At 58.0% G+C, this 68999-nt stretch overlaps 1 protein-coding gene across 2 annotated transcripts; it reads left to right on the top strand.

The window, feature by feature from the left end:
* The first annotated feature begins 15944 nt into the window (after nucleotides 1-15944).
* PCDH1 (protocadherin 1) lies at nucleotides 15945-62003 on the top strand. Of its 2 annotated transcripts, XM_032196789.1 has the most exons (6): nucleotides 15945-16073; nucleotides 20737-21551; nucleotides 22909-25101; nucleotides 38238-38457; nucleotides 57680-57722; nucleotides 59250-59310. In XM_032196789.1, exons 1-5 carry the CDS (start codon nucleotides 16028-16030, stop codon nucleotides 57703-57705), a joined length of 3300 nt encoding a protein of 1099 aa, XP_032052680.1. In that variant the 5' UTR covers nucleotides 15945-16027; the 3' UTR covers nucleotides 57706-57722; nucleotides 59250-59310. The 2 variants fall into 2 exon arrangements, with proteins under 2 accessions (XP_032052680.1, XP_032052679.1); XM_032196788.1 differs by lacking the exon at nucleotides 57680-57722 and having other exon boundaries at nucleotides 59250-62003.
* Nucleotides 62004-68999: the final 6996 nt, after the last annotated feature.

Raw genomic sequence — 68999 nt, 5'->3', positions numbered from 1 at the left:
GCCCCAGCCCTGTTCCCCCTCTCTCCTGTGCACATGCCTGCTCTCCCAAAGACAAATGCAAGCAGGCAGGGGCTGTTTGTCACCCTCGTTAAACCCACGTGCAAGCAAGCATGTGGCAGGGCTCAAGGGCTGGGTGCTGCTCACCCCCAGCATGGGCTGAGCACCAGCTGCAGGGGCTCCTGGTGGCACCTTGCCCCACTGCTCACGGGGATGCCAGCACTTGCTTGCTGTGGCTCCTGTGTATTTCTCCTCCAAACACCAAGCTCACTTTTGGCAGGAGCAGCCTGCATTGCTCGTTCCTCGTTATAACTCTTGGCCACTTGTATTAAATAAGAGGGTTGGATCGGGCTGTGCTGGACCCGGCTGCTGTTGCTCCGGCTCTGCCAGCCTCTTGTGTCAGCCGCAGACGTTAGCAGCAAGATCTCAGCTTTACTTCCAGGACAGTGATGGAAATGATGGGCAGCAGCACCTTGCTGGTCCGAAGCTTCAAGCAGGAGCACTCCAGGAAGCAACTGGGACTGGTGTGAGTGAGGAAATGTGGTAGAGAAATGACCCCAGTGCAACCAGTACGCACTGGAGGCAGAAACTGGTTGGGGTGGAGAGCAGGGAGGAGATTGCTGCCCTCTGCTCAGCCCGGGCAGGTGAATCACCACCCGATACCAGCGGGGAGCAGCTCACCTCTCCCACACCTTGGTGCGTGGGACAGTCCCTGGGCAGCCAGGGGACAGTGCTGGCTGTCCCCAGCCACAGACCTCTCAGGCTTTGCAGGCTGAGCCTTGCCCAACACGCCTCCATCCTGCGTTCAGCGTGGCGGCTGCGGGAGAGACGGGCACACCGAGCCCCTGCGTTGTGCTTGTTCTGTTCAGGCTGTGCCATTGTACCCGACGCGAGGCAGCAGGGAGGGCTGCGTGAGTCAGTTCTTTGCAATGCAGCTCAGCTGCGGCTTCCTGTGCATTGAGGGCTGCCACCAGCTGGGGTTGCTACCTCGGTTGTGTCTCTCTAGCGAAATTCCTCCTCCGCGGGAGCAGTGGGGTCCTTCAGGCCGAGTTCCTCCTGTTGAATTGCTCGTCCTGGGGGAGGCTGAGCTGCAAACGCCAGCTGGGAAGGGCTGTCGGGGTGCCTCGTGTCTTGCGGTGGCACACGGGCGGTGAATCCGTGGGGCAGCACAGAGAAGCAAGGGGATGAGGGTGCGCATTGGGGAGCAAAATGCAGCCTGAGCAGAGCCACCCTGAGCCAGGACCCACACCACGAGCACTCGGGGCTGGCGTGAAGCACAGTGGGTGTTTTCATGCACCGGCAGCCTGTAACAATAGGGTGAAGGTCTGCCCCGTGATCCTGACAAGCTTCAAATCTTTGATGGGTCGGAACGGAGACACAGCTCCTCTGCCTGCTCCTTTTCCATCTCTCATCATTCGGGCTGAGTGGGCAGATCTCTCCGGAGCCAGGTGGGCAGGCAGCGAGTGGTGGGAGGATGTTTTCTGGTTTAATGGTCTTTACACCACGATGGGTCCTCCAGGACTCCTCGCTTCCATTCTGCTGGATGGGAGGCAGCGTGTGGCCCCTCGTTTCCCCCCAGAAACACTCCCTAAGGCCCCGGCTCTTCACCCAAGCCAGGTCCCTGAGCAGGGGGACACACGGAGGCAAAGGGGACATGGTCTGGAGGCACAGCCTTTGCTCCATGCCCTGCAGCAAGCATCCCGGGGGAGCTGCCCATGGACCTTGGGGCATCTCCCCGTGCCCTGCTCCCTGCTCCTTGCCACCACCCCGGCTGCGTTTGCCCTGCCCACGGACCAGGCTCCAAGCATCCAGCCCATGGCCATGCCTGCTGGCTGCCAGGGCTGCACGTGGAGGCCTCCGCCAGCAGCAGCGGGCACGCCGCGAGGCTCGGCTCTATTTCCGAGCCCGCCGTGGGTGCCTGTCTCTGCTCCGGGTGGTTCTGGCTCGCCGCTAGCAGGTGGCCCGCTGGGGTTTGCTGGCAGCCATAAGGGGAGGGTATTTTTAGCTTTCCACTCCCTCTTGCTGTGGGCGGTATGTGGCATTTATTTGTCGTTGAAGTATTTGTAATTAGGCTGCTGACGCGGCAGGAGCGGTGGCACCGAGCTGAGCAGTGCCGAGGGTTCCCCGCAGCCCCGGGTCCGGTGGGGGCTCCCCGCAGGCAGCGGAGGTGGGCGGCTGGGTGAGGACTCAGGGGACCCAAACCAGCTGCTCCTGAGCTGCAGGCAGAAGCACCGGAGGGCTTCCTGGGTCACAAATCCATCACTGCCCTGCGCAGTGCCCAGGCTCTGTGTGGAGGTGTCTGGGGGATGCCCATAGGCACACCCGGGGGCTGCCATCTCTGCTGTGCCCCCGCCTGCCCGTGCCCAGCCTGGAGCCGCGTCTCTCGCCAGCCCCTTGGCTCAGCTCCCACACCTCCACCCAAGCTCCCTGCGTCTCCTGGTGCCCCACACTCTGCAGCACGGTGGGGACAGACCTCTGGCCCCGCTGCCCACACCAGCACGTGCGTCTCACCGCCATCCCCCCTCCAGCTGGGAGCAGCAGCTCGTGCTCTGCCGAGTCCCCATGAGCGCTCGGAGGCGCAGTGTGCTGGAGCCAGGCTCTCAGGGGCTGGCACCATCCCAGCGCTGCTGCTGCAGCTCCTGGTGCTGGCATCAGCGAGGCAGATCGGAGGCAGGGGGAGCATTAGCTGGCATTCGCCAGAGCACCGGCTGCGGGAGCAGTGTGGGAGCAGAGGGGAGAAAACAGAGGCTGGGCAAGCAGGTGCCAAAATGAACCTCGGAGATGCCTCCTGGAGCTGAGCAGGAGGATGCTCGGCTGGGTTTGCAGCTCTGGGCACTCTGTTGCTCACCCCAGGGTAAAAGGTGTGCTTGGACATCTGTGAGCAGGCACATGGGTGTCTGTGATCACGCACATGCATGTCCACGTGTATACGTGCATGTGTCTGTGCATGGGGCAGGAGCAGAGGCAGGTGCCTGCGTGCTCCCAGCGATCCCATCTCAGGGTGCTCAGGCACCACGGGCAGCCAGGGGAGATGCTCTCCATGAGACCCCCACTCCTCCTGCTCTTGCTGCAGCCGGGGCTGGAGCAATGCCCCACCGCTGCCAGGAGGCAGGAGAGCAGCCAGAGAAACCTCCCCGACGCGGGATGATGCAGTAACCGTGGATACCAGGAAGGTAATTGGTGAGAAAGGGAAAATCTGCAAAAGGCACCTGCTGCTGAATTCAGCCATCACCGAGCCCTTTGAGCGAGCTGCCCATTTACACTTCAAAGGAGGACAGTGAGAAAAGCCTGCCCGAAAGCAGGAGCTGGGGGCTCGGGTCTTAGCCCAGAAGGCTGCCAGCCCCAGACGGTGGTGTAGGATGGGTAGGACACGTCTGTCCCCGCTCAGAGTGCCTCCCGTGGAGACTGCTCTGAGCCCTCCTGGGCGACACGGGCACCTCGGGAGGGCAGTTTGTGGTGCTGCAGCCAGCTGTCTGCGCTGCTGCTGGAGCACCCCATGGATGCAGGCACCCCCTTGTCACTGCAATGGATCCCACGTGCGTGGGGCCAGGCAGGCACCGTCTGCAGTGCCTTAGGTGCCACGGCTGGGGCTGCTTCTCCCCTGCGGTGGCGATGTCCCAGACTTCATGAAGGGATGGGCACTGCCCACCCATGGCTCATACCTGCGAAATCCCACGGCTCCTCTCTCGCCCGGCCACCACCACATGTTCTCAGGAGAGCCATCACCATGAGCACGTCCCTAGAGGGATGGAGGGGGCTGCTTTCTGTGCCACACAGGAAAAAGGCTTTTGGAAGGGTTGCTGGAAACAGCCAGATGTTGCCACCAGATGACCATGGATCTGCAGGCCAAAATCTCTTCTCTCAAGCTGTTTGAGCAGCAGATTTTGGACCACCACTGCCAACAGTTTCAGCTACAGCCTGTCCTTCTGCTCATGGAGTTGGGCCTGGAGGAGAACCAGAAGTGGGAGGAGAAGGAGAAGGCTGAGAAGCTGCTACAAGGGACCTCTCCTTCGACTGGCTTCATCCTGGCTGGGCTGGCAGTGGGTGGGAGCAGAGTCCCAGCTGCAAGCCTGGGTTCAGAGGCTCCAAGATGACAACAGCTTTTCCTGCTGGAGGGGACAGCACGGTCCCCACGTGCTGTTACATTTCTCCATCCAGCTCCTGCCTTGCTGCTGGGTTTGGACCTGCAGCCTCTCAGGAGGCTGTTTCCCACCTGCAGCCTGTGCTGCCCTTGTCCAAAAGCAGGGAGCAGACAGACCACAGCCCCTCAGGCAAAAAGGACAGGGCAGGGTGAAGGGATGGGGCACCTGAAGCCTCGCTGCTTGCGAGGGATGTGCCTTTCCATGCTCACCCTGTACCCACCCCCAGCCCTGACCACATCACTTCCAGCCTCAGATGCCGGATCTGCTTTAGGTGGAGAGGAGATGATGGACGTGCCACTTCTGGGTGCTGTGCTGTGTGTGACTGAGCTGGGGACACTCAAGCTCTGGGAGTGGAGGAGCATCATCATCTCTGTCCCCGTGCTTCGCGCTCTGGTGGTCACCAGCCCTGGCTGTCCCACACAACACCCTGAGGTGGCAGCAGCCATCTGATTCAGAAGCCCTGCTCTGAAGCCAGGGCCATGCTGGGGACCCCAGCAGCTCGCAGGGTGCCTGGGGAGCGAGGCAGCATGCGGCCGCCTGGCCCCGGCCATGGGTGCAGCCCCGAGCAGCAGCCAGCCTGGAGTCTGTGTATTAGCCGTGAATTAATGTCCTGCAGAGACTGGGAGCGGGGATCATGCGGGGATTAAGGAGGCATTACCCCTTTGTTAAAGCTGATGTTTTTGGGATAATCTGGAAGCTTTAGCTAATACATTATTACAGAAACTCCTTCAATCACAGCGGCAGACAGTAAGCAGATTTGGATATTACTGCGTAGCTGTGCGCAGGCCTGCTGCCGCTGCTGCTGTTCTCCTCCGCCGGGGCAGCACCACGGCACAGCGCTGCGTGTCCTGCCCTGCAGCCACGGAGAGACCCCGGGGTGTCTGTGTCCCTCCAGCCCCACCACGGGAGGCATCATCCCTGCCTGGATCTGCAGCACGTGCACCCAAAGGCAGGCTGTGGGTGTCCAGGATGCTCGGAGCTCCACTGGGGCAGTTGGCGATGTTGGAGACATTCAAGGGGCTTTGTGTGTGGAGGAGAGCACGGGGAGCTCCAGCCCTGGTGGCGTGCTCAGCCTGCCATCAGCAGCACCACTGAATCCACAGCTGTGAAGAGCAGGAGGTGTCTGGGGCAGAAAGTGGGGATGGAGCCACCAGGGTCACAGCATGGTAGGGAAAGGTTGTGGGGCACAAACCTGGGGTGCTGTGGGGTCATGGCCAGCCCTTTGAGAGACACTTGCCTGTGCTCCCCCATGGTCCCAAGTGTGCAGGGCTTCATAGGTGGCTTCTTGGCTCCACATTTCCAAGCCTCATAGGGACCTTGGTGGAGACAAATCCTTCTGCATCTCCATCATGTGCTGTGTCTCCCCAGGTGCCTCCACGGCCCCACCAGGGATGCTCTCCTAGCACATACAGTCTGGGAAGGGGCAGGAAGCTTGTGTCTTCAGCAGCTCCTTGCAGACTGGGTCTATGCAGGCGTTCGCTCAGCAGAGATCGTGGCAAGACACCGACATCAATGTCTCTCTCTGCTGGCTGAAGACACTGTTCAGCTGGTGCTCTGCAAGCAGTCTGTGCTGAACGGGGTCAGCTGCCCGCCCTGGCAGCCCCTCAGCCTGCACAGCCTCCTGTCCTGAAGCTCAGCACTTCCCATCCCTCCTCAAAGCCTTATGGAGTCACGGGGAAGACGGCAAAACCCCGCTGGGAGCAGTCCCTGGGCACAGGACTTTGCCTCTGATCCTGTCTCCTGGGGGTGCTGTGACTCCTGGGGGTATGGGGGTGGGGGACGGGGGTGGAAGGAGGGTGGATCCTGGGGGAGCTGGGTGCTGGGGGGCTCTCGCCTGGCCTGCAGAGCTGGGAAAGGCAGTGTGACACGTGAGGGGACATGGGCTCGTGCCTGCTGAGCTTTGGGGACAACCGGGAAGAGAAACGGGGAAGGTTCATATTGCTCTTATGGCAGATGCATGAGCTTGTTTGAGTCAAACACTGTTGAGAAAATAGATATTAACCTCCAGAGGGCTAGCAGAAAGAGAGAGAAAATGCAGCGGGTAAAATGTGGGATGGAGATTGCGAGGCAGAGATGGCTGTGAGCACAGCCAGTGCAGCGCCGGAGGCGGGGATGGAGGCACCAAGGAAACACGGTGGAGCTGTGGGACCAGGGGCATCCCGCGATGAAATCCCCCCACGGGGCAGGGGGACACGTCCCCATGTGCATCCTCCTTGGGCCGGGAAGCTGCAAGGCAGAGATGGAGGATTCGAAGCCGCGATGCTGGAACGCACAAAGGTAGCAAATCCCCAAGCTGGATGACACATCTGGAGTCCTCAAAGAGCTGAAAACCAAGTGACTAAGCTCTCAGCAATAACACACGCATTCACATCCTCCAACTGTTGGACCGGGGGCAGTAAATGCTGGGCCTACATTTTAAAGAAGGCCCCGGGGTGTGCTAGGGATTGCAAACCAATAAGCTTTGCTTCAGCGTGAGGAAATGGTTGAAACAATTATGCAGAAACGTAATTAGAAATCTCGTGGAGAAGGGGTTCCTGAGCTGCCATAGCAAGCGCACGTTGCTCCTCTTTTCTAGGCCAGGTTGCCCATAGGTCTGGTCCCCCCCAGGATACAACATGAGCCCGTGTGCCTGGTGGCATGGTTTGGGGCAGGATGGACGTGCTGGTGGCTCGAGGAGCTGCAAGCAGCCCCCGGGCTGGCTCTGAGCAGGCGCTAGAGGAGATGGGGCCAGAGGGATTCAGGCTCCATCAAGCCACTGGCACCCATGCTGGGAGCACTCTAATAGGGGGGCAGTTCCCTTTTTGTTTTCCCCAAGATGCTGCCTGCACATGGGATGCTCTGCATGAGACAGGGAGGGTCTGTTCAGAGGAAGGAGCAGGTGGTGGGGAGCTGCATCTTCCACATGGGCAGTGGGTGGCTCCGTCTTGTGCCACTGTGGTGACACCTCAAGGGATGTGAGACCTGCCCAGCTCACCCACGTTGGTGCACCCAGCCAAGAGCTGCAGCCCCTCGTTCCCCTGGAAAACCAGGCTGAAATACACGGAGCAGAACCCAAGCCCCAGGTGGCCCAGTAGCCAGCAGTCCTGGCAGCCAGCTGGGATGTCTCCAGTGGGCGGGACTGGGCACGCTGCCTTCCCTCCGTGCTGTTTTGGGTCACGTTTTGGGGTGTTTTTTTGTCCCATGCTAACAATAGGATTGCAAAACAACAATGTATTATAGGATCTATTTTGTCACTTCCTTCCCTCCCACTTTCCTAAGTAGGTGGAGGAGTATTAAAAGGTCCACGGGGTTTTAAATACCTGACTCTTGGTCTGGAAAAAAAAAAAAAAAAAAGAGAGAGAGAGAAAAAAAAAATTAAAAAAAAAAAAAAAGAAAACAGCTGAAAAAGACTGTTTTATAACAGCCTTTGTGCAAAGTCTCCGTGCGAGGAACCTCAGGCCCTGGGGACCCATCAGCAGAGGTCCTGGTGCTCTGTGCCTCCTCCAGCCCCCTGAAGCACCGATCCCCCGCTGCTGTGAGGTGGGGGCGCGGGCAGGGGCTGGCGCAAATGAATTTTTATTTTATGGGCTTTGCTTGGCAGGCAGAAGAGCGATCACCTCCCTCGAGGGCCTCCTCTGCCTGCTGATGCCCTGGGGCACTGATGCACCTTCCTGCTGAGTATTTGAGGGGGCATGGCAGGGCCGGCAGGAAGGCAGGTCTGGGAATCCCTCCGCAATCCCCCCAGCATCTGCCAGAGGTGGGAGGCCAGGGGGGAGCCCCCCCTCTAAATGCTGAGAAAGTAGGGCAGGCCTCGCAGGCTGCCATCGCCCCAGCTTGCCTCCAGTTCCCTCCCTGCTAACCCTGTGCTGCCTCCAGCAGGTAACCCTCACACCCTGATTTAATTTGGGGCTGGCTCTGCCTGATGCCTCACGGGATGCACGCAGGGATCACAAAACACCACAGAAGGGCAGGGAGGAGGAAGGCATTGCACAGCCTGGAAAGGGTCCCTGCAGCCCCACAAGGCAGCCCAGGACCTCTCGCTGCTGGCTGAGGCCCCAGCACCCTGGGGCACCTCTGAGGTGCACCAGAAGGTGGTGAGCAGCGTGACACCACCGTGGGAGCAGGCCAGGAGGATGGAGGCAGGCTGGCACAACCCTGTGCACGTGGCTCATCAGCCCTCTCCGAGGCCAAGTGACTCTGCTGTGACCAAGCCAAGAGATTTAATTTTGTGAGTAAAAACGTAATGAGATCAGGTCCGCTAAAACAGCCGCACTGCGAGCCACACCAATGCTCTCCGGTGATTTTCCTCTCCCTGCTAATCCGGCCTCTTGCTCGGGAATGCGTACCTGGCACGCACAGCCCTCCATCACCCTCAGGGCACCTCCTGCACTTGGCCCCAGTAGCTTTGCTTTCATTTCTCTTGCACAGAGCCATCATTTTGGTGAAGCTGGGTTTGGTGGGTGGGAGCAAAGGCCATCTCCTGCCACACAGTGCTGTGATCCCTTCTCTCCAGCTCCTCCGAGGGCTGCAGCTCCCCGTGAAACCCCGCTGCTCTGGGACCAGGTCATGACAGTTTTGCCATGGGCCTCAGCTGGGTGGATGGGATCTTGTTATTCAAACCTCCCCTCTGACTTTCTGACTTGCCAGAGACATCAGTCATACTTCTTGCTGCAGAGAGGTCCCAGACACCAAGGAGCCTTGTCCTTGTCTGCTGGCAGTGCTGCAGGTGGTGGCCGGGGGGCAAGGGGTGGCCCTGCTCCCTGCCCCCCTCGCCAGCTGGTCGGGCGCACACGTGGGCTGCGGTGCCTCTCGGGGACCTTTGTCCCTCGCTGAGGGAGCTTTTCTGCTCTTTGCAGGAATGAAAAACTTTCCTGAATCAAAGTGCCTGGGGTGGCTTTGAAGAGTTTCCCTGGGAGATGAAACAAGTCTGTTTGCCAGCCAGAGCCCTCGCTGCTGCAGCTGGAGCTGCTGGTGGGACGCCGATGGGGCTGGGTCAGTGTGTGCTCCAACACCCGGCTCCTGGCATCCCCCAAGCCAGGTGCTTCAGTGTGCCCAGTTGGTTTCCAGCATCTTCTCTGGAGGCCAAAGGAGCCGTCCTCCGGGCTGACATCTCCCCCACCAGGCAAAGCCCATCACCAAGGGGTCTGTCTAATGCACTTCTGACTGGCTGCACGCTGGCAGTGGTGTGGGGCGAAAGGCAGCCGACAAAGGAACACTTAGGGGGACTAGGCAGAGATGCTGGAGACATCCAAAGAGCACTCATCCCTGTGTGAGAAGGTGCTGCACAAACCTACAAGTCCCTGGCACCTATCTCAACGGGGGAAATAAATTCAGGTCCCTGTGCAGCCAACGAGTCTGAAGAAAGCCTCATCTCCTAGAGGAAAATGCCCAGGGTGGGTTGTTCTGCTGTGAGGTGCTGGATGAGCAGTGGATGTGGAGGGATAAGAGATATTTGTGGTGTGGACTCGGGGACAGGCAGAGCTGCCGGTGTGATCTGGGACCCACCGGCACAGGCTGTACCTGCCAGCACGCCCAGGGGAGCAGTGAGTGCCTGGGAAGGCAGCATGCATATAGATTATTTGTTGTTTGATATTTTGCCTTTAATCCTTTTGTCCTAAAATAAATACACAAAAGTTCAGGGCCCTGCAGGTTGTGTCTGTTAGCAAGAGAAACGGATGACTGAGTCAGTTATTGCTTTGGAGCAATCGATGCCATTTGTTTACCAGGATGGGCAAAGTCTGGTCTCTGCGGACACATCCTGCACGGCTCTGCGTGAACCTGCCCCAGCACCGCCCCAGCACCCTGCCTGCACAGCCCTCTCCTCCGCCTCCTGCATGGTGCTAGGAAACCTTCCCTGCTGCCCTCCTGGGCTTTGGAGGCTGCTGAGGACTGAAGGGGTCCGCAGGGGGCTGCAGGCCCACAAATCTTCCACTTCAGGCTCTCTCTCAGGCCAGGCTCACGCCGTTTCTGCATGGGGCTGGATCAGGCCCGCCGTGCCCAGCCTGCTGGGCAGGGTTTGGGTTTGGTTTTCCAGCAGAACCCAGCATGCTCGTCACTCGTTCCATGCTGAGTTTCCCTTTGATTCTCGCTCTGGCCTCTTCGGATTTTGCCCTGGAAGAGCGTTGTTGGCCCCGGGGATATCGCAGAGCAAACAGAGAGCAGAGATACGGCGGAGGACAGCCCCACGCCAGAAAGCAAACACTGCAGTGGTGGCGTCGGGGCCACACAGGTCCCCTCTGTCCCCTCCCTCCCCAGGCCACCACTGTCCCCAGACCCCTGCCTGGTGGCACAGGGGAGTCTCTGGCCTCAGGCTTACGTTTCCTGCACGTCCTCCATGCTTCCCCCTCCCCACATGGCTGCCCCCAGCCCACCGGGCCCCCAGAGCCCAGCGCTGCCTCCTCCTGCCCCCAGCACGCACAATCCCAAAGCCTGTGGGAGCACAGCCAGCAGCCCAGGCTCCCCAAAACCCCTGTGGCAGCCAGGAGCGGGGCCGAGGGCAGCCTCTCCCTTCCTCCCCACGCAGCACAGCTCCTCTCCTGCCCAGCCCAGCCCCTGTGGGCAAGTCAGAGCGTGAGCTGCGTGAGCCGAGCTGCGTGAGCCGTGCCTGCCGCCCTGCCTCCTGCATCAGCCACAGCATGCAGGGCAGCTCCAGCCCAGTGCCTTGTCCCCGTTTTTCCTCCTGGCTCCCCCAGACTGCGGGCACAGGGCTGTCAGACACGGCTGGGCCTCCTCTTGGCCTCAGGTGGAGGCTGGCAGGAGGCAGGCTGCCAAGGAGGAGACCCTCGTACTGAACAAAAGCAGGAAACGGGTGTGATTCTCCCTGCAGGGGTGTCATGGGTAGCTGCTGCCCCGGAGGAGGTCAGGATGACTTAGGGATGTGGTGGCTTCGAGGTCTTGCAAGGCTGTGCCTCCAGAGAGCCTCCAGAGCTCCCACCAGCCTCTCCTGCCCTTGGTGCAGCTCTGCAGCCCTGTGCCGGCAGGATGTAAGCCCAACGTTGGCCCAGCTGAGGGTGAACACAGGCAGTAAAGGAAACCCCAGGGTGCCTTCCCCTGGACCTCCACCCTGGGTGGGGTGGAGATACAGAAGGGGATATGGAGGCCTCACATCCCCTGCATCTCACAGACCCCACTCTTCACACAGGTGCACCCCCTCTCAGGTCCAAATCCCAAGATCAGCTCAAGCTTTGAGTACTGTGGGCCAGTGGGCTTTCAGGAAAAAAAAAAAAAAAAAAAAAAAAAAAAAAAAGCATTTCTGCTTTTTTTGGTGCTCCACTCTAAGAAATCTGAAGAGGCTGGGTGCAGACTGGAGAAAACTTCCTGTTCTCTGCTGACGTCTGCCCGAACCCCGAAGCAAGAGATTGATTAATCATTGCTGAGTAATTGCAGGGCACTGCGAACAGCCTGCTGGCCACGGCCTGTGAGGGCAGGGTGAGGTGAAGGCCCATCCCCACACCGGCCTCGGAGGCGCTCCCAGAAGCTGGATTAAATGGTTCTTTTCTCTAAAAGAGACCTGATCTCCATACAAAAGCTGGAGCAATGCTGTGAGCCCATTGGCTCCCTAATAAAAGCTTTTCCAATGTTCAGGTGCCTCCAGCTTTCAATTTGAGGCTGAACCTGCCTCTCTTCAGCTCCTGGTCTCCTGGTAGCCTTCTGCAGGAACCAGTGGGGCTTTTCCAGGCAGGAGGACTTCCTTCGATCACCAGGCTTGTGCTGATCCCCAGCTCTCCCCACGGCCATGGGCACCCACAGCTGGCTGCTCCCAGCTCATTTTGGGGAAACTGCTCATGCTGCCCCCAAATTCCTCTGCTGTGAGCAAACATGCCTGGCCAGGCACGGCAGATGGCCCTGGGAGGGCTTCAGGTGAGCTGCCCTGGTTAAAGCCCTCTCCACTCGGTGCAGACACACCCACGGTCCTGGCTTTCCAAAATCCAGCCCGCAGGCTTAATGCCCAGCCTTCGTATCCATATATATCCCCGTGTTTATCTGTATTCAAATGCACCCTGACCATTGAACCAGGTGATTCAGCAGGAAACCATCCTCCTTCCTCTCTGTCTCATCACTCCTGGTGTCATTTTCAAGCTTTACCAGCAAAGATTTCATATCTTCATCTACATCATTGATAAAAATGTTTAATAGCGGTGGACAAAGAAGTGCTCCCTGGGGGGAGGTAGGTAAAATCGTGCTCCGCGCGGATATCTGCCCATTAACGACTACCTCCGAGATCTGCCGGGGAAGCAGTTTTAATCCATCTAATATGTGCCCTGTTAATTCCTTATAATGCAAGTTTTAATCAAAATGTCAGGTGGAAGTAAGTCAAATGCCTGGGAGAAATCCGGGCGTACTATATCAACACAATTGCCTTTCTCGAGCAGCCTGGTAATCCTGTCGGAAAGAGACAACAGGTCTGTGTGACAAGCCGTCGCTGTGCCGGCTGAGACGCCGGGACATGGGGACCCCGTGTCACCACCACCTCCTGCACCCTGGGGTCCACACAAGGAGCAGAAAAACCACCGGTGACCAGGCAAGCACCCTGGCCAGCACCCTTCCTGCAGCTGGAGCCCTGTTCCTCCTGGTTTTCAGGGATGTTTTGGGGGGAAGGAGGTCCCCACGGAGGGGGATGAGCTCTGGAGGCTGGACGAGGAGGTGTGCGGTGCTCAGCCCCAAGGACCTGGCCCAGCACGGTGGCGGTGGAGGCCGGGATGAGGCTGGGTCCGAGTGCTGTGGGAGGCCGAGAGCTCGTGGGCTTCCCCGGCTTGCAGGATCCTTCATCCTCCGTCACCGCAAAGCCGGGGCCAGCTCTGTCTGCATTTGCAGCAGCCCACAGAAGCTGCCTCTGTTGTCTTATTTTTGTTATTTTTCAGAGGATATTTTAGCGCTGAGCACATTCCCTCCTGTTGCCATGGCAGCCGTGACAGGGGTTATATACCGTGAGAAAAATACCAAAATTAATGAGTGAGCGAAAGTGCAGCCGAGAGAAAAACAAGGTTAAAAAAAGAGTTAAAACAGTAATAAAAACAATCTCGCAATAATTCGGCTGCGAGCGTCCCACAGGCACGAGAGGCGCTGACCATCCGAGTCGCTCGGCCCCTGCGCCGTGCCCGGCTGCTCTGGCATCGCAGCGCGGTCCAGGGATGCTCCTCTCCAGCAGCATCCCACGTGTGCTCCGGGTCGGGGCCAAAACCGAGCCCCTTCCTCCGCAAACCTGCAGCCCTTCATTACGCGGCAGGCTCGCGGAGGAGAAGTTCTTTAATGTGTTCATTTCCGCGCATTTGGCTTTGGAGGATCTTTTGTTTTTAATTGTAGAAACAAGCGAATTGTCAGAACATCTGTGTTATTAGCATTTGCTGCCCAAATCCGCGCTGCTGCTTCTCCTGCAGAGCCCTGCGCTGATGAGAGAGAGAACAGAGGAGCCTTTGAACTCCTTGCAGCAGACGGCAGCCAGGTTGCTGCGTGCATGTGTCGGGGAGGGGGATTTAGTCTCTTGTAAGGTTCATTTGCTCTCTGTGTTTCCCTTTCTTCTTGCTTTCCCGGAGATTTAGCTGGATGCTCTTCCCTCGCGGGCTTTGTTCTCCTGACGATGCCCGCTGGCACCGCGAAGCAGCTGTCTCCGTGCGGCCGGGCTGGGTACCGCGGCACAGCATTGCCAGGGGTGGTGGCACCAGCACCGCTGGGTGGGACCTGGTTGGTGTCACAAAATACCTCGGGACAAGGCTGCTGTGGCCAAAGCGGGGGTGGGATGCTTCCCCCTTGCTCAGGTGGGCTCTGCTTTTTGGGAAACGGGGAGGCCAAGGCCTGGGGCAGCGGCGTGCATCAATGCACAGGGAACGGCGATGCTGGTGGCAGGACTCCTGGTATCCAGAGGGCACGGGGTGCTCCGGGAGGATCCAGGCAGCGGGCCAGGCAGAGAGGTTGAGGCAGATGAACCCCATGCTCCTACAACTCCTACGACATCCCCAAAGTATGCCTGAGCAGAGGATGCATCTTGCAAACCCCGTGTGTGCCCGGCCTCCGCAGTAAGGAGCGCACTGACTGCCTGCGTCTCGTGTGAAATGGAAGCCTCTGGTCACAAGCGCTCTCTGAAGCTTGCCTTCACCCCCCCCCCCCCGCTGCCCTGGGTGCACAGGGTCAGGGCTTGCTCAGCTCTTCCCATCGCTCCGGCTCTCCTCCCTCCCAGGGGGACTGCCAGAGCCGAGATGTCAAACCTCCCGCTGTCCCCGGGGAGTTTTGTTCCCACTCCCTGTCCGGATCCCGGTTCACGCTGTCTCAGCAGGGTAAGCCCTGACAAACCCGCAGCTCCTTTCCCCACCCTTCCACTGTGGGCTTCGACCTTCCCTGGGCTCTCGCTTTGCATCCTGTGCTAAATTAGCTTCGGGAGAATTCCAGCCCGGAAAAAAATCCACGCGCACAGACGTGGGAAAGCCACCGGCACTGATTAAGAGCGGAGACGGCCCCGCTGCGGGGAAGCCTGGGTTTTCCTCCCAGCGGGGTCACCCCCCAGCCCCTGCCCAGCAGGGAGAAGCCCTGCCGGGGGCTGAGCTGCCTTCTTGCGGGGGAGATTCGGGGCTGAGACAGAGCCAGGGCTGCTCGGAGCCAGCCGGCGCAGCCTCTAGATGGTGCAGTCATCGCAGCCGAGCTGAGCATGTGTGCAGCGAAGGGAGCTGCGCAACAGGTTGCCGTAGCTCAGCGGGAAGCTGCTCCCATCCCCGCGCTGCGGAGGAGAGGAAAGGACTTTTCCAGCATCCCGGCTGCAGTCCCGAGAGGCCAACGGAGCAGGAGGAGAGATGCTGGGAGAGGGGGCCCGAGGGTGCCCGGCTGTGCTGGGTGCTGGTGGCCACCCCGGCAGCTCCGGCTGCGAGCAGAGGCCTTCGGCAGGGCCAGGCTGCGGATCCCCTGCGGGGACACGGGGGCCAGCGAGAGTGGGGACACCCTCAGACCACGCTGTCCCCAAGCCCTGGCCACGTTTGGGGCTCACCCTCACCCACCCCACGTCCCATGGGGGGCAGCGTGTGGGGTGGCACGGCTCCGCGCAGGCATTGCGAGGGCAGCAGGCGGGTGCTCGCTGCTCCCCAGCCCTGGGAGCCTGCAATAAAAGCGTGATTCACCCAGGTGGGGCGGGAGGGGATGGCTGATCCTGCACGCCTCACCCAGGCAGGGCTGGAGAGGGGAGGGGGGATCCGAGGAGCCCTGCAGGGTGCGCCCCCCGCACACCCCTTCCCTCAGAGGGCGCGCATGGAAGGAATGAATGAAGAAATTCAGGAAGAAATGAATGGGTCTAGCAGGGACCGAGTGGGATGCTCGCCCTACACCTGAGACCCCGGGGCGAGAGGGGCCAAGCCGGGGGCGGGTAGGGGGGGTTCAGAGGGGGATGCTGCGACCCCCTCCAGGGTTTGGGACCAGGATCGGGCCCGCTCGGCCCGGCTGGGCTCGGGATCAGATAAGGAGCCGGAGCTCCACCTCCCCGTGGCGGCGGCAGGAGGCGGAGGCAGCGGGGACGGAGAGCGGGGAGGGGGGGACGGGCGGGCAAGGGGGGGGGGAAAGGGGCCGTGCCTGCGCTGCGCTTCCCTTGCACATCCTCACACACACCGAGGGACGGAGGCGGGCACGGACGGAGCTGCCCACCGGGGGCTGCCGCCAGCCCTGCCGCCGCCGCTCCGCCGGAGGAGCCGCAGCCCCGGCCCGGGAGAGAGGAGGAGGAGAAGGAGGAGGAGGAGGGGGGGGGCGGTTCCCACGGGGAAAAAACATATAGAAATATAGATATATATTTTTCTCCAACCCCCCTTCCTTTTTTTTTTTCTTTTTTCCCCCCCCCCCCCCCCCCTTTTTAAAAATTTGATTTTTCATCCGTGGATAACGAACCGGAGGAGCCGGGGGGGTGGGGGGAGCCCGGTCCCGGCGGGGAGGAGGAGGCGATGCAGACGCCGCTGGATCAGCGCTCCGGGGACCGGCCGCATCCAAGTAAGAGCTGCGGCAGGGCCGGGAGCCCCCACGCGCAACCGTGGGGCTGCCCCGGGGCCGTGGGAAAGGGAGGGACACGGGGGGGGCACCGAGGGGGAGCGGGGCTGGGCGCTTCTCGCCCCGCTCCCGGTATTGCCGGGGCTGGCTGGGGCGGGCGCTGCCACTTGTTGTGCCACACGGAGCCGTGCCCCCGCGTGGGTGCGTGGTTGGGCGGTGGGGGCGCAGCGTGGGGGTGTTTTTTTCCCCGTCTGGGTGCGTGTTTGTGTGCCGGGGGGTCGGGGCTCGTGTGTGTCCCCCTCCCACGTCGGGGGTGGCTGTGGGTGTGGGCAGCGGGGGTGAGAGCGCTGCGTGGGAGAAGTTGCGGGTGGGCAGCGGGGCCGTGTCCGTGCGGCCAGGGGGGGGTCGCGGGGAGGGGGGCTGGCAGGTGTGCTCGGTGGCCGAGGCACCCGCGGCGTGTCCCCGTCCGTGTGCGTGTCGCCGGGGCGCGCGGAGGAGCGTGTCCGTGGGGCGGGTGCGTGTGAGCGCGCGTGGCAGCGGGCTGCGTGTGCGTGCGCCGTGGGAAAGCCGCGATCGCTGCGTGGGCGCCGGGGCTGAGCGTGAGAGCGGGGCCGGCGGAGCGGCTCCCGTGGGCTCCCCGCGGGTGTCCGCGCAACGGGCGCGCGGGTGCGCAGCGATGCGGGTGCGCGCGGAGCCGGCCCCCGGTCCTAGCGGAGAGCCGCTGCCTCCGGCTCCTGCGGAGGAGGCTGCTCCGGGCCCGCCACGGCACCGCCCGCCCCCGGAGCGGCTGGGATGGTGCTGGGGGGGCGCAGGAGCCCGCAGCATCCCGGAGAGGCTCGGGGGGGGACCGGGAGGGAGGACGGAGGCTGCCCCCCGGGAGGCTCTGACAGGTCTCTGCCTCACCGCCCGGCCGAGTTGCAGCGGCGGGGAGCAGGAGGAAGGAGGGCCCTGGGCTTCGCCCTCTTCTCCTTCTCTGTGTGGTTTCCGAGAGATGGTTTTGGGGTGAAGCTGTTGGAAGCGAGTGGTGCTGGGGGCTCGGCTTGGGGGGCCTGGGCCCAGCCCGCATCAATGCTGAGCAGCCGCAGTGGCTGGAGCCGAAGGAAGCAGCGCGTTGTTGGGCATGGGACATGCCGCAAAAAGCCAAGGGTTCGGCCCATCCGTGCCTCGGCTGTAAGAGTGAACATCGGTGCCTGTTTTGGGGGAAATATTGTCCTTAATCTCATCCCCGTGCTGCTGGCTGGGATGTTGCTCCAGCTCGGAGCACCGCAGCGGGGCTTGGGGAGGCCGGGGGGCTCGGTGCGTGCGTGCCCAGCGCAGCGTCTGGGTGGATTTGTGAGCAGGGCTCGGAGCCGCGCCGCCAGCCTTCGGCAGCAGGGAGAGGGTGGACTTTGGTGCCCGTTCCCTTTTGGTGCTGCCGGCTGTGGAACGGGGCCAAGAGGCTGTGGGAATCGCAGGCAGCGAAGGCTTGTTTGAGCAGTTGCTTGAATTCGCAGTGCTTTGTAACCTCTCCTTCATTAGGGCTTGGTATTTAGGGGGGAATGACTGAATTCTGTCAGATTTTGCATGCCACTGTCCTCTGAGAGCTTCCCAGTCATGCATTAAGCAGCGTGACTAACGCCTCTCTCATGTGGTTCAGGCTTTCTCGCACTCTCCCCGTAGGGAGAATTGTGTGTGCGGAGGAATAGTTGTTTTGGGAGGGGTTTTTATTTTTAAGTGCTCTGTATTCTGCCAGCAGGTCGGAAAAAGGTGGCTGGCACCAGAGAAGAAAGTGTGGGATGGTCCTTAGATCCCATGGGAAAATAGCCCGCTGCTGTGCACTGGCCCTTGGGAAGCCTCCGTCTCCTGCACAGACGTGCTTTTCCCCGACGGTGGAGCTTCCACCTCCTCCTCACACCCTGCTCCAGGCTCTCTACGTCGGCGCTGTGTCATCCCCACCCCAAGCACCAAGCACCCAGCAGGATTTGTTTCCCCTCGCGGATCTGGGCGCCCAGCTCCCCCCTGCCTCTGGTTGTGGAGACGGTTGCTCCCTGCCTCCAGCCTCTCCGTTTTGGAGGCTCCCTCCACCTGCAGGAACTTGGGGTTCAGGCTGTGGCCCCTTTCCCGGAGCAGGTCGCGTGGCTGCCGGGCACTTTCGGTGACTCCCTCCCTGCCCCAGGCTCCTGGCACGGCCCCGCTGCCGGGTCCCTGGTGCTGGTGAGTCAGGGCCGTGTGACGGCAGAGCCGTGGCCCCACGCGGGGACTTTCACCTTTAGCTGAGATCCTCGCACCCAGGCTTAGTCAGGAGGCTACGTCACCGGAGCGGCCTCGTGCAAACAGTGCTGTGCCGGGTGCCTCTCCCAGCCCGGGCACCTTTTGGGTCCCTGTTCTCTTGCTCCCTTCTCCTCACTGCTCCTGCATGGCCAAAGTGATGGGGTAGCGGTGCTCAGCGTGGGTCCGGACCCACACCCACGGGTGCAGATCCCCCACTCGGGGTGACATCACACCAGCGCACAGCCCGCGGTGACGGGGGCACGCGCACGCCGCTCCCCCCGTGCAGGCACACGCGGTGCTCCCTGCACGCACACGTGCGCGTGGTGCAGCAACGCGAGCCCCGATCCGCTGCGCACACTCAGCCGGTGTGGGCATGGATGTGCTCCTCAGGGCATGTGCACACCCTGCTCGTGCACACAAGTGATTTTTTCCTGCTCTGTGTGGGTGCGTGAATGGATGCATCACGCTCTGTGCACACGCGTGTACATGTGCACTCGCTCCAGGGCTTGCTTGAATCGATCCAAAGCTGCGTCGTGCTCCTGCTCGGCTCCCTACCTCCATCCCTGGCCCCGTGCAGGGTGGGGACGGCTGCTTTCCCTCCTCCCTTCCACCTGGGACATGCCTCCAGGCGGCTGTGCGTGCCCTCAGCAGGGTGGGAATGTCTGTTCCCTTGCAGGAAGGATGTTTGTAGGATGAGGGAGCAGAGCGGAGCTGGGCTTTGGGGCCATAGCTCCGTCTCCAGAAGCAGAGCTGCCTTCCCTCCTGCCGAGGGAAGAGCTCCCCACTTCCATCCCAGCAGACGCCTGTCCGTGGGCGAGCGCAGGGGCAGAGGGGCTGTGAGCTGCTGGCTGGCAGGAGGCAGGCACAGGGCAGACGGTGCCGGATGCTCCACTTGTTGAGGGTCTGCCCGACGCTGGGGCGAGCAGGAGCTCGGCGCTGAGCTTGGCAGCAGCCGTGTGGCACCGCACAGGGGTGATGCCAGAGGAGCACCCACCCATCCCGCAGGCTGGGTGCAGCGTGTGGAGAGGAGCAGTGGGAGTGGCGAGAGCGGGTCGCAGCCGTGGGGCCGTGGCAGATGTTGCAGATTCTGATTTTGGAGCACGCAGTGAGGCTGGTGTGCCTGATCCCAGCCAGGGAAGCAGGGGGCAGGGAAGCTGGTGGCCACGCACAGCACCGAAGCGTGTGGCTCGGCACAGAAGGGGGCAGTCCCCGTGGGGCTGGCGCTGCCCCTGCAGCTTTGGCACACTGGGAGGAGGTTTCCAGTGGCCGGGCGCCTGCAGTGCAGCGTGCAGTGTGCGTCTGCAATGCAGGGGGGCAGCGCTTCGGGTGCTGTCTCTGCAGTGGGCAGTGTGGGCACTGGCACCCGAGGGCACCCCACTGTGCGTGGGCAGCATCCCAGCCTGGAGCGGGCAGCAAGGGGAAGGAGCAGTGCGCCTGCAGCGAGTGCAGGGGATGTTTTGGGGCTGGCGCAGGGTGCGGGGTTGCCTAGTGACCGCGCAGCAGCGGGGAGATGCTGTGCCGACCGGCGCGGCGTGCAGGGGCTGTGCGGTGCCGCCGCGCCGTGGGGAGGCTCAAGGGCTGTGTGCGGGGTGGGCAGCGGGGCTACAACACTCAGGCCCCGTGCTGGGCACTGCCCTGGCTCCTGTGGGGCTGTGGGCAGGGGGCAGCGCCCCACATGCAGTGCGGGGTGGGTGATGTGCGGGGCTCCTGCATCCCTGCAGCGCCGGATGGGTGGTGCCTTCGCAGTGTGAAGCTGGCAGTGCTTCGCCAGGGAGGGCCGTGCCGCTCTGTCTCTGCTGTGGCAGTGCCCCGTGTCCCTGCAGTGCTGGGCTTGTGGTGTTTCTGCAGGGCAAGCAGTGCCCCGTGTCCCTGCAGTGCCCCACAGGTGTCATCCCTGCATCCCAGGCACAGCCCCTGTCCCTTTGCTGCCTTCCCTACGCAGTGCTGGCAGGGCGCACAGTGCCCTGTGCCCCCAGGGTCCGTGGAAGGCAGTGTCCCCACAGCTTGTGGCACTCGGTGCCCCCGTGTCTCCGTGGTGAGAGGCTGTGTCCCAGCCCAGCCAGCTCCCGTCGGGTCGCTGGCAGCAGGCTGCGTGCAGCCCGCCCCGTCAGCGTGCCTGGCTGGCTGTAATTACAGCTTGCATGCTGACGAAGACGGTGGACTGTGGCAGGAGTGGCTTCCTGTCCCTTGCAGGAAGGGCCAGGGTTGCAATGATGGGGTTGCTCACTCGGGCAGGGCGGTGCAGGAACTTGGTACATGGGGACCGGTCTTCCCAGGCGCTCGTTTGTGGGGGCTGGGGCCGGGCGCCCCTTCCCCTTGGGGGCACAGCTTTGGGACCGCGTCCAGCCCCGCTGGCTGCACTCGAAGCTGCTGGGGCTCGCGTCGCTTAACCCGCGGTGTCTGTGTCTCCTTGCAGCTCCCCTGCGGCGCAGGATGAGGCCCCTCGCCTCCTGCCTGGGCCTGTGGCTCCTCTGCCAGCTGCCTGCCCTGGTCTGCGGGACGCGGGTGGTCTACAAAGTGCCCGAGGAGCAACCCCCCAACACGCTCATCGGCAGCCTGGCCTCTGACTACGGCTTCCCAGACGCGGGGCACCTCTACAAGCTGGAAGTGGGGGCCCCGTACCTGCGTGTGGATGGCAAGACTGGGGACATCTACACCACAGAGACCTCCATCGACCGGGAGAGCTTGCGTGAGTGCCAGCACCTCCTGCCCGGTGAGCCCTGCTACCTGGAGTTCGAGGTGTCCATCACTGACCTGATGATGAACAACAGCCCGCGCCTGCTGGAGGGGCAGATAGAGGTGCTTGATATCAATGACAACACGCCCAACTTCGCCTCGCCCGTTCTCACCCTGACCATCCCCGAGAACACCAACATCGGCGCTCTCTTCTCCATCCCCCCGGCCATGGACCGCGACTCGGGTCCCAACGGCGTTGCCTCCTACGAGCTGATGGCCGGCCCCGACGCGCAGGAGCTCTTTGGGCTGCAGGTGGCCGAGGACCAGGACGAGAAGCAGCCGCAGCTGATCGTCATGGGGAACCTGGACCGGGAGCAGTGGGACTCCTATGACCTGACCATCAAGGTGCAGGACGGGGGCAGCCCGCCGCGGGCGAGCAGCGCCCTGCTGCGCATCACCATCGTGGACATGAACGACAACGCGCCCAAGTTCGAGAAGGCCCTCTACGAGGCAGAGCTGTCCGAAAACAGCCCCGTGGGGCACTCTGTCCTCCAGGTGAGTTTGCAGGGGCTTTCTTCTCCTCCCCAGCTCTCCTTGCAAGGACAATCTGGGGGCTTCCCTATGGCCACGTGCTGCCTTGGGAGGGAGAGCTCAGAGGGCTGCACGCCTCAGGAGCCCGCAGCATCACCCTGGGATGTCACCTCTGCTGAAATGCGGTGGGACAGGATGCTCGGGAAGCTGCAGCCGGGGTGGGGGCTGCAAGGCCATGACTGAGAAGCAGCAGCAGGGCTGGTGGGTCCGCAGGAGCACATCTGCAGGTTTCGGGTAGGGCTGGGACTCACGGTCCATAGAGGAGCCTGGCTTCATGCCTGGCTGGTCCAAACACTGTCTGCAGACAGGACATTGACCCGTTTGCAAGTCAAATTCCCTGGGTTGCTCCCTGGAAACTCAGGAGACAGGGAGTACTGCCTGCAGATCTGGGGGTGCACGGGGCTCTGCCCCATCATGGGGGGGTTCGGGGGGGGGGTTGGCAATGAGATAGCAGCCGACATCTGTTTATCTGCAGCTGCCATCTTAATAAGCGGAGCGTGGCCAGCTCTCATCTGTTAATTCTGATGTGGATTTTTAAGAATTCATTTTTCACTGTTAAGAGAATGGAAGTTGGAAGCAGATAAGGGAGCTGCGCGGCCGGGAGGAGAATGGGCTGAGCCGCTGCTGCTGCCATTGCTCAGCTTTTATCTTTCGGGGAAAATGACTTCCGCCTTTTTTTGTGAGTGGAGGTAAAAGGTGGAATTTACATTTAACAACTTTCGTTCTCCATCCAAATCTGCTGAGCAAGATAACGGCGGAGCAGCAAATGGTGCAGAGAAGAGGCTGCTCGGAGAGCCGATTAGGGAGGCAAATGTTAGACAAACCTCATCTCCTTTAGAAAGCAAATAATAGGCAGGTTTATGCGAACGCAGAGCTGCTGGCTGGTGGGCTGGTGCACCCCTGCAAGCAGGGAGGGAGCTGCGGTGGCTCTGTGCAGCATTGCCATCCTCATCCCCATCCTTGCTGGGGCCAGGAGGCTGCTCAAGCCCCCCACTGTGGCTGCGGGGTAATGAGAAGGGAGAGTCTGGGGGAGCAGGGGCAGCCAGGGCTGTCCCTCCCCAGTGCTGTCTGGGTCTGGCAGTGCTGCTTCCTGGAGGATTCCCTGCATGCTGGAGCTGGCCGGGAGGGGAGCTCAGCCCGACCGGCACAGCCGGTTTCTCTGGAAGAGCGAGGGACAGCCTCCGTGCCGGGGAGCCACTCCCAGCCGTCCTGCCGGTCCCAGGCTCTTTGCCCCATAGGTCTTGGCCCTAGAAGAGGAAATCCAGGTTTTTCCCCCCAGCCTGGCCTCTCCCGCTCACCATCTTCTCCCTCTGTCCCGCAGGTGAAGGCCAACGACTCGGACCAGGGCGCCAACGCCGAGATCGACTACTCCTTCCACCAGGCCTCAGACATGGTGCGCCGGCTGCTGCGCCTCGACCGCGCCACAGGGCTCATCACCGTCCAAGGACCCATCGACCGCGAGGACGTCAGCATCCTCAAGTTCTCCGTCATGGCCAAGGACAAGGGGGCCAACCCCAAGAGCGCCCGCACCCAGGTGGTGGTCACCATCAAGGACATGAACGACAACGCGCCCTCCATTGAGATTCGGGGCATAGGGCTGGTCACGCACCAGGATGGCATGGCAAATATCTCGGAGGACGTGCCAGTAGAGACAGCAGTAGCTCTGGTGCAGGTGTCCGACCGAGATGAGGGCGAGAACGCTGTGGTGACATGCGTGGTGGCTGGTGACGTCCCATTCCAGCTGCGGCAGGCAAGTGAAACGGGGAGCGACAGCAAGAAGAAATACTTCCTGCAGACCACCACACCGCTGGACTACGAGTCAGTGAAGGACTACACGATTGAGATCGTTGCGGTGGACTCGGGGAACCCGCCCCTCTCCAGCACCAACTCGCTGAAGGTGCAGGTGGTGGACGTGAACGACAACGCGCCCGTCTTCAGCCAGAGTTTCACTGAGGTGGCCTTCCCAGAGAACAACGAGCCCGACGACCTGGTGATGGAGGTGAGTGCCAGCGATGCGGACAGCGGCTCCAACGCCAAGCTGGTTTACTCGCTGGTGACAGACCCCTCGTCCAAGGGCTCCTTCACCATTGACCCCGACTCTGGGGAGATCCGAGTGAAGGCGGTGCTGGACCGCGAGCAGCGGGAGCGCTACGAGTTCTTGGTGGTGGCGGCAGACAAGGGCAGTCCCAGCCTCAAGGGCACAGCGTCTGTGGCCATCAACGTCATGGACAGGAATGACAACGACCCCAAATTCATGCTGAGCGGCTACAACTTCTCAGTGATGGAGAACATGCCACCCCTCAGCCCTGTGGGCATGGTGACGGTGATCGATGCTGACAAAGGAGAAAACGCCCGCATCCAGCTGTCGGTGGAGCAAGACAATGGGGATTTTGTCATCCAGAATGGCACTGGCACCATCCTCTCCAGCATCTCTTTTGACCGGGAGCAGCAGAGCACGTACACTTTCCGGCTCAAGGCGGTGGACGGTGGGGATCCTCCCAGGTCTGCCTACGTGGGGGTGACCATCAACGTCTTGGATGAGAATGACAATGCCCCCTTCATCACTTCACCCTCCAACGCCACCTACAAGCACATCCTGCCCCACACGAGCCCTGGCCAGCAGGTGAGCAAGGTCAAGGCAGAGGACATTGACTCCGGCGTCAATGCGGAGCTGACCTACAGCATCACGGGAGGCAACCCCTTTGAGCTCTTCCAGATCTCCCCGCACAGCGGGGACATTACGCTGGAGAAGGAGATCCTGCGCAAGCACCACGGCCTGCACCGCTTGGTCGTGCGTGTCAACGACAAGGGCAAGCCCTCGCGGCACGGCACGGCACTGGTGCACTTCTACGTCAACGAGACGTTGGCCAACCGCACGCTGCTGGACACGCTGGTGGGGCACAGCCTGGACACGCCGCTCGACATAGACATTGCCGGAGACCCCGAATACGAGCGCAGCAAGCAGCGAAGCAACATCCTCTTTGGAGTCATCGCCGGCATCGTGGCAGTCACCTTGGTCATCGTGCTGGTCGTGCTGGTGCGCTACTGCCGGCAGCGGGAGGCCAAGAGCGGCTACCAGGCAGGCAAGAAGGAGACCAAGGACCTGTATGCACCCAAGCAGGCCAGCAAGAGCGGTAAGAGCAAGAACAAGGTGAAGAAGAGCAAGTCCCCAAAGCCGCCCAAGCCCACGGAGGACGAGGAGGAGACGGGGCTGCAGAAATCGCTCAAGTTCAACCTCATGAATGACTCTGTCAGCGACAGCCCCCGCATCCACCTGCCCCTCAACTACCCGCCGGGCAGCCCGGACCTGGGGCGCCACTACCGCTCCAACTCGCCCCTGCCCTCCATCCAGCTGCAGCCTCAGTCGCCCTCCGCCTCCAAGAAGCACCAGGTGGTGCAGGACCTGCCGGCCACCAACACCTTTGTTGGCACCGGGGACAACAACTCGACGGGCTCCGAGCAGTACTCGGACTACAGCTACCGCACCAACCCCCAGAAATACACCAACAAGCAGGTAGGAGAGCTCATCCTGAGGCCGGCAGCGGCCCCCCCGCTGCACCGGGGAGCCATCTGGACCGAGGTGTGGGAGTGAGCCTGGACTGGCCCCCGGCGCACGTGGCCGGGGGAGGCTGGCGGAGGACGGCCACCACGGGGAGGGGACAGGGAAGGGGACAGAAAAATGTCACAGCCCTCGTCACAGCGCCCGGGGCTGGGACCTGGGTGGCGGTGATATGAAGGGCACTGCATGCCTGTGCCTCTGCATGGGGAGCACCGGGGGAGGGAAGCCCACCCGCCTGGGTCCCTTTTGGGGACCGGCACCCAGCAGGGCGATGCCACCCCGGGGAGCACAGAGTGAGGCGCTTGCAGTAGCCAGCTCCCCGCACAAAGCATCCCGAAAAAGGGAGCTCTGTGGCTGCCCGGGCAGGCGGGGCTGGGCTGGGGAGCAAAGCGCTGCCTTTTTCCCAGGCTCGGGTTCTGCCTTCCCCGGGGCTTGGGCCCTCTGCCATAAGCCGGCGCGGTGAAAATCCGCCTCAGCGCAAGCAGCAGAGCCCAGCTGCTTTTCTCTACGCAGGGCTCCTCTCTGGTGGCATGGGGCCGGCAGGGGAGGGTGGCTGAGGAGCGGGGCACCCGGGTCTCTGCTGCGTGCTGCGGTCGGGTCACTGCTCTCCGTCTGGCCGGGGACTTCTGCGGGGCAGGGAGGAGGAAGGACTTGGCTGCCGAGCGGGAAGGGCTGCTGGCTGGTGTGCTTGGAGGTCGCGGGAGGACCGCAGGGGTCCGGAGCTTGCGGGACCTTCTCTCCTTGGGCTGTCTGGCCAGTTGGCTTGCACCACGTTTCTGCTTTGGCGCCTGTCGGGTCTGTCCTTAGCGAGCTAGGGAGGGAGAGTGGGGACGGGTGCCTCTGGCTTCACCTGTTCCCGGCCCCGTGGGTGAGGACCGTCCGCTCCGCCCCATGCCATGCTGTACCCCAAGTGCCCCCTCAGCGGCAGGCTGGGCTCCTGCCATGGGGCTGAGCTCTGCTGCCCTGTTGGATTTGACTTCAATAAAGTTTTCTATTTTTGACCACTTGTGCCTTATTTTCCGTGCTGCCCCTGAAGCTGCTCTGGCTCACGGCCATTCCCCAGGCAGCTTCACCCCAGCCCTGGCACCCAGAAGAGATGTGAGTGTGGGCCAGCCGCCCCTGCTAACCTTCCCCCCTGTCCCCCAGAGTGGCCCCCACAGAGGTCTCGGTGTGACGCCATCTGTGGGGGCCGTCTGTGTTGGTCCCCTTGCTCCACATCTCCCATCTCCAGCCCTCTATGAGGAGACGCCTTCCCCAGGATGCGGCGCACCACGCACGCACCCCGACGCCCCTTGGCCGTGCTCATCCCCACATCCACTTGAGACCCCCCATCTCCCCAGGCCAGCACGTGGAGGAGCGGAGCCCTGCCTGGGTAGCATGACCCAAATCCTGCCGCAGTGCTGCAATGAGGACGCGGATGCAGATGGAGCCCGGGTGCGTCAGCAGCGCCGGGGGGGCACCGACGCAAGGCGCTCCCCGCCCCGCCATGCAGCGGGCACCCTCGCAGTGGAGGAGCTGTCCTCCCAAGCAGGCCTGCAATGGGGCAAGGTGGCCAAGCTCCCCCAAGACCATAGTTTCCCCCCCTCCCTGGCCAACCCCTCCTCATTCTCAGGGTTTTTGGTTCAAACGGGGGCATGGGGAGGCACCGGCTTCACCTCTTCCCCAGGGGCTCCAACCGGCCCCACCAGCCCGCTGGAGGAGAGGAGGTCTGGTGCTTGGAGAGATTAGATCATCCGGGGAAACCAGTGCTTCTGGCTCTGGTGGTTTCAGCCCGGTGCCAGCCTTGGCTCTCCCAACCTCCTCGTTTGTTTTGCTAACAGCGTAAGGTTTTATCTCGAACCGCTCAGGAAGCGTCTGGGCCTCCTGGGCAGGCACGGCTGGGCCCCGCGGGGCGATGTGGTGGCTGCAGAAGAGGAAAGGAGACAGCAGCACCCACCTCCAGCCCAGCCCCTGCAGGGCTGGGCCGGGCAGGCTGGGGACCTGGCTCGGCGCTGCTATCTGCATCCCTTTGGGAACCGTCTGAAAGCCGTTTCCCTTCCTTCCTTGCCCTCAGCAGCTCTTTGATGAACCTGGAGCGAGAACGCAACCTCTCAGGTGCTCAAGTTCTTCTGCCTATCTCCCAGCCTCCATCCTTTGGGGCATTTTTTTGTACTTTTTAATTTTTTTTCTCCTTTATCCTCTCACGGCTGCACAGAGCTGGGGCTGCCCCGGGTCACTGCAGCCCCCCCACCGCCCCAGAAGCCGGCTGGAGTGATGTTGGCTTGGGCGTGCTGCTGCGAGCTCAGCAGAGACACCTGCACCTGCCTGCAGGCTCGGGAGCACGGCGCAGCTTTAATTACTCTCCGCGGGTGAGGGGGAATAGGAGGAATATTGTAGCTGTAATGGACAGAAATGAAATTGTCTTGTTGTAGAATTTCGCTTAGAGTCTCCATAAATTGCAGGTTTAGGTGTTGGCAGATGTTTGGGAAAGTCTCCTGCCGTCCTGGGTCAGTGGATTTTCTCAAGGTCGCTCACGTGGAATGAGCTGATAAATGGATCCAGCGCCGAGCTGCAGATGGAGCAGAGGGTTCAGGGGGGACCTGCCCTGTTTTCTCCTGCTCCGGAAAGATTTCCCAGTCTGCAAATCAGCTCCTGCTCCCCACATCATTTGGGGCTGGTGCAGGTTCAGCGCGGTTGTGGGCACTGGGGATGTGGGGCAGGGGACCCTGAGCATCTGTGGGGAGTGCAAAAGGGGCGAGGAGTGGGGCAGGTTGGGGTGCTCACAGCCTGTACCCCCTGCCCACGGGCTGTGATGCCAATGGGGCGCAGCCTTCATTGCCTGCAGGAGGAGGTGGCACGGGGGCAGGAACCAGGCTGTCCCAGGAGGAGGTGGCAGGGGGTTGCATGCAGGCTGTACGACACGGAGAGGTGACAGTGGGGCGTACGGAGCACGGCGACTCCTCGGTGTGCATCCAAGGGGGCCGTGGTGCTGACCTGGTGCTGACCCTGACCGTCCTCGTCCCGCTGGGGAGAGCATCGGGTTTCTTCTGATTGAGGCCCCTGGCCCTGCTGCCACTGGGGACCTCACCCTTGGCTCCTCTGATGGCTTGCAAAGAATAACTTTAATCTCTTCCTCTGCATGGAGCCCCTGTATCCTGCGCTCTCCTCACCGTTGCTGCACGCCGGGCGGCCTGGGGGGCTCGCAGCTCCCCGGATGCCCCAGCTGCAGCCGGTTCCTCCTTCCCACCCTGCTGAGCCAGGTGCTGGCCTGCTCCCCTCTTCCCTTTGCTTCTCAGTCCTGTCCCCCTCACCCCCCTGCTCTCACATTTATGCCCAGTTCCTCTCCCCGTCCCTCTTCCTCCAGCTCTCACATTTACGCCTGCCCCCTCCTTCTTTCTCCCCTGCTCTCTCCCCCTTCCTCCTGCTCCCCCCAGGCAGCCATCTCCCCTTTCCCGGTTGCTTTCCCCTCCCCAAACCCCGAGGGATGCTGAGCCCTGCTGAGTCCCTGCTGGCTCCGGCGGGTCCCCAGCGCGATGAAAGCGCTGGCTGTGGCCAAGGCGCACTGATTGATATTCCCGGCACCGCTCTGCCCGCTCGGCCGGGCTCTCAGCTGCAGTGCTGCTCCCGGACCCGCCTGGAGCAGGGCCCAAGCCTGCAGCCTGTTTAATCAGGCACCCCGATTGGGGCGGGGGGAGAGATTTCTGCAACGCCAGCATGTGTTCCTGGGCATTTTCCCATCCCTCTGCAAGGGGGGGAGAAGCGAGGATGCATCTTTGGGGTGGGATGCAGCAGCAGGAGCAGAAGGAAGGGTGTGGAGGGTGGGGTGAGGACATGGCTGGGACATTTTGGGAGGGGACGGAGTGGAGGCTGGGGTAATGCGAGGGTTGGCGATGTAGGGCAGGATGGGGTGGGGTGGATGGGGAAGGTGCATGGAGCAAAGCAGGCAGCTGTGGGTGGGGAGGGCAGCCCCACGGCAGCACGGGGCAGCAGTGGTGAGGTGACCACTGGGTGCTCGTGTCCGCCCCGAGGCACAGAGAGCAGGAGCTGCCCTTCATGGCTGGTGAGCTCCTGGGCACTTGGGGGCCCTGTGCGGCCCCAGCAAACCCCTCTTTTTTGTTCTTTTGAAAGACAGCTCCGGACCTGAGCCCTCAGGCAAGCCCAAAGAGCTTTCCTCCCTCCCCACCTTCCATGCCCACACACACCGGCCATGCCCATGAATCCCAGGCTCGGCCCCTCTCCGGGCAGAGCAGCATTCCTGCCCCATGCCCTGCCAGCCAAGCCCTCCCAGCTGTGCTTGCACAACCCCAGTGCTGCTCCTGGGAGGCACCAAGGTGGTTGGCAATTGCTCCAGACAGGACTTCCCACGGCCCCCCTCTCCCAAGATGCAGGAGCTGTCCTTGGCCAGGATGCTTTGACTTTGGCTGGGGCAGGGCAGGGTTGAGCTCAGTGGGGTTTGTGCTCTCTGTTTCCCCCCCCAAACGGGGCTGCAGGCCCTCAGCTTCTTCTTGTCACCTCGAGCTGTGGTGTCCATCAGGCCCTCCTGGTGTCACCTCTGCGAGCCAGCTTCAGGCCCCTCAGCCCCCTGCCCCCACCAGCGGGTTTCCCATTGACCCCATCTCCAATTTTCTGGAGGGTTTGGGAGGTCTCAGTCTTCACCCTGGAGGCCCTTGAGAAAGAAAACTCTCCAAGATCCCTCAAAAACTCCCAGTTATTTTACACCAATGGCATCTACGGTGGGCAGTCCTTTGGATGCTCGCAGGATACGGGGTGGGGGAGAGCAGTGACCTACATGAGGGCAGGGCAAAGCCCACAGAGCAACCCCTATCTTACAGCCAGCTTCAGCCATGCCCCAAGGATCCTGCCCGGAGACCACAAAAGGTGCCCCCCGTTAGCAAAACCCCCTTCTGAGCCTCTCCTTGCCAGCACGGTGCCTGCTCTGCCATCAAGGCACGGCACCGCGCACCTCGGCAGGATTCATCAAAGCCATCTTTAGGGCCATCATTTTGGGAGGGCAGCAATTCGCCACCTCTCCCACAGGACTGATCCTGCTCCATCGCAACCAAGCCGGAGCAGCGTGCCCTGATTCGGCTCCTCGGAGAGATCTCTGAAGGCCCAAGCAACCTGAAAGCCTGGAGCTATTTTGCTCCCACATGGCCTGGTTTTCACATGCTCCCAACTCCCCCGTGCTCTTGAGCATCTGCAAAGCTGCTGCCAGGGAGGATCTGACAGATATCAGTCCCTGCTGCGGGGGTATGGCTTGTCTGAACTCAGACTGCAATCCTGCTTTAAACATCTTGCTAATATGATGTCTGATGTTCCCTTACACTAATCTGTTAATCTTTCTGCTTTTTCATCAAATGTGCTCAAGCCCACTAGAAGGGAAATCAGTATTTCAGATGTCTGAAGAGCCCTTCTTTGTTGTTCAAGGCTGGGTGAGACCTTTCAGGGTGTTGTAACACTGATTCAAGGTGCCTGGAGGGGCTCAGGCTGCTTTTCCCTGGGATTTCAAGAAGATGACAGTTTATTAGGGAACATCTCTTGCACAGAGAGCAGAGCTCAGGAACCTTTAGTGTCCAGGAATTTTTTTAAGAGCCACAATCTGCAAGGTCTGGACCAGGACCTGACAGGATTTGAGAACTGGATCGGGGATTAAATTAAGGACAGCAGATCTGCAATACCATTAGGGTGTAGCTGGGATGTTTCTGACTCTCTTGCTCATCTGGGAAGATTGTTGTATAAGTGGGCTCTGCACAGGAAAGACGTGAAGCAGAAGCCGGTCCTCTGAGATGTGCTCCACAGCCTGCATCCTTCCACTCACTGCTCTTTAGAACTGCGGTTTTACAGGGGAATGGAGAGGGGCAGGCACTTGGGACATCCTCAGGGGGCAAAAAGGACCCTGAAGTTGTGGCCTACAAGAGCCTCATGCTGAGAGATCCTGACACTGGGCGAGACACGTGCATTTCACAAGTGTCCTCGCCCAGCTGGCTCCCTTTGGTGTGACTCCCCTTGCTCTTCTTGCCTGTCATGCCAGAGACAACATTGCAACAGGCTTTGCACCTTCCACCTTCCCTCTTCAGTGGCCTCCCTCAAAATTCCTGCTTATAATGGGCAGTCAAACCTCTCTTGTCCAACCACACCTTCATTTTTCATGCTGGGAACCAGCTCGGGCCTTAGACACAATGCTGGGCAGGATTCTGATTGCTGTCAGGTACACGTGGGTGCAGCTCACAACCCAGGGCATGACAAGGGCGCTTCCCTTCTGCCCACACTTTTTTGGGTGCAGCCTCCCTTCTGCCTGGATCCCTCCAAGGCTCCTCCTGGTCCCTGCCCCACAGCCCTCCTCCAAGCCAAAACACCTCCCTGCTCATCCATACGTATCCCATGGTAGCAAGAGATGCCAGATATAAGGGGACCAAAGCTTGTCCATGTTGCTTGTCTCACCTTTTTGACCACTCCAAATGAGGGCAATAGCTCTTATCCAACCCAGAATTGTCACCAGGCGAGCTTGGTTGCAGAGCACCGACCTCAGGGCTCTGCTGAGGTCCAGAGCTGCAGGGCACAGGCTCGTGGATCAGACACGATTCCTCGAACAACCAGGAGAAGCTTCTGCCCTTTGCCGATGGAAACAGAGTTGGTTAGGAAACAGGCTTGACATCAGGGAGAATTTTACACTTCAAAACAAACCAGAAAGAATTGATAATCATTTTGGATGAAATCAGTCAACAGAAAATAGATAGGTAGGTATATAGACAGATGGATATAGAGAGGAGTAGATAGAAAGATAGATAGTGAGATAGATAGATATAGATAGATAGATTTCCTCATAATTTATAGAGGCAAAATTTCTGGCTGACTTTTTCATTTAATTTTGTAACGAGTACTAGGTTTGAATTCTGAAGTGAAAATTACCTTTGCAAGAACATCATTTTTTTTTTCCTATTTACACTCTCCTTGCCCTGGCTTTGAAACGAGAAGCCCATTTGCAAGAAGATCTGATTTCAGCAAATTGTCGTGTTCTCCAAGCAGAGTCTTCTGCTGAAGCATCCCTGGTTCTCTCTTTAAGAGGCCTGAGTCTACTGCTGGGGACCCCCTGCTCTCCCCAGAGCCCTCCGTGCTATCTGTCAGCTCCACTGGGTGCAACTGGGAGCTAGATTAGCTCATTATTTTCCCAGCATTATTTTCCCACTCGGCAGCTGTTGGATTCCTTGAGGGCTTTGTTCAAGTGTTTCTCCCAGTCCTGGAACCTTTTGCTCCCTGGGATCTTCAGATGGTTGTAATGCGATGATGAGACCTCCTCCTGTGTCCCGAGCGATTTCTGCTCTGTACCAACCATCTACAGAATGTCTCTATTATCAGCTTGAAGGTGATAGGCATTTCAGGACACCATGGTCAGTACAATTTAGACATTATCCCATAAAGATTATGACCCCTTTAGATTTTATGATTCACCCTTCAGATGATTTATTTCCATATTTTCCTTTCCAGTCCTCATTTCAAACAAAGAAAAGCCAAATTGCACATCCTTGATGGGCTTGGAGCTCTGATAGGCTGAGAGGTTAGGCAATCTCTGTCCCGAGGCTGTCTAAATGGGTTTCTAATTGCGTTAGATCTTGCTATGAGTTAGATAAATTCGATCTGACCAGGCAGGTTGGCACCGGGCTTTGGCGGCTTCTTTGAGCAGCATGCAAATTTTGGGAGGCTTCAGGGCACCTATGCAGAGTCAGCCCACATTTCACCCAGACTTATTCATTAAATAGCACCTCGGGATCTGATGTCCATTTCAGGACGGCTGTTCTGCCATCATTATTTCAGCAGGACTGGTAACACCTCTCCTCCGAATGCAAGGTCAGCACTCGCTAATTGCCAGAAACGGAAGCCATGCAAGCAGTCACGCAGAAGAGCGAGCAGGTGCTTCTCAAATAATGCCTGCTTTTGGGAAGAGCAATCTGCGTGGGGTCCTCTGCGTCTTCCCTGCAGTTGTGGGTTCCTTCTGTGGCCTCCTCTGTCCACAGCCAAGGAGTTAGAAGGTTGTTGGGAAAAAACTCTCTTCAGACACAGGGAAAGGGGTGGGCACGAGGAGCAGAGCAGAGCCACCAGCCAAAACCTCATGGACTTTGGGGGGACCAGAGCTGGCGGCCCCATTGCTAACGTGCCTTGTGCAACCACGGTAGATGTGGCAGAGGTGGCCCCAGCAAACCGCCCTCAGGGAGGCCAAACGGGTAGATCAGGAAGGGGAAGGGCTGTCCGCCCCGTGCAGAACACCAGCAGGCACACCCGCAGCTGCTCGGACGAGCTGTAAAGCACTCAGCTACTGATGGCCACGAGCTGAGCTTGGGTCCTCTTTCCTCACACCAGAGCCTGGCCCCGAACTGTTCCTGGCAATTCTGGTCCTGCTTTCCTAGACCCTCTGGATTTGGTTTCCATATTCCCCTCAGCATCCTGCTCCAGAGCCTGCGTTGCATTACCGTGGAGCTTCCAGGCACAATGCTAACAAATAAAATAATTCCCGCATGCAGCAAAGCCCCTGTATGCAAAAAGTCAGAGCTCTGTGGTTTTGGGCAGGGTCCCGGTGCTTATCTTCTTATTTTTTACTGTAACCAGGGACGTCGCAGAGCTCCAGGTTGCTTTTAAAGGAGAGAGGAGGTTCGTGAATTAATCTGAAGTTGGCTAACTCCTGGGCCACAATGGCTCCCTTGTCACTTATTTTTATATTCTGGGCATCGGGTCTGACATTGCCTTTCACTCGCAGCCCTGTGAGTTGCTGCATTGTGGCGGTGGCCGGGGAAGCAAGCTCCTTTGGCAGCGGGCTGAGAGGCCGGGGAGGCTGAGAAGCTGGGGAGGCGCAGGAATGGGTGGAGGCTGCCGGACCAGCCTCGGTCCCGCTGGCGGGGCAGCAGCAAAGGGGTTAACAATTTTGACGTTTCCGCAGCTCTGGCATTAATCCACGCCTGCACAGCTCCAGTCGGCAGGAAAAGGGCGCCTGGGGCAGGTTTTAAGGTTCCTTTTGTGCAAATTGGGATTTCTGGGATTTCTGGGTCCGTGCCACAGCACACGGGAGGCGTGGTGTGATGGGGCGATACACACATTTGGGGCACAGCATGGCCCAACCCTGCTCCCTCGTATCCTGTTGCCCCTGGTTTGCAAGCAGAATCTGCTTGGTGCATGCCCTGCTGCGAGCTGGGGATGTTTGCAATGAAGCCGAGAGGAGGTGGGGAGCAGAGGGGGTCTCCTGGGTCCCCTCCAGCAGCCGTGGTCTGTCCTGGGGACCCTCATGATGGAGAAATGTATGAAGAAGCCCCATGGTGGGGCTGTACGAGGGGGTTGTTGCTGCAGGATGCCGTGGGGGCTGTTCTAGAGCAGTAGCAAAGTGGAGGCAGCAGTTAGAAACGGAAAAGCAATAAATACCAGCAAACAAAGGGGAGGGGGAAGCATATAACAATTAGTAGAAATTAGTAGTTTTGGAGTGTAAAAAAATGACAGGGAAAGCCAAAAAACATTGGGGGAAAATCAATTTTGACAAGCTGAACACAATAAGGAGCACTTTAAAAATGCACTAGGAGGAGGCAGCACCAGCAATTGTCATTTCCAAATGGAGACAGCAAAATTGTTAATTATGTAGAAAAATGCAAAAGTATTCAGTAAGTAGTTCTAGTAATTTGGACCGAGACGGAACAAGGCAGGATGCGGTACCTGCCAATGCGCTGATAGCCGAGAAAGACATCCAAAATACCGTCTTCTTGGAACAGCAAGAGTTGGAATAATGCCATGGGCCAGCTGGAGCGGCGAGGGGGCACTGGGTGCAACCACGCTGCCCGGGAAGGGCTGGGTTAACAGCCCCGGCGGGGGACTTGGTGATGGAAACAGAGCTGACGCCAGTCAGCACCGTGTGATGGGAAAGGATGCCGGGCAGCGTCCTTGCATGCTGGGTCCGGCTCCTGAGCCTCTCTCCTTGGGCATCTGCTCCTGGCCACCGCGAGGAGCAGGATCCGTGCCAGATGTGCTGGCGGGGCTGCAGCGGCAGGGCTCCAGCAGGGAGCTTCGCGCTCATGCACGATTACAGCGTGCAGCTGATCGCCCCGGAGTTTGATGAAGACGCTGAGTTGATAATGCTTTATGTTATTATTATTATTATTTTGAATTAACACTATTCATTAAATGTGAGGCATTGTCAGCTAGATGAAGATCTGGTTTATCAGCAGCTTTGAGGAGAATAGCAGGCGCTGGCTGGGAGTCCTGGTGGAACCAGGTTCTCCTGGAGGAGCTCTTCGGCAGCACGACGGTGCCCGCTGCCATTCAATGTTGCAATCAACGATCTGGAAATAAATATAAAATCACCGCTGATAAAATTTGCAGCTGACATGGAGATTGGTGGAGTGGGAGATCATGATGAGGATAGAGCAGTCATGCAGAGCGATCCAGATTGCTTGGTAAACTGGGCCCATTTAAACAAAGTGCATTTTAACGCAGCCAAATGCAAAGCTGTATGTTGAGAAACAGGGAATGCTGCTGCGTATCCTGGAAAGCAGCAGCTCTAAAATGAATTAAGGGTCACACAGCATGAGGAGCTCAGAATGGACCAAAGGGCTAACGTTGCCCTCGGGGAAAGATACCGAGAGGTGGGAGCAGAAGGAAAGCTCTGTTGAGGTGGTCTCCCTGTTATAGGGATCACCCCGATGAACAAGCCAGGATGTGGGCCACAGAATGGACTTGCTGGCTCAAAAACTGCCTTGCAGGTTGAGGCTTATGGAAGCCAGTTTGTTTAACTTCACAGCAGAAGATCGAGGGGTGCCTTGGTTGCCCTGCACAAGCAGCTTCTTGTGCAGAGAACGCTGCTGGCTGAAAGGCTCTTTAACCTCGCAGAGAAGGGTCAGACAAAACCCAATTTCTGCAAGCCTGTGCCAGACAAACGGAGCCAGTGTCTTTCCACGACTCCAGAACAAGGCTCTCCGGGCAGGGAGCTTCAGCCAGACACAAGCTGCTATTATTTTGGAAGCGCACTGGTCACAGCACGGTGGGGCCCGGAGCCCGGCTGTGCCACGCAGCGAGGAGCAGAGCCCGTGCAGGGCCTCTAGGCAGGGTCCAGCCTCCGCAAGAGGTGTCCTGCAGGTAGAAGCAATCCTCCTTGGTAGGAGGCCTACTTAGCTGGGGCTACGCAGGCTGTTTGTTTGCTTTACTGCAGGCAACCCACGGAGCCCTCGTGGATTGTCTGGGGCTCCATGGCACAGCCCAGCGGCACAGACAGGTCCCTGGGTGACCTCAAGACAAACATCCTGCTTGTGCATCCCGATATAGACACATTTTTTGTGAGGCTTTGACGCTGCTGATGGATCGTCGACCCATGATCTGCTGTAACCCCCAATCCTTCAGCTAGCCTGCTGCTTCTGTGGTGATTATTTTTCCCAAGTGTGCAAATGTGACAGATATATTCCACATCTGTCATCCGAGCAGTTAATGAAAATACAGGCTTGCAATGGACTCGGGACACAACCCGAAGAATTTCATTTGATACATCGTCCCAGCTGAAAGACCTGTCTTCAGTAATTACTTTCTGAGTACGACTTTCTAAATGCTTTGCATCCACCCTGCAGCGAAATGCACTATATTACCAAGGCAGAGAAGTACTATGCTGCACCTACACTATTTTCCTGCATTACTTATGAGAATATCATCTAAAATAGTGTCAGAAAACTTCCTAAAGCCAAGACATAACATTTACTGCTCCTCCTCCATCCACGAGGCCTGATGTCTTTTCAAAGGAAGAAGTTCAATGCCTTGACATGTTTGTTTGTGACAAACCTACAGTGGCTGTTACTCATTTCCTTGTTATCTTGTAGGTACTTACAAAGAGTTCTTTTATCTGTTTCAGTATTTTTCCAGGAACTGAAATTAAGCTAACTGTTTTATAATTCTCCAGCTCTTCTTTTTTCTCATCTTTATAGACAGGCGCTATTTTAGCTCTCTTCCACTCTTCTGGAGCCTCCCTCATTTTCTACAAATCCTTAGGAAAAAAAAAAAAAAAAAGTTAAAAAAAAAAAAAAAAAAAAAGGAAAAAGAAAAAAACAAAAAAAAAGCCCTAACAGCTCTGAAGTTACTTAAATCAGGTCTCTAAGCACCTGGGGTGAATTTAATCAGGCCCAACCAACCTAAAAGCAGCTAGCTCATTTAAATGCTCCCTGTGTGTTCCTTCCCTTGGTTAGGTTTGATTCCTTCCCCTTCCTCGTTGGTGCTAGCTGTGTGGGACGCCTGATTGCCACTCGATTTTAGTAAAGGCTGCAGCAGAAAAGGTATTTAGCCTAAATCGTGCTGTCTTTCAGCGTGTTGGCTCCTCTGCCTCCCCACCACGTTCCGGTCCCGTCGAGCGGCTCCTTCCCATGTTGATTTTGTGTGTCATTCTCTCTCGGTGTTTGTGTTCTCATCATCCTGCTTTTGCCCTGTGAACTCGAGCTACCCTTTCTGCTCCTCGGTAATCATGACAAAGAGGGATTTTCTGGAAGGATTTGAGGAGGCTGATGATGCAGCTTAATGGCTGTTTGCAATGAGCTCCTCCCTAGCATGAGGCAAGGCTGGGGAGAGAGCAAGCGTGAAGTAGGGCTTTGAAATGTTTAACGAGCAGACAAAAGAAGCGATTGTGACCCTTGATGGGAGAGTGTTGCAATGAGAGATGGCAGAGGCTGGAAGGTGAGGAGGGTGTCACCGGGGGCCTTGTGCTGAGCACTGATCCCATTAGAGAGGCTCTCGGCAGAGGTGGGTCTCCGAGAGCATTAAGGGCGTGTGGGAGGTCTGCAGCAAGGTGAGGATGCCTGATGAGGGTGGGGTGGGGGCCAGCTGCCCACCCGGGGCCCTGTGCCAGCGGGGAGCCTGCCCTGAGCATGTCTGGGGACTTGGTGTCCTCCGTGGGTGGCAATGGAGGCTGGAGCTGGAGGAGATGCTGGGCTAAAGTGCACAGGGGGTGCTCCCAGCCAGGATGGAGCCTGCAGCCCTGGCAGGGGGCTGGTGCTGCTCCCTACTGCTGCCAGGAGCTCTGCCTCCGATTTGGGGTCAGAACTGCCGACCTCTCACCCTGTATCATTGCCTGCTGCCTGGCTGACACATCGGCTTATCTCTTCCTCCAGTTACCTCATCGCCGAGTGACGTTCTCTGCGGCCAGCCAGGCCCAGGACCTGCAGGACCCCTCCCAGCACAGCTACTACGACAGCGGGCTGGAGGAGTCGGAGACCCCGAGCAGCAAATCATCATCGGGACCCCGCATCGGGCCGCTGGCCCTGCCCGAGGACCACTACGAGCGCACCACGCCTGACGGCAGCATTGGGGAGATGGAGCACCCCGAGAACGGTAGGTGCTGGCGGCACGTGGCTCTGCACCCTTCCTGGGGACCTCCTTCAGCCTCAATGCCTTGAGGTCTGGGTCAGGACAGGCTTGCCCCGTGCAGTCTGGTGGGGCTGGGGGGCTGGAGCAGAGGCGAGGCTGAGAGCAAGGGAGCAGCAAGGATGCGGTGGGGTGGGGAGAGGGGTGAGGGCGAGGAGGCCTGGAGATGAAGGGGGGGAGACAAGGGCCTGGCACAATGTAGAGAGAGGGGTCCCAAAAGGCTGCTCTGAGATGGCAGCGAGGAGGCTGTAGCCCAGCCAGTGGTGAGGTTGCAGCTGGGGGTCCTGTGGGTGCCAGCCCCCATGGCAAAGTAGAGGACAGGGGACGCCCTGCAGCTCCAAGCCCCCAGGGAGCAGAGGGAGAGGATGTTCAGTGGTGTAGGGGATGTATAGAGTGGAGGATACAAGAGCAGGGGTGGAAGAGCTGAGGGTGACATGTCCTGTCTTTGGAAGCCCTCGGGTCCCTCTGCAGCTGAGGACCCCCTGGCAGTGCCAGCAGCCTCACGGTGGGACAGCCGGCTTTCCCCTGCCCTGGCACAGCTTTGCCCCCGGTTCTGCTCCTTGTGCTGCCTCTGTGCTGCCTGCCTGGCTACCCTCAACCAGCCCACTCCCCGAGCTATCTTCTCTGGCCAGCTTAAGTTGCTTCCTTGGGCTTGGCTCTGGCTGTGCACATAACATCTACGTTCCTGTACCTGCTGCCTTTTGTGCTCTTGTACTGAGGGGGAGCTGGCAATTTCAAAGCAACCTCTGGGAGGGGAAGGAGAGGTAATGTGAAGGATCTTCCCAAAGTCTCCTACTTCTGGGAGTGTCCTTGACTTTGGGACAGGACTGGGAGTGTGTTCAGATAGTCTCAGAGTTGGAAATCTGCTGGGTCCCCTTCCTAAGGAATGTGGTGGGCCCAGAGCAATTTGTGGTCCTGAAGGTCTAGCAGAGCATCTGCCCCTTCTCCCCAGGTGAGTTCCTTGGGGGATGCTGGAATTCCTGTGCTGGGATCGTAGAAGCAATGCAAGATGGTGCCAGGTCTGGCAAGACTCCCAAATCCATGCGTTGCTCCAGCAATATGGGGCACCCTCCTGTCTAGGAGCGTGTTACAGACCCCTTTCTTCCCTAAAGTACCAGCCAGTCTGCTGGGAAGAGCAGTGTGGAGACTCTTCTGGAGCCCTGCTGCAGGACAGTGGTAGCGGGCTCCTCAGGTGTCCTTGGGTACCAGCCATGTGCATGCGGGAGGCTGAAGGCAGGCGTGCAGGGAGCTGCAGGTGGCTGCCCCGATGGGTGTAGGAGGAGTGGTGGTGGCTGTGGGGCTGGGAGAGGAAGGCTGGAGCCTTTGAAGGGGAAGGGTGACCTGGAAAAGATGAGGGAGGCGCAAGGTGAGAGAGGAGAACCTGGAGGGGCTGTGGCAGAAGACAGGGTGGGCACTCTGTAGTCCCTGCAGTGTTTGGTGCCTCCCTGAGGGGATGGCATGGGTATAATGGACCTGTGGGTGTTCAGAGGACAGGAGTCACCATACCTCAGCACGAACAAAGTCAGGCAGGACAGAGGTGTGCACAGGCTCCTAGGGACGCCCCCAGCCTGTTCTGCTCCCTGCATGTTGGCTGCTCCGGTGCTGCCAGCAGCCGTCCTGCCCTCCACAAACCCTGCTCCACGCAGAGGCCATGGTAGGGCACGGCTCTGGGGATTAACCTTGTAGTCCTGGTGCACTGCAGATAATCTGGCAGAGGCAGTTCAGTGACTGTGAGGGGCTGGGGTCAGGGCTGTGAGGGGAGCCTGGCGTTGGGCCGTGCTGTTTGGCCATCATGAGGTATCCATCATGTCGCGTTGGTTTGTTGGGGCTGTGTTTCACATGGCCTGCCCCAGACCTTGCTGTGACATTAAATTTGTCTCCTTTGCCTAGGGAAGGGTTAGACTGTGCCCCCCAGCAGCAGTGGTGTGGGACCATCATATCCCCATGGGGAGCATCTCACTGTGCTCCCGGAGCCACTCGAGCGGCAGCAGCCCCACCGGGGGGCCAGGCCCTGTTCTCGTGGTGCTGGGAAGACTAAGCTGCTCTTGACCTTATATTAAACCGAAGAGACTAATTGGATCCCACACACCCTATCTCGCGGCACGAGCTCAAGACTGACACGACTGTGCATTTTCTAGGCTTTCATCTAGTTATAAATATCCAACATAACAGGGCTTCCATTGCTTTCTCCAGGAGATTATCCCTGCAGCCGAACCAATCTGATAAGCAAGTATGCAAGGCTATTTATAGCTCTTCAACTGGAAGACAGATCCATGCCTCTTCTTTGTAGATGGTTCTTCACTTGATTAACACACAAATCAGTGTCCTCCTTTTTTGGACACCTTTTACTCTGCAGACTGCAGTAAAATGCTGTATTGCAGGGGCTGAGCCAGGTCCTTTTCAGGAGGAATTATGATGTTACTGATGGAGACTTCTCCAGTATCTTGGCACTGACGTGCCAGCTCCCCAGTCATCACTGGCATTTGTCATCCCTGCTATTTTATCTAGCTGCCCACTGCTTCCTCCCCTGCATTTTGCCACTCTGCCCACTCCTGTGAGGATGCTGGGCTCGGTCTCCCACGTGGCTACCAGTTGCCTTCCCTAAGGACAGCTGCTCCTGCTGCCTGGCTAAAGGGAGCCTTTGGTAAGGAGCCTGGGAGCGATTCTGTGCTGCAAAGGATCTGCCCCATCGTAGCACACACGGAGGCTGCATGGTGCAGGTGCTGTGCTCTCTCCTTTCTCCTGTGGTGGGAATTTGGTAAGACTGTAGGACCAAACTGCAATTTAGGAAGCATTACATGAAAGCTGTTAGGAGATGTGTACCCGAGGGCTGTTGCTCTCCATTCTGTGTGGTGTGGAGGTACCTGAGATGAAAACATAGTGGTTGAAGCATTTCTGAGTCATGTTCTTTAGCTCACAGAACAGGGGAAATGTTGAATTTGCTTTATCCCCATTATTTAAAGTGGGGACCCCATGCCACTCTTAATGCATGCCATTACAACCCCACACTGAATCTGTAATTAACAATCATCCTGTGAGCTTTTGCAATGCACTTAGTGCAGTAGTATCTGTACTTCACAGATGTTAATGAGCTGATCCTCACAGCTCCCCTTCCAGGAAAGGAACTCCATCATGGGTGGGGGATGATGCATAAAACGTTTATCTGCATTTCCTGGGAGGCTTGCTTGGGTTGCGTGCTCGGCCCCACTCCGAAGGCACCTCAGCTCAGCCCGGGTGAGTGAATTGAAACACCATTCCCAGAGCTTGGCTGCTGGGCTTAATAAGACCCTTTTGGTCTGGATTTCTTTCTTTTTTTTGTGAGAACGATTGGTGGGTTGATGGCAAAGGCAGGAGGAGCAGCTCGTCCAACCTGCCTGTGATGCAGGTCATACAGTTTGACCCTGCGACTTTGGCAGCGCGCCGTGGCTGAGCGGGAGCGCTGCTTTGAACAGATCCGGCTGTGACAGCAGGCTGGTGGCGAGCGTGTGAGAGCCCCGGTGAGCTATTCCAGCTGCGGGTCCTCTCTGCCCCCAATTTCACAAGCCTGTGCTTAAAATTCCACTTGAGCAGCTCTAGCTTCCATTTCTTTCCATTGAACCTGACAGTATCAGAAGATGCCTCACTTCATGCATGCTTGTAGATCACGTGCAAGCAAGTCAACATCTAAAGTTCTTTTTGATACACTCGAGCTGAGTGAAGTCTCTTTCTGCGAGCAGAGCCAAGGCAAGACGTTTTGGCAGCTGGGTCTCTCTTCCTTTCCTCCCACCCTTCCTCTGGTTCTTCCCAGCCACGGCCATCTGCTCACGATGCCACCGTGGCCCTGCAGCCCCATTCCTGGGCAGCAGCAACATCTGGCAGGGCTTGGATGTACGTGCTGCTTGCTGGCAGCCCTTCCAGGCAGCCTGGGGAGATTTTTCCTCCCTCTCCCCTTTGCTACATGTCTGATTGTAGCTCATGTCTTCCTTTCCATCGTATAATTTCTGTCTCCGCATGACCTCCCATTTTCCAACAACCTTTTATCAGTGTGGATGCAGCCAGATGATGGCCCACAGCTTCCCAGCACCACTGGGCGCAGACGTAATGTGGCTGCTGGTATTTATCCTCTTGCCTTTGAGCACAAACTGAGCTGCTTCTGGTGGTGCTGGGCTGTGTGTGCACCATCTACCCTGGTTGAGCACGGGTGGCTCAGGAGTGCCCTCCCCAGCCAAGGGCCCTGTCTCCACGCTCGTGGTGCTGAGATGTTTTTGCAGTGCTGGGCAGCTGCTCTCCCCCATCTTCTGCTTAGTTTCAGCCTGGTCATGAGCTTCTCTAAGTGTCTTGCAATTATTGTTGTTCTGTTCCTTCCAGCCAGCAGATGGGACAAAAAAAATTACTTTGTCTCCTCCAACACAGATCTGCCAGAATGAAGTCTCTAGATCTTAAAACCTATTCTTCTTTTTTGCATTATCTTTAAATGTCCCTTTTGTCTCGCAGAAAGTGTTCCAAGCACATGTTCAGTCTGCGGATTTTTTTTCAACCGTACCCTGCAGCATTTCTGCTTTGTTGCAGAGTGCTGAGGAATGCTTTTGACTGGGCTCCCTGCTTGGCTGTGGGATTCTAGCTGGCTCTGTGCTGCTCCCAGCCAAGCACCAGTGAGCCTGGCTAGGACATCTGGGGCGCTGAGACCCTTCTGTAGCAGGAGAGGTCTCACCTTGTTGGATGTGGGTGGGACAGAGTCAATGCTGCTGTTCCTAGAGCAAAGAAATTTGGTCTCTGGCTGGCACTGCATGCCTGTGTCTCCTCTGCTGGGCACCACAAGGTCACCTCTGACTGCTGGCTTGGGTCTGGCTGGTGCTTGGACTCTGTAGCTGAGACTTCTTGGGATTTAAGTTTTACCCATCTGCAGCGTCCTGCTTTTTAGCACTCACTAACATCAGGGCTGGAGCTGCCCATTGTAGGAGTTCCACTGTTACGAGTGGTTTCCAAGCCCTGCTTTTGTTTAGGGTGTGTGTTACGAAGGGCTCCCTATGACCATCTTCCACATCTCGTCTGCTTCTACAAATTATATCTGGGTTTCTCAGTGGTCCTCAGGTCTGCAGACATCTGCATTTCTTAATAAGAAATCATGAGCTTCTCTGCTTTCTTCACCTAATGTTGGTTCATCCCAAAAGATAGCGTCTGATTTTCCTAATAGCTCCTTAAGAGTGGTGTGGGAAAAGATTCTTATCGTGAGAGGCAATCTGAGAGATGGCTAATGGTCATGCATTACATCATCCTGGTTTCAACATGCCATTTCTGTCTGAGCTATTATTTCAAACTCGTTCTCACCCTATTTCTTCTTTTCCATATTTTCCAGCACCCTTGTCTGGGTAAAGCGTCTCTTGCGAAAGAGTCATTCAGGTCAGAGCAGCCGTGGCATGCCACACCACCCGTGTCACCTTCCTTAATTGTACCAAGGATCCCAGGGGGAACAGTACAGCTGTTTTTTCTTCCCCCGACTCAATAACAAATACATCGCTACCAGCTACAGAGAATGTCTTTAATCCTCTCAAGACCTTCTGAGGAGGATGCCACTTGCTTCAGAGGCTGTCCAAAATAGCTTTAATAATTTATTTGACATTCTCTTTTGTCTCACAGGATTATGTGGTAATGCACATGTAAGATTGTCCTGAAGTTCTCCAAAGATCCTTGGCAGATCCTGGACATCTCCAGAGGGGTTATTTGAAGGAGCCAAATTTCCCTGCTGGATTCTGATGACTTTTTTCACCCTTTCTGTCCCTGAACTGTGGCTGCAGCTTATGAAAAATCTGGGCAGGACAGTTGCTCTGAGTCAGTGCCCCAGAGACAAAAGCTTCATATTTCAGTAGGAAGGTGCCTTCTCTTGGAGAATATATCGGTCCCTGTGGCTGTGTGTGTGCCTCCTGCATTCAGAATGGGATTCCTGGGATTTCTGCTATTCTTTCCAGCCCTGTGCTGGGCTGTGGCATCTTCCATTCCCTCGTGCTCTCTGTGGGAGGACGATGGAAAATGTCATCTCCCTTCTCTTATGTCCTTTGCATTCTTCCTGCTCTGAACTTAACCAGGTGGAGCAAGTCCTGTCGTTTTTCTTAGATCTATTATTTCTTCCATTTGGAAGGATTTCAAAATTCTGTGTTATTAAACCAAAACAGATAAACAGGTAAGAGCAATTTTGGAGCCACCAGGCTCGGTCAGCTCCGCAGCGATTGCTGAGGCTTTTCAGAGAGGAGCCTACTGCAAATGGATGGGAGGAGACAGTTGTTATCTAGGACCTGTAAATGAGCTTATGCAGGGCAGAAGACTCCTGCTGTCCCAGACAAGGGAGGATTTCCCAGCCCACCAGGTGATGCCAAGTCCCTGCTCCAGGATAGGAATGCTTTCTTCCACCATGGCATCCCAGTGGGGCTGGCTCCCAGCTCTCACCTGCCCAGGCACATGCTCTGGCAGCTCTCTGGCATTTAAATAGGGAACTCTTCACCTGCACAGTGACGGCTGCAAGACGTGATGTAGGTTACAGCCACTCAGCCCACGCAGGGGTTAGGTTCTTTGCTATCGCCTGGCAATGGCTGCAAATGCCATAGTGTACCAGTCATCAGTAGCTATTCTTATCTGCACCATATCTAAGCACCCTTTCTTCAGTACCAAGTCTATTTGCCAAGTAATAGGTTGTCATCCACAAACTATTTGCAGGTTTAGGGCCAGGTCATTAAGCTTTGTTATTGGAAGAAGCTTAGAATCAAGTCTACAGTGGGGACAAAAGCGTGGGTCTATCCCCATCCCTGTATTGCTCCTCCAGAGAGGACGTGTCTCAGAATAAGGGGTAGGATGAAGCTCCTTCAGGCTCCTCGTTTGCATTTTCTGTAACACTTTGAAATACGCATTTGAACAGAGCTCGAGACCCATTGTCCTGTCTCTGTTCAGACAGGTGCTCTGGAGCAGTTGCAGATGGTCCATGTGACATCTACAGGAGATGGAGAGGCAGCCAGCAGCTGAGTTAGGCACATTTTGGTTGCCAAACCTGCTCACCACAGCCAGAACCCTGTGTGTTTTATTAGCAAAGGTGCCAAAACAGGCAGCTCCCCTCCTCTTGTCGCAGTTTGCCCATGCCTGTCCCCGTGCTGTGTCACGCCAGCACGGCTGTCCGGCCGGCTGCATGGCAAACTGGATGGGGGAGCGGAGCAGGTTGGTGTCCTGCTGGATTCCTTTCTGCTATTCTGGCTACTGTGGGGCTCCTTCAGGAGCTGAACTGGCAGGAAGCAGGACTTCTGGAGAGGGGCGGTGAGCAGCCAGGTGAGGTCGGAGCTCAGATTTAGAATACGTCTAAACTAGAATAAGCAATGGAGAGTAAAAGCAACAGACAACCAGGATCCCTCAGCAGTCCCAGACTATTTGTTGTTTTCAAAGAGCTGCTCCCTTAGAAAGCTCCTTTTGAAGTAATTTGACATGCCATTTCCAGCTCCTCTATGATCTAACTCGGTTATTTCCCCTTTATCTGCCTCCGAATGCACCTGAGCATCTCTATAAGCCTGCCTGCCTGCCAGCACCTCCTCCCATGTAAAGGGACCTGCATTAGTGTGGGATTTAAACTTAATGCCCGAGAAGCTTATGAACTCTCCTATTTGAGCTTCTTGAGGACTTCACACTGCATTTTTTTCTCATAAAAATAGCATGTGCCTGAGTTTGAAGGATCGGTCAGCTGTAGATCCCTCAAATGGAAAATCCCTCTTGTCGGCATGAGATAGAGGATAAGGGATTCATTCCTGTCCCCAGTGAAATCAACGTGAGCTTTGCTATTGAGACAGGTCAAATGTCAGTCTCAGTTGTTCGCTCTTCCCCAGGATTTTATCCTTTGTGCTCTCACTATCAATGAATCTCTCTTCCTGTCTCCTTCCCACAAGCTCTCATCCATCCTGATTTGAAGTCACCTCCATTAAGTGGTTGTAACGCTAGCTCTTTGCTTTACTTGCAGAGAGGACACTCCATAAATCTAACATTAGTCATGGCATCTGGCGAGAGCTACCAAGGATAGGCTGCTTTGACTCAGAGGTTATCTAACCGTATCGGCCCCTGCGTTTGCCTTTCCTCTAAGGAAGCCAAGGCTCCCTGGCAGGATCTAGGGCTCATTTCATGTGAGCTGATGCAGCCCTGCAGCCTGCTCGGGGCTGGGGCCCACGTGGCCATGTCCCTCTCCATCCCCTCTGCCTGCTCTCAGCAGCACGAGCTCCTACAAGCACCTGCAGCCCCTCGTGTGCTTTGCTTGTTTCGCTGCCTGTGCGTGTTTGCTGTGCCTGGGGATCGTGGGGCTGCGGGTATGGGGCTTCCCAGATAGCCTGCAGTGGGTGAGCCAGCAAAAGTGCCACGAGTCAGGAATAAAGCAGCTCAGCTGGCACATCCATGTGCCACGTTCAGGCTAGCTGCAGCCATTTACTTACTCAGGTTGTAAAAAGCAAAATGGGCTTTTGTGGATGGCTCTGATCCCTCTGCAGGGGAGAGGCTGGGAATGGGATGGGAGAGAAAAGCAGGATGCTGGGGCTGCATGGGCACGGGTGCACGAAAGCAGCAGCTCTCCATCAGTTATGTGACTGTGTCTGTTTTAAAATGCCCTTGCTCAGAAGTGAACAAGCAAGGAGGCAGCAAGAGGGGTAGGGTCTGATCTTTGCTCAGGGATGTGTCAGAACAGCATGTTGTGTTGTTTTATAGCTGCTGAGGAAAGAGAAGATGGAGTAGGGAACGTAAAATGACAGCAAGTGAGTAGACATGGTATTTGCCTGATGTATTTTGCTAGTAATTAGTATAACACCAATTAAACATAAGTCAACTTTTTTTTTCCCTTCAGTGGTATAAGTTATTGCTTGAAAATATGCCAGCTAAAACCAAGATATTAAACTTTGAGGGATATGGAGATCTCTGTTCCTTGAGGATCTCTAGATGAAATTACCCAGACAACAGGGATCTTGACAAAAGCAAGACTTATTATTATCTAGAAGGAAAATGAATAAAAGCAAAAGAAATTGTGTATTCCACGTCTAGCGTCTTGCTGCTCATTACACACACACAGGAAGGAGCACCCACAGAGATGCAGATACATCAGTGAGTGAAAGCAAATATCTCACTTTCCTGAAGACAAAGCTGCTTTGCCAGCATTGTTCCCCCCATTGTTTCCTTCAGCCTTGCCCGCCTTTGGGCTCTTCTCCACGGCATTTCTGCAGGCAAGCCCTGCTGCCCACACGCAATTTGCTTTTTTGTTCTCCCAGCCCTGTTTTCCCTCTTTGCTAATCCACATCATGAGACTCAGGACAGTTTGCCTCTCGGTCACTTGGCACATAAACCTCCTTAATGATGATTAATAGCTTCTTCCTGAGGGTCAATTGCTGATCTTAGACATCTCCAATCGCAGATGCTTTTGAGCTCTCTACCTGGCCAGGTCAGGGCTGCTCTTTCCAACAGGTTTGCTGCTGCTCTGCTCAATGTTACACACTGATTTTTTTACTGAACTGTAAGAGCTGCTGCTATTATCTTCTCAGTTTTGAAAAATAACCTGAACAAATCTTGCCCTTGGACCCATTCAGGAAGTTCTCATCTATCTCTGGTGGACCATGAAATCAAAATCTCCTCCTGATAGTCTTGCTGTTCCCTTGTGCCGTGTGTGCCGTGCATTGGGGGTGATGGAGCTGGCAAATCCCTTCAGCCAGCGTGCCTCAAGTGTGAGATGAGGCTGTGTCCCTCATGCCTTGCCAGGTGTAATCCTTGCTCCTTCGTTAAGCATGTGTTATTCATTCAGTGCCTGGCAGCCCTCCTTACAGGGGTGCAGGCTTTGTGGTGTCCGACCCTCAGCCAGCAAGCTGCAGCACCCAGGGGTGGAGGGGCTGGCATTTTCCCTCAGAGAGGAGATACTCCCATTGCCCTTCCCATTCCCACCCTGTCATGAGGCTGCCTTTCTGCCATGCTAACAGCAAGCAGTTTTCATCAGCATCAGATGAAGGCTGATGATTTATTTTTTTTTTCCAAACAAACCGCAGTCTGCTCTTTTCCCCATTCCCAAACCTTCCATTTTCAGAGATGAGCTGATGTCCTCCCGTGCTTGTGCTCACCTTTAGCAAGCTGCAGTGGCGTTGACGCCTCCTCTTTTTCCAGGAGATGAGATCTCCCCAGTCACGGCCATCAGCTGCAAAGCTCCCCGTGCCTCCGTGGGGAATCATGCCAGCATGATGGCAAGCCATTTAATTCAGAGTCGTTAACCACCTGGGCTGATTCCTTGGCAGGAATTTTGGCTGCACTGCGGGAGGATTTGGCCAGTGTGAGTGCTGCTTCTGCCGTGTGCCAGCCACAAAAATCTTTACCATTTACCATCCGCTGCGGACTTCCAACCTGTGAGCATGTGGCTGTTGGGGGGCGAAGGACGTGTGTTTTCAGCTGGCCTTGGTGCCTGGTTCGTGCTCTCCCCTGTGGGCTGCTCCTCACCTTCCAGCATCCAGCAGCCTGACACTCTCATTGTGTGCCGGGGTGTTCCTCCTGGTTTCCTGGCTGTGTTTTCAGAGAGGGCTATCTGCTTGCGGTGGAGCACACCCTACCCAATCCTCTCCTCATTCCAAACCCTTTCTCATTTTCTCTATGATAGCCCCCAGCCAAAGCCGTGTGCAGGGTCTCAGCTTCAGGGTGATGTCCCTGCCTTAATGCTCACCCAAACTGGTGCGTGCTGTATTTTACCTGCATTAGACTCTCAGGGTGGATGTGGTGCTGGGTGCCCACACCCCATGGTGCCCAAGAGCATCAGCCTGGGTCTGGTGCCCATCCACTGGCCCTCCAAATGCCCACTGCTCACTGCTGGAGCCCCGCAGGGACCTGTCCTCTGCTTCTCTTCCTCCTCGAGGTCTGCGATACGGTGCAAGCAACAAGCCAGCTGCTACAAAAAAACAACAAGGCTCCTGAAACAACAGGAGCCTGTGCTCTCTTTGCTCTTAAGCATCCCAGGAAAAATCCTGGAAAGGAAACAAAGCACCAGCGCACAAATCCAAACTGCTGATTCCTCTCCAAGCTTCCTTGGGGCTTAGGCTTGAGCCCCTTCCAGGGGCGGCTTCTCCTCCTCCCCCTGCTCTGCATCTCCCCCGTGTGCTCTGGGGTTCCTTTGTCTGCAGCCCCCCCAGCTGAGGCCAGCCCTTTTCATAAAGTTGTGATTTCTTTTGTCACTTAAACACCTATGTGACTTCAAAGGCCTTGAGCAGCTCTTTGCTGCGCGGCTCCCGGCCCCCCTGCAAGAACAATTTCCCCTGATTCATTGTCCTGCTAGTGAAAGATTATTAAATTGTTGATGGAGCTTAACAATGGTTTTGTTCAAAGGCAGACACACGTATGCCAGTTCTTTTCTCCTTGACACAAGAGCCGCAATACAAGCGTACAATGAAAGGCAGCCACCGAGGAGCAAGCGCTGAGCGCTCGTAAAGGCGGCGCGGTGTCCCACGTCCTGGTGCACCTCGCGGTCACCTCCCAGGCTGGCACGCAGCTGCCCAACACCAGCCTCTAGGTGAGGTCCAAAACCCGCTGCAAAAAGACTTTTTTTTTTCCTCCCTACGTTAATTCTTGCTCGTACACTCGGGGTTGGGAGGGCCTAGGAGCCACGGTCGCCCCCTTCCTCTCCTTGGAGTGTGCCAAGCGTGTGCCTGCGTCTCTCCTCGCAACCTGTGGTGGGGATCATTATATAGACCGCGCAGCCCCGGGCTGCCTGACATTTTGCATTATACAGACTTATTTTCAATTGCTTATCACTTCAGCAGATTTCCAACACTAAAGCTTAAATTTTCCATGCTGGGTTTCCCTCAGGTTGATTTCTTTTTCTTTCTTTCTTAAGTTTTAGCTAAGGCATTCCAGCTGTTTTCTGAGAACAAGACATGCTGTCTCAGCCGTGCTAACAAACTGGTTATAAAAATTTCCTTTCAAGACACATTAGCTTAACTATGCTTTGGAAGAGAGGTGTGGAATTTGGCACAGAAGCTGTCAGCATCGGCTGGGGGTTGTTTACCCCAAAAGGCTGAGGTTTGCACCGAAGGGATGCCAGCACGCATCCCCCGCGTAGCTGCGCCCACATGCCCTGGTGCAGCCTTCAAGCAGCATCGTTCTGCAGGGTCCCAGCTCCGTGGACATCCCTCCTGGGGCAAGCCCAGTCCCCAGCACTTGGGGGGTAGGGTCCCAGTTTTTTTGGGGGGGGGCTGGTGCTGCATGGCATGGGCTGCTCCTAGTCTGGAGTGGGGCTGAGAGCAGCTTGCCCAAAGGGAGCCACCCCTCTGTCGGCTTCTCCCTTTTTTTGGCATTCCCATGGCACATTCCCTGCCCTTCTCCCGCTTCCCACCGAGGCTGCCACAAGCTCCAGTGCCCTCCCTGATGAGCTGCTGCCAGGAAGGGAAGCACGGCCGCAGCTTTAATTAAATGATAAGGGCAGAGCCCCGGAAGTGGGGAGATAAGTGCAGCGGTGTCTGCCACCGCACTTGCCTGGGCTCCTTCTAATTAGCAAGCAGAAGCTCCGACAAGGAGAGTTAACCCTTAGAGGGAGGCTGGCTGCAGTGGCAGGAGAGTACCAAGGCTGCTCCCAGGGATGGGGTACCAAGGGAGCTGGGGGGGGACCCCTGTGTGTCCCCCACTCCGTGCCACGGCAGCAGAATTAGACCTCCGCCCTTCACAGGCAAGGTAAAGCTCTGGGATTAGCTGGCCAGGTTCCTTCTGTCTGAAGCATTTGCTGCTTTAACACATCCTGTACCTTGAGGGTGGCATGGGGCCGCCGTGCTGCTGCACTCGTCCCCTCTTGGGGACAGTGTCAGGGGTGCAGGGCAGGATCCTACTGCAGGAGCCGGGGGAGAGGTCTCCAGGTGCTCTGGAAGGGGAGGAAGAAGATGGGGTAAGAGGACTGCTGTATGTGGGGAGATGTCAGCAACCCATAACAATAATAAGGACCAGGAGCTCTCCAGGGCCTGGTGCCACAATGACAGACCTCTGCTCTGCTGCTGTTCACCCAGACACAGGGGTGCAGAGTGCATTGCTTCAGAGGGTCACCAAAGGGCTCCTCGGCTGTAGGGTGGCAGGTATCTGGAGCTCTTGGTGGCCTGGCTCCTTCTGGTCACCTCGTCCCATCGGCTGGAGACCCTGGACCATGCTTCCTGGTGTCCCCAGAGAGCTCTGGTGGGACAGGGGGACAGGTCAGCCCCACGGACACAGGCTGGGGAGGAATCCTGTGCATAGGAGGTGTTGGCAAAGGCGAGGTGGGAATGTGCACGCAGCAATTGTGTGTCGGTATTTGGGCAGCAGGAATGCGCATACGAGGCATGCATGAGCTGACAGCCCCTGGGGACGGCAGGTATTGTTCCTCTGCGGATTTACATAACCATCATTAGCTCCAGCAAGAGAGGATGCAAAAGGCAGAAGGGGAAGAGTGGCCGAGGAACCAGCTGGAAGCTCCTTGTCCGACCTCTGTGTGTTCCAGGAGGTGTCACAGGGGTTGGTGCTCCCCTGGTTACTGGGGGGGTGAATTATGAGACCAGGAAGGTGATTTGGGTACGGCACGGTTTGGTTTGGTTTGGTTACTGCGTGGCAGCCTGGCTCTCTGGGTGGTCTTTTGTTAAAGGTCTGTTGTTTGCAGGAGTCGTGAGCAGTTCTTGGCTGTCCAGAGCACAGTGTTTGGGCGTTATAGGCAGCGGGGTTTCATCTCAGAGGGAGACTGGCCGCTGTGTTTTGTAGAGCACAGGTGAGGCGGGGTGCCCAGCAATGCCCATTATTATCTTTACATTGCTTGAAATTTTGGCAAACTTGAATGACAAGGAAATGGTTTTTCATGGTGGATGTCTGTGGCTTCCCAAGTATTTTGAAAAGAGATGTTGAAACCTGCCCAGATATCTCGCTTCCAAAAGGAGATAGGAAAGGAAATGGCTGGGTTTACTCCATAGTAAAAGAATCCCGCTGCCCCCCAGCCCCAAGCTTTGAAGATGCAATTTGCTGTGATTTCCTGACCCTTTCATTGTGCCTTCTCCGGTTTCCTGCAGCCCGTGGGGTGGAGTCTCGCTGGCAAAGGCTCTTCCCCCTCCCCAAAAAGCCCAGTTCATCTCCCAGGTTTTCCTGTCCTCTCCCCTGCAGCCCCAAAGGACCCCAGGGAAAATGTTTTCCACCAGACAGTGGCTCTGGTCTGCCTCACGAAGCAGACTTTCAAGAAGTGAATTAAGACTGCAGGGACAATCCTAATTTTGGCATTTCCTAACCTTTGAACCCCTTAATCCTATTAAGGTAGTTCTTAATGTAATTATTCTGTAATTTAATGTAATAATTCTGCTTTTTATAGCCCAGAGAAGGTTGAAGCCCCGTGTTGCCAGGGCAGGAGATCATCCAGCCAGCACCACAAGTGCAGAATCTGTTAGAGGGGATGCGATTTGCTTCCCTGAGTCTTGCAGGGATTGCAGTGAAGATGGGGGGCAGGTGATTTTGGAGAGATTCCTCTGAGCCTCAGGAGCATGGGCAGGACCCAGAGCCTTCAGTCTGGATGCTCTCGGTGCCAGCGGTGCGACCCGCATCCCGTTGCCGCGGCGATGGCTGCAGGATGCCGGTGTGTCACAGCCACCCGCGGGCTGCAGGTGCAGCGGTGGCAGGGATGTGGTCCCTCCAGCCCCAGCAGCAAGGGAAGGAGGTGGAAGATATCCCCTGGGAGCCTGGGCTCGGGCCCTCGCTGCCGAGGCCTGTGACAAAGCGTTTTAGCGTTACACTACCTGTGCTGGTGATGCTGAGGCTGGTGGGTGCATCTGTCCCCATTAATTACACACTGGTTCTGCTGCGATACCCTTGGCAGGATCTGGGAAGTCGTTTGCTTCGGTGCTGCAGTTAGTATATGCTGCTGTAATATACTCCAGGGGCCATGGTTTGATCCGTGTGTGCATCTGGGGGCTGACAGGCCATTAACTTTGGAGCGAGCTGTCTGCACTGGTGTTTAGACACCATTGTTCAGCGTTAGGGGAGCGCTGCTTGCTGCTGCAGGGTCTGGGGGAGAAGGCTGCGTGCGCTATATCTGTTGACTTTGGTGCCCAGGAGAGATCCATCTGTGTGCTGGCATCAGAGCTGGATCTTTCTCGGTATTTATTGTGAGCGCTGGTGATGCTCACCGTGGCCCAAGAGCTGTAGGTGTGGCGTGGAGCTGCAGTAACCACCTTGATGGGCACTGTAGGGTCGCTCCCAGACACCGGCAGCCATCTGTCTGCGTGCTGTCACGACGGTGTTAAGTTTGGAAAGCCATCTGCCCGGGTGTTGTCGTGCTAGAATTGGTCCCCGAAGCCGTCTGCCTGGGTGTTGTAGTGCGAGGAGTGGTCCTGCAAACCGTCTGCCCGGGTGTTGTGGGGATGGCATGAGCTCATTCTAGGAAAAATAGGGACTGACGTGGATGGCGGGGAGCGCGCCGCTTGTGCGCTCAGCTTCTGATATTTCTCTGCTCATTGATCTCTGGAGCATCGCTGTGGAAATGGGCATCAGTCCAGCCGCCTTCCCCAAGGCCTGGAAAGAGAAATTGGTGTCACGCTGGTGCTGCGCTGGAGGAAGAGGGCTTGTGCTGGTGGCTACGTGCAGTGTGGGAATCGGGGACCAGAGGGGGCTGCAGGAGGTGATGCTCAGGCCCCCCCCGTGTCCAGAAGGTGGGCATCCACTTGCTGTGCCCACCTCGTCTGGGGGCCTTGAAGGGGAGGACCTGGAGTCAGGGCTCTGCAAAGCAACGCAGGGCTCCGCAGCCATCTGCAGCACGGCTCCCCCCTCCCAAAAGCTCTCTGAAGGGGAAGGGGTACTGAGGCAGAGCCCCTGAGCTCCTGTGCACCAAAGAAAGCTCACGACAAGTCAGGGGATGGGCTGTTGAGCATCTCCTGCTGCCAGCAGTGTAGGAGAAAGGCACGGAGAAGGGTGCATCGAGGGGAGGGATGGTGCAGGGGACACATCCCCACAGCACTGGGGCGTGAAGACATGGAAAGCACTGGGGTTGCAGCATATAAAACCAGGATTTGGGGGCTCACTACCCAACTGGCTGCACTGTGAGGGAGCAGCCCATGCAGCAGCGGTGCCTGGAGCAAGCGGCACCGCAGGGGAGAGGTATCTGGAGGGAACAGCGCTGTGAAACATGGCACCTGGGGGACGTGGTGGCACCGCGGGGGACCGGTACCTGTAGGCATCAGCGCCATGGGGGAACGGTGCTCGCCAAGAGTGGTGCGGAGGGGGGACAGCACCTGTAGGGGGGAACGCGGCAGGGGAGAGCTGCCTGGAGGTAGGTGCTTGTAGGGGAGTGGTGCCTGGGGAGAGCAGGAGAATGGTACCTGGCAGCGGGAGCGCACAGGGGAATGGGGCCTGCTGGGGAGAGCCTGCGGGTGCTGGTGCCTGTAGGTGCGAGAGCTTTGGGGGTGGGACATGGATGGTGCAGGAATGGCCCCAGTGAGCTAGGATGGAGCTGGGGAAGGGCGCCCATGTGAGGGAGGTGTGCTGTAGGGAGCTGTGGGAGAGAGCACCAGGGAGGAGCCGTTCCCATGGCAGGGACACGGGCAGGGAGGACAGTGCTGCTGGGACAGGGTGCCATGGAAAGTCACCACCATAAGGGACGTCCCAGCAATGCTCTGCAGAGCCCTGAGGGCTCGGTGCAGGGAGGAGTGGTGTTGCCAGGTGTCCACACCTGGGAGTGGAGGTGATGAAGCAGCCCATGCTAGGAGCAGTGTCCTGCCTCGGCCAAAAGCCAGCAGTTTGGACGGCAAGTCCTGGCTTCCCCATCCCAGGTGGGATGGCCTGGGAGAGGAGCAGTGCTGCTGGGCTCTGAGCAGGGGGGCTGGATGAAGTTAGGGTCTGATGTTCTCCATGCCATCAGGGAGGGAAGACAAGTCTTTCCAATCTAATGCTTCAGGAACGCATCCTGCTGTGCCTCCCAGCTGCTCTCCCAATCTCCCCATAGCCCTGAGCCTCCCCACTCCCTCCTCGCATGCTGTGCTTCCCTCTTCCCCCTCCTGCGCTTCTCTGCATCCTCTGCTGTGTCCTGCTGTCTCGCACCCCCAGCCCCATGTTCCTCCTTCCCAGAGCTCCTCTGCAAACCCTCGCCCCCAAATACCTGTCCTCGTGTGCTGCAGCATCCCTGCTCCCCCAGCCCTGAGCACCATGCTTATGGTACTGATGATGTCTGACACGAGTGGAGGAACCAAACCAGGGTGTGCACGTTGGAGATGTTGGCAAAAAGCTGTGGTCCGGGCTGGCTGTCAGCCTGTGCTTGAAGATACCTGGCTTGTAGTGGGCGAGGGAGCCCCAGCCCATCTACTGCAGGAGATGGAAGTGCCTGCTGAGTGATGCTGCCTGCTTTTGTCTTCCGTCTAATGGCACTCAAGTGCACTGTTGAAATCTCCCACGAAGAGCAATAACACTACTAGAAGGAGCCCTTGCAAGTGGGATATAGAGAGATAATTAGCAGCGGCACCAATATGTGCCTCTAAGGAGACGGCCCAGCACAAGACTCCTTCCCAAAGAGCAGAGGTGCCCTGGATGCCGGGAGAAGAGGGGGGAGAACAGGGCTGCTGCTCAGGGAGCTTCCCCTCCTCCAGCCAGGGCCAGACCCAGCCTATCTCTGAATGCATGTCCCATAAAGCCCCCTTTTCATCTGAAAAGTTCAAAGGGATGCGACTTTTACTGCCCCGGCTCATTCCTATGCAATGAGGCCGAGCAGCCCCCAGGCAACTGGAGAGAGCCAAGCAATAGAAAGGGGGGAGCCAGCGGGCTGCAGATGCCCAAACAACCACGCATCCCTCGGGGCAGGGACGTTCAGCCTTCTGGCATGGGGATGCTGATAACAGGATGGGCTGACCCCTCTGGCCTGCAGTGAACAGGCAAAGCTCTGGGAAACGCAGCGTCTTCGTTGACCTCACACCCAGAATCGGCCCTTTGTGGGTAGGATTCCCACCAGCTTACCCCCAAAGATTTGTGCTTGCCTGTGGTGGCACATTGAACTCCAGCCCACCGGCATGTGCTGAGAATTAGGCCGTGGGGTCGTGTTTGCTGTAAATTGGGGCTATTCAGGAATTGCACCCTGCCCCGTTCCCGGGCTCTGGAAGTGGAGCTGGTTGTGCTCGCGGCACATAATGCGCTCCTTTAGCGGAGAGCGCGGTGCCAGCATCTCACTGCAAGAGACAACGCTGGAAAACGGCTTTCGTGCCAGAAACAGACAATGGGAAAAGCAGAATAAAAGACCCTGAACACCGAGTTCCTGCTTGACCCTGCGATTTCTCAGCTGCTATTGGCGCAAGGAAATCTCCACAGCTTTGTTCCCTGGAGAGGTGGCTTTATTTCAGCCCTGCCGGCACCCTCAGCAGAGCACCTTCCCTTGGAGCAGGAACTGGGGGCACCCAGGACTCCCCATTGTGTGAATGAGCAGCACCGAGGCTTTCTGGATGTGGAAATGATGACAAGCTGTCCAAATTTTGCATTGGGAAAGGAGATGACAGGAGACGGAGACATTGCCTCTTGAACAGAAGTGAAAGGCAACACAACATGGCCATAGGTTGACCAACCAGCGGCCACCAGAGCATCCTGTTAGTCCCAGGAGGTGAAAACTGAGGTGCCCCACCTCTGGCTTTGAGTATTTCTCTCTACCCATGGCTTAGAAAAATAGATGAGGCAACTCTGCATGCTCTCAGGGTAGGACAGTTTGTCCATGGCTCTGAGAATGATCCTAAAGCCCTGCGCTGGCAAGCTGAGCTCTCACAGTGGCCTTTTGGGTCACTTTGGTCCCCGTGATGCTTGGTCCCCTGCTGTTGCACCCTGCAGCATGAGCATGGCTGTCCCCTGCGTGCGGGTTCCTCTCCGTGTGCCCACCCGAGCACCCACAGAAGCACATCCAGTTGGGTCGTAGCCATGTGCCTGTGCGCACATCTGCCTGCAGGGCTTGGGCCGCCACGAGCTGGGTGGCCACAGGCTCTGCGAGCCCTGCAAGGGCCAGCTGGGAGGCTAGGATGAGGCTGGAGAAACCAGTGAGAGCTTGGCAGCGGTGGCCAAGCAGCCTGAAGGAGGCTGGAGCGGGACCAGGAGAGGCCAAGGGACTCCTTGGAGGCAGTGGGTACCGAGAGGACGTTCTGGGGCTTGGTGCAATGCGACGGGGAGGGCTGGTGGAGGCTGGGGCTGTGCACTGATGTGACCCTCTCGTCCTTTTTCTGCTCCTCATTAGAGTCCCCCGAGCGGAGCAGGCTGTGAAGGGGGTCTGCACGGAGGTATGTCCTTGTGGCGTCTGCCAGGATATCGCAGCTAACACGTGCGCCAGCGGACGGGAGAATTTGGGATGCAGTGGGGGTTGTTTTAGGGCAAGATATGTTCCCACACACTGCTTCTCTGCTAACTGTGCCCCCTCGTCCATACCTGTCCCTTCAGCTCTCACTTTTGACCCTTTCCAACTGTTCCCAGCATCATATGGAGCCTTCTCCTGCAGTGACCTCGTTGCAATCACGGTGGTGCCTGTGTGTGAAAACTGTGCAGGGTGACTTGGGGACACACATGTCCTCGAGCCCCAGGCTGGTGGCAGGAGGGACGTGCTGCAGGGACAGAGCCTCAGCATGCTGCAAAGGGCTCTGGTTTGCCTCCTACCAGGGCCGGGGGTCCTGAGCAGCCTGCCCTTCTGTCCTAGCATCGGCACCAGCCTTGAGCCGCCAGCAGGCGCCCGTGGCAGTGAGGTGTCCCGGTGGTGGCAGGGGGCTGTGTGGTGCCCCGAGGGGGCTGATGGCAAGGGATGGCTTGTGTCTGGGATGGCTCCTGAAGGTTTGCTCACCTTTGCCTGGAAATGCCATGCTGCAGCCTCTGCAGACCTGTGATGGGCACTCCCTGTGGCCAGGACATGTGGCCAGGGCACAGCAAGGCCTTGAAATGTCTGGGATGGAGAGTGGCCGGTGCCTGAGGACACCAGCCCACGACGTGGTGCAGCTGGTGGCCACTCTCCAGCAGCCAGGGAGCTATGATGCCCTCAGATATCCAACGCTCTCACGGGCCAGTGTTTGACACAGAGAAGTTTGGACACACCTGGGGCAGGGATTCACAGGTATCAGAAATGTCCAACCACTCTAGGGTGGCTGTGGGCTCTCCCAGGTGTGCTTCGTCATGTTGTCAGACTCTGGGAGACCAGGAGAGGTCTGAGGACCTCTATCTGGTTTCGGAGAGGAACCTCCAGTTGGTACTTGGGATGGCTGGGTGGCAAGCAGGGCAGGATGGCCCATGGCTGGTGCTCAGGAGACCTGGCTGTACCTGAGGGCAGTGAAAAGCCTGGCTGCATTTGGGACATGGACTGTCCCATGGATTTGGGACAGGACTGAGGACTCCTGTCCATGCATGACGAAGCTTTTGGGGTGTCCAAGGGTGCTGGACCAGGGGGGTACCTGTGTCCTAGGGTGGGCGCAGGGAGCTCTGCCTCGCCGTTGTCCCACCCGCACCCACTGCAGGGGTTTATTGTCCACGGGGAGCTGGGCTGAGCTTGGCAGGAGGCACCGGCTGCCAGGAGCCTTGGGCTCCCCACCCAGCCCTGCCTCCATTCCCTGGGTGGCCGTGGGTCCTTCCATCCCCGTCCCCCTGCTGTGGGAGGGCAGAGGCCTCCCAGCCCTGCTCCTCCTCCCAAGGGGTCGCGGGGTCCCTCTCTGGCCTGGGAACCCGGCCCTCTTGGTCACCCCATGGGTGCTGTGGGGACCTCCAGCCTCACCCCACCAACCTGGCGGGTCCCGGCCATGCCTAACAATGCTCTCCCTTGCTTCTTGCAGATCTCCGGCCTCTGCCTGATGTAGCCATGACTGGGACCTGTACCCGGGAGTGCACAGAGTTCGGCCACTCCGACACCTGCTGGATGCCCGGCCAATCCTCCCCCAGCCGCAGGCCCAAGAACGCCCTCAAACTCTCCACTTTTGTGCCTTACCAAGACAGAGGGAGTCAAGAGCAAGTCGGGAATGGCAGCCCCAGACTCTCAGAAGAGCGCAGCACCAAAATGGCCAACCTCCGCCTGCTCCCCACGTACAGTGCCTTCTCCAATAGTAGCCATGAGCCCTGCAAGGACTCTCCCATGGAGGAAATTCCTCTCACCCAGACCTCGGACTTCCAGCCAGCCACCACCCCCTCATCCCAGACCACCAAGAGGGAGATATACCTGTGAGGCTGGCCCGAGGGGCCGGGAGCAGACGTGCTTCTGAGGCCAGCGTCCAGAGGAACATTTGAAACTTCGATGCTTTACGGGCTCCTGCGGCCGGGTCTCCTCCGGGTGGTGGTTGAGGTGCCCAGGGGCTGTGAGGACAGCAGGGCAGGGCAAGGCAGGGATGGAAGGAGCGCCTTTATAACCCATTTTCCGGGGCGGGTGGGAGGGGTGAAGGCATCCAAAACCCGATTTCTGAGCACTTGCGGGTGCATGCCTCTGAACTGCGTGGTCGGGGAGGGCTGGGCAGGCTCCTGGTGCGGAGGGCACGGCCGGGGAGAAGGGCTGACGTACCAAAGGTCCGCGCAGAGCTGGTGGAGTTCCTGGGGCATAGGACGAGGGGTGTCCCCGCGCACAGGGAGCGAGCTGCCCGGCTCTTTGCTGTAGACTCCTGTAAATACGAACCTTAGGAATGACATTCAAGTCCTGCCTGATCGAAACTTTTTATTGTCCTTGAAACAAAAGACATTTAAACGAACACACACACACACACACACACACAATCCCAATCCACAGGGAGCAAGTTCCAGCTTTGAATGGTTTGCTGCGTGGAAGAGCCCGCGGGAGCGCAGCGTCCGGCCCACACTCGTGTTCTATATTGTAAATAGAGATGTGACCAGTCCCTGAAACGGCAGCTGGGGAGCTGGAGGAGAGGGGCAGCCCTAGCCGGACTGTAGGGACTTGACTATTTTTCAGCCTGGATCTCTTTCGGAACGTTGTCACTGTGCCCACAAGCTGCAGGGTCCCTAGGGACTGCCCGGTGCCATAGGCGGGGGCTGCACTGGGGGTGTCCCTGGTGGCCCTGCGCCCGATGGCCGGAGGAGGGACGGGGAAGTCCCCAGGCAAGGGACCGGCTGGGTCCGGAGAAGCCCTCAGTCCCACTCCGCTGGCAGGGAGGTCGGCATCGGCTGTGGCGTCTCAGCCCATCGCCTTGTGCCTCCTGCGGGGCCGGGGATGCTGGTGGGGCCGGCTGTGCCATGCCTTCGACCTCCGTCCTGTCCGCCTGTAAGCCACCATTGCCTTCGTCAGGAGGAGCGTTGTCTCAGGGTCACGCCGGGGGCCACCACGCCCCTGCCCGCTGGTGTCCCACCGCCCTTAGGCCACAGGGCCGCTCTCACGGGCTCCAGCTTTCTCTTCCATTGTCCGGTCCCCGCTGCCCCCGGCTCCCCTGCAGGGTACCCGAGCGGGTGACACCGCGCAGGCGGCGGGGACGGCGCTCCCGGAGATGCGCACGCCGGAGCGGGGATGCCCGGGTGGTGCGTCCCTGAGCACCTCCGCCTGTTTTTTGGGTGACCCCGGCAGGAGGGCTCTGGGGGACTCACGCCTCATTCCTGGGTCACCCTTCCCCGGTCCCCTCCTCCCCGCTGGGACGTGGGGACGGGCTGTGCTGCACCCTTGTTCTTCCCGTACTCGCGCGTCGGTCGTCTTCATCTCTGGGATCTTCCTTAGGGAGCAAGGCCAGTGGTAGCTGCAGGACGGTTTCCCCCGCTGCTCACCCTCGGTCCGTGCACGGGGAGAGGCTGGGGCTCTTCTCACCGATGGCTCGACCAGCACAGGGTGGGGACACCGCAGGGACATGGCGCCCCGGTGCCACCCCACCGGCTGCTGCGGCCAGCGGGCTGCCCTGCCGGCGCTGCGGTGCCTGTCGGGGCCCCCCTGCCCACCTCCCACCTCCAGCAGCCCCTCTCTGAGCAGCTTCTCTCCCTTTGCTTGGGCAGCGGTGGCAGGATGCGGCCAGCTCCCAGTGACCTGCGGGGCCGTGGGGCCCCAGCCCTGCTCCTCACCTGCCCTGGGGACCTCGGGGTGCCACCCGGAGGGGGCAGGACCCTCCTCCCGGCCCCCCGCTGCTGCTCCCCACCCGCCGGCCGGCGGCCCCATGGGGCAGGCGCCTCGCTCCTGGTGGCCATCCGTCCGGGCGTCCCCGCTCTACCCACAGCCACGCGGCGGGGCCACGCTCTCCTGGCCTGGCTGCCTGAGCAGGTCACGCTCCTGAACTTGTTTTTAATTGTAGCTCTGTAGTTTCAGGGCCTAACTGGGCAGAATGTGCAATTTGGCCGCGCTGGCCAGGATCTCTGACTCCACTGCCAACTCGACTGCTCACGCCTCCCCGCGGCTCCGGCGGCGGCAGTGTCCGGTGCCCCTCTTGGGGTCCCCCCGGCAGAGCCAGATCGGAGGGGTGCTTGTCCAAGACCAGCTTCCCCAGGCCACTGCCTGTGGGTGGGCTCCCTACTTTCTGCTCGGGGTCACCAGTAGGACCCCGAAGCTCCAAGCCCTGTGGCTGGGGTTGCTGTCTTGTCTCCTGGAGCGCCTGGCGATGTTCTCAGTGCGAGCGTGTTGCAAAGGGGGGGGTGAGTGCAGAGGGGACGGGTCCCTGGGGAGCCATGGGGATGGGAGAGATGGGAGCCATGGGGAGGGGTGCAATGGGGATGGGAGCCATGGGGATGGGAGGGATGGATGACATGGGGATGGGTGTCTTGGGGTTGGAAGCCATGGGGATGGTTGACATGGGGATGGGAGCCATGGGATTGGAGGTATAAGGGGTGATGAGTTTGGGGGGGTTCTCAGAGGGGTGTTGGGGCTGGGTCTTTGGAGGGGAGCACAATGGGGAGAGGACATGGGTGGTGGAGAGGGGATGGGCATCTTGGGGGGGGGTTGAATGGGGAGAAATAGAGAGGGCAGGGGGAGCGGGTCCTCCATGGGGTGCCAAAGGGGGCAGTGGGTCCGGGGGGAGGAGAAAATACTGGGCATTGGTGCTGGGATGGGGGGCAATGGGGGGGTGAAGCTGATGGTGTCACTGGGGACCAGTCTTGGGGGTGGGGGGGTTGTACGAAGAAGAGGTGCTGTTGGAAAGAAGCTCATTTGCACAATTATAAGCCAGAAGGATAAAGCCTCCGTGCACGTGGGGGGACGCTCCCCACGGGCTCCAGCCTAGACAAGCACAGGGAAGAGGGGGGGTTGGACGCCTCTGCGGGGGGGTTCACCGTATCTCACACTGCACTAGGACAAGCCAGGGGTAAAACCAAAGGTGGGAGCCAGGGAGCAGGCGGGCTGCGTGGGAAGGATCTAAGCGACCCCTTTGTAGCTCTTCAGTGTTGGTTCTATTTATACGAGATTTCATTTCCTTGCTTGTGATGCCTTGTTTTTTGTACAGTTTTATGTACATGCAGGTGTAGCTTTTCTAAAGGAGAAATCCTATGGCAGAGTAAAGTACCCAACTATTTTTCAGATGGTGACCTATGTCTAAGGCAACGCCTCTTGCTAAGGTTGTATTGCTCTCAATGTGTGATGCATTTCCCTGTGCGGGGAAGGCTTTCGGCCTTGGGCTTGGTTTTCCCCGGGCGCTGTGAGCACAATTGATTCCCTTGTAACTCTTTCTGTTCAGAGCAGTGAGCATGACACCGTCGTGATCCCCTTTCCGTTCTCTCCTGTTCTGTTTGTTTGCTGAGCTGTCAGATGACCAACTCCATTGTAATTAGCCCTTCCTAAAGCTTTACAATAAAAGTGTGAAAACCCGGGTGCCTGTGCCTGGCAGCTTCTTCCCACACCTCGCCTCCCCACAGGAGAGGGCACATGTGGACAGCGGAGAGCCTCAGCACGTCCCACTTCCATCACTGCTCCCTGGGGACCATTTTTTGCCCTTCCACCACCTCCTTCACCCAGCAGATGGTTTAGGTCCTCTAGGCCCAAACAAAGCATCTGGGCCACCCCAAACCAGGACAGTGCCAGGCTCCCACGTCTGGCACAGGGGCAGGCAGCACAGACGTGCCCCCAGGTTACCCAGGAAGGGGTACACCACCCCAGGTCCTCCCAGACCCTCCTGGCTTTGTGGCCCCTCACTCCTCGTGCTCCTCCCCACTTACCCCAGGCCCTGCAGCCCCCTTGACCCCCCATTTACACCTCCTTTTCTCCTCCTCCCACCATGCCACCTCCTCCTGTCCCTCCCACCTTCACCCTCCTGCACCTTGCTCCCTCCCGCGCCCCTGCCCTGGTCCCTGCATCCCCCCCATGCAGCAGCCCCTCCCAGTCTCCCCCTCAACATCCACCCCCCCCCCCACGCTGCTCTGGGAACTGTTGGGTTTCCATGACAGCAAATATCGATCAGGAATGGATGCTGCTGAGAGGATGCTGCGGCTGCCCTGCACCATTGGGTGCACGGGGCTCCCCGGTCAGTGCTGCCTTTAGGGTGGGTTTTGGTGCCTGAGAACCCCACATCTGGGCATGGAAGAGGTATGGTAAGACCAGGGTGGTCCCACAGGGCTGGGCATCATGAGGAGACCAAATGGAGTCATAACCCGGCCCTGGTGTCCTTGCTGGGTGCTCAGAAGTGTGCAGAGGGGGCAGCTCCTATTTCTCTTCCTCCTCCTTCTTTTCTTCTTCCTCTTCCTCCTCCTGCTCCTCCTGCTTTTCCTCCTCCTCTTCCTCCTCCTCCTCCTCCTCCTCCTCCTCCTCCTCGTCCTCCTCGTCCTCCTCCTTCTCCTTCTCCTCCTCCTCTTCCTCTTTTTTCTTCTTCTCCTTCTCCTTTTCCTCTTCCTCTTCTTTCTTGTCCTTTTCCTCCTCACTCTCCTCCTCTTCCTACTTGGTGGCCTCCCATGGGCCGGGGACATCTACAAAGGGGACAGCAGGGGATCAGCTGCTGCATAAGCTTTGGTCTGACCTGGGTTCTGCAAGCACGTCTGCTTTGCAGGGGTCCTCACCTCACAGCAGGACCTGCATATGTTCTGGGAGGACACCAGGCCAGGGCCACGCATTTGGGTGGAAACCTCAGATCTCATGTCTCCTGAGGGCCCCCCCATGCAGCTTCAGCTGTGCAGCTACCTGTGCAGATTTGGCAGATTCATCTCCAGTGCTCGTGGGGCAAAGTGGAGAAGGGCTGGGATCTCTTTGGGCTTTGGCCAGGTGCAGTGGCACTGTCTTCCTGATGGAGACTGCCCCTCCTAAGGCTTTGTCCCAGCAGGGCCTTGCTCGGTACAAATCCCTGTGAAGTTTAAAGCAGTGCTGTCAGTAAGCAGAGAGGATTGCCTTCACTTGGTTCCCTGACTCAGGTCCTCACCTCTGGAGCAATGGGCATTTCTGCAAGCCTGAAACAGGGAACTGGGTGGAAATCACAGAAAAGCCTGATCCATTTTCACCGAATCCTTAAAGAAATTAAATGTTGCTGAGGAGGTTCTCAGACCAGGCAGACCTGGCTGAGGTGGCTGGATGATGATTTCCCACCATGGTGGCATGGTGAGTGATGGGATGGCACGGCTGTGGCTGCAGCGGGGGCTGTGGATGCACGGCTGGCCTGGAGCAGGCAGTGGGCTGCTGCTGTGCCGGCCTGGTGCTCCTGGCTCAGGCTCAACATGCACAGAATCATTGAACGGCTCAGGTTGGAAGGGGCCTTAAAGATTGTCCAACTCCAACCCCCTGCCATAGGCAGGGACAGCACCCACTAGATCAGATTGCCCAAAGCCCCATCCAGCCTGGCCTTGAGCACCTCCAGGGATGGGGCATCCACAGCCTCTCTGGGTAACCTGTGCCAGGGCCTCATCGCCCTCTGGGTGAGGAATTTCCACCTAACCTCTCATCTTAATCTCCCCCCTTTTAGTTTAAGCCATTCCCCTTTGTCCTGTTATTATCTGACTGAGCAAAAGGTCACTCTCCATCTTTTTTATAAGCCCCCTTGAAATACAGAAAAGCCATAAGGAGGTCAGCCTGGAGCCTTCTCTTCTCCAGGCTGAACAGCCCCAGCTCTCTCAACCTTTCTTTATAGGAGAGGTGCTCCAGCCCTCTGATCATCTTTGTAGCCCTCCTCTGGACCCACTCTAACAGATGAACAACTTTCTTGTGCTAGGGGCCTCAGACCTGTATGCAGCACTCCAGGTGAGGCCTCACAAGAGCAGAGTAGAAGGGGACAATCCCCTCCCTCCCCTGCTGCCACCCCTCTGCTGATGCAGCCCAGGGTGCAGTTGGCCTTATGGGCTGCAGGCACGCACTGCTGTCTTGTGTTGATCTTTTTGTCCACCAGAACCCCCGGGTCCTTCTCCACAGGGCTGCTCTCAATGAGTTCTCCCAGCCTGTGCTGATGTCTGGGATTGCCCTGGCCCAGGTGCAGCACCTTGCACTTGGACTTGTTGAACCTCATTAGGTTCATGTGGGCCCACTTCTCTAGCCTGTCCAGGTCCCTTTGGATGCCCTCCCTTCCTTCTCTCATATCAGCTGCACCACCCAGCTTGGTGTCATCTGCAAACTTGCTACGGGTGCACTCGGTCCCACTGTCCATGTCATTGATGAAGACATTAAACAGCACCAGTCCAAGGACAGAGCCCTACGGGACACCACTCGTCACCAGCCTCCACCTGGACATGGAGCCACTGATCACCACTCTGGGTGTGACCTTCAAGCCAACTCCTTAGCCACTGAATGGTCCACCACCCGATATGGAGACCAGGATGTCAAGTGGGACCATGTCAAAGGCCTTACAGAAGTCCAGGTAGATGCCATCAGTTGGTTTCCCCTTGTCAACTGATGCAGTCCCTCCATCACAGAAGGCCACCAGATAGGTCAGGCATGATTTACCCTTGGTGAAGCCATGCTGGCTGTCTTGGATCACCTCCTTTGTGCTTTGACATTGCTTCCAGGAGGATCTGTTCCAGAATCTTCTTATAGGAGAAGATTCTGGAACAGAACCCTTCACAGAGCTGAGGCTCAACAGTTCCCCACATCCTCCTTTTTAACCTTTTTAAAAATGTGAGTGATGTTTCCCTTTTTCCAGTCACCAGGGACTTCACCTGGCTGCCAGAACTTTTCAAATAGGATGGAGAGGCCATCAGCCAGTTCCCTCAGCACCCTGGGCTGCATGGCATTGAGCCCCATGGACTTGTGCTTGTTTGGTTCCATTGGTTGGTCTCCAACCTGCACCTTGCTTACAGCGGGTGCCACTTTGCTCCCCCAGCCCTCACCTGCAGGTTCAGGGGAATGAGAGCCATGGGGAGCCTGACTGGCAGTGAAGACTGAGACAAACAAGTTGATGCGGCACCCCAGAGCAGGGCTGGACACAGAGAGGGCAGGGGTGGGCTTCACCCCCCATAACCCATGATGAGATCCCACAGGAGGAGCAGGGCCACAGTGCTGGGGAAGCCCAAAGCCCTTCTTCCCTGGCCTCATTCAGCTGCCTGCACTGCCATTAGCAGGATGAGCAGGGCTGCTGTGCTCGTGGTGGCTGCAGATTGCATCCCTGAACATGTTGGGGAGACCTGGGGGAGATCTGGGGGATTCTGGGGTCTGTGCCATGGGAGAAGCCCCTGTAATTGCCTGCAGGATGATTGGGATTTGTGGGAGCGGGGTGGGGGCAGCCCCAGGCAGCTCGTGGCTGTGTCCCTGCCTGATAATATGGACAGGGGGATTTAGGGGATTTACAGCCAGCCTGTCCCCCTCTGCGGGGGGCCCTCGAGCTGAAGCCCAGCAGAGCACACAGCCCCGCTCATTCCCCAGGGTGACTGACAGGGAGCGGGCTGGGGTGCTGCTGGCTGTGTCCATTTGGAGAGCAGGGGATTTTACCCCTTCGTGAGCAGGGAACTGGCATCACCCAAGCCAAGATCAGCTCCACAGCCAGATCTCAGCCCCCGGCAGCTCCAGGCCAGCCCAGCTTTCACCCCACTTTGCCGGTCTCACCCTCACCTTGAGCCAGCTGTGTCCTCTCCACCATGCAGCAATCCCCAGTGGGGTCAGTGCACACAGGACCCCCACTCTGCTTCCCACCGGGCTCACCTCTGCATCCCCACCTGCCCGCCACCCCAAACCCAGTGCCCAGCACCAGGCAGCTCAGCACCAATGCTGCTCACAGCAGGCAGCTTTCTCCCAGTCGCTGCCCTAGTCTCCTCCAAAAACCAGGGTAAGAGAGATCTTAACTCCCCGAGCCTACCTCTCCACCCTGATCTCATTATGGGCAGCCGATAGCTGTTGCAGAGCCCACTTTCACTTTGTGAAAGCCCCAGATTCATAAATCACCAGGTTTGCCCCTGGGGAAAAGGTTTTTCAGGAGGCTTTATACTGACAGTTTGCAGTGTCAGGGTGGACTCTAAAGCTTTCCTCCTGCTTGTCGTGTTGTCACAGCTCCAGCGCTGCAGGGATGCTCCAGAGCCCTGTGATGCTCTGCCTGCCTCTCTAGCTGATTTTCACTTCTCCTGCCCTATTAAATAATCCCAGATCAGAGGAAAGGGTTGCACAGGCTGTCTTCCCGGCAGAATGTTTTTTACCAAGGCCACACGGAGCTGGGACAGTCCTTCGTTCATTAGGAAATGGCTAATAAAGGTCATCTTGCCGTGCCCACACACTGAACACATCACCCTGACGTGCATCCCATCCAACCACTTCCATTCACCTCACTGCAGCAAAAATCGAAGCAAGCAGGAGAGCCTTGAAGGAAGCAAATGTCTGCGTGCCAGCAGAGCTGGGCTGCGAGCTGGGGAGGTGCAAATTGCTGCAGCCAGGCTTGGGGGGTTGAGGGGAAAGGACCAGAGGAAACCTTTCCCTGCGGATGCCTGACCTTGGGCTAAGGCTCTCCATCCCATAACACATGGGTGGGCACTGGTTGCAGCACGTCCCCTGTGTTATCGATATAACCACCTCCACTCACAGCTGTGATGCATGGTGATACTTCTCGAAGCTCACCAGAAGGATGGCTTCTTTCCCCTTTGGCTGCTGGGGGAGATCTGCCATGGGAGTAAGGCAGGCAGGAGGGCTGGCCGTTTCCAAAGAGGAACACGGAAAGGAGAAGCTGACTTACCCTGCCTGGCATGGCCTGAAACCATTGTGTTCATGACTCCAGCCTGCAGGAGACAAAGATAAAACCCAACTTGGTGTTCCTGAGCTCTGTCTCCATCCCAGTGCGATGCTGGAACCTGCTCCACCAGCACGGACACCAGCAAAGGCTGAGCGCAGCAGCACCCTGGAGGCAGCGCTTGGACCCTTTGCAGATGTTACCTGCCAGCCCCTCTTTGGGACACGGTGACACCCAAAATTGGGATCAGCATCCCACCTCCCCAAGCCAAACTGGGAGAGGGCAGAGCTGCCACCAGGGCTTGGTGAATCCACCCCTACCCCATCCAGAGCTGGATGCTGGGGGGTTTCCTGAGCCAGAGGTGGTGGCAGGGGGATGGATGCAGGCGAGGCGCTGCTCTGAGAGCTTTCTCCGCTCGCCCTGACAGCTCTCGTGTAACCAAGCAGCCTGCAAGGCTCAGCGGAGACAGTGAAGGGCGTGGAGCCAGCACAGCATGCAGCTCTTTCGGGGCAGCTCGCCGTGGTGTGCACATCTCTTCCCCCAGGAAGGGGGTCCCAGTGAGGACAG

This window comes from Aythya fuligula, chromosome 14 (genome assembly GCF_009819795.1).
Source record: "Aythya fuligula isolate bAytFul2 chromosome 14, bAytFul2.pri, whole genome shotgun sequence".
Taxonomy (NCBI): Eukaryota; Metazoa; Chordata; class Aves; order Anseriformes; family Anatidae; genus Aythya; species Aythya fuligula.
Note: the sequence above shows the minus strand (reverse complement) of the source record. Positions and strands in the feature narration are given on the sequence as shown.

Bases quoted from the DNA above. Each gene is read 5' to 3' on its own strand.
- PCDH1 (XM_032196788.1), top strand. From the start codon at position 16,028: ATGCAGACGCCGCTGGATCAGCGCTCCGGGGACCGGCCGCATCCAA. The intron at 21,552-22,908 runs GTGAGTTTGCAG...TCTGTCCCGCAG, and splicing joins TGGGGCACTCTGTCCTCCAG to GTGAAGGCCAACGACTCGGA. The intron at 25,102-38,237 runs GTAGGAGAGCTC...CTCTTCCTCCAG, and splicing joins AGAAATACACCAACAAGCAG to TTACCTCATCGCCGAGTGAC.